We start from the raw sequence: 70738 nt of genomic DNA on the forward strand, positions 1-70738 counted from the left end.
GGCGCTCGCATCATAATCTTCAAGTAGAATTTTTATTTTTCGCGCTTAAACATCACTTTTTGATAATTTACAATATTTCTATTTAACAACAATATCTTTATAATAAATCTCCGTAACATTAAAATATTATTTATTTACATTAAAAATTCTTAAAATGGAATGCCCAAACCTTTTGGAAAGTGGATAGAAGATAAGAGTCTTCAAAAATAGATAACCACTCTTGCAAGTTGCAAATATCTGTTTTAGCATTATAGTTACACTCACCTACTTTTTTCACAGCGGGTTTGTTGACACAATGACCCACACCACCATATCCCACTCTTTTTATTCATAAATTTTTTTCCCCATATTTGTTGTTTGGAGATGTGGATTGTTGTTTGGAGTATTTGGGCTTCATTTATGCCAATAGAGTAAGTATCAAAGGCTGCATAATACACCAAACAAACATCCACCAACCCACCAAATATACAAACCCGGGTGACAGTGACACTCGCAAAAGTGACTGTGGTGTGTATTGAAAAGAGGAGTGAATAGGCTTATTGGAGTCACTATCTCCTCAACATGGCTGCAAGGTTGTTGTGGGCGTCAAGGGCTGCTTCTCACCTCAGGATCTCAGTCTTTCCTAGAGGTTTTGCTACAGGTGAATCATTCATTTGCTTTCTTCGTTTATACATTCCTGATATTATTTTATATGTACACACAGATCATGGTAGTTCATTTTGATGGGTATATTGTATGCCGCTGTGCATGAATATGGTCGGTCTTCTGTTCTGTGTTTGTTACGGTGCCTGATCTCATGTTGTTTTTATAGAAACATTTGATATTAAAGTTGAGTTCTTTTTGTTTTTCTCGTTTAGTATTTGTTTATTACATGATGCAAGATTTGGAGGGCTCTTGAATCGATCAGGATCAGAGCATTTTTATTTTGATTCTCTCGACATATTCCCCTTTGCCTGCCGATGGCTTGGTCGTCTTAGCGGCGCTGTTGATATTGTGGTTCAGATCTTTGATTTTTTTTTTGACAGAATATTGTGATTGATCTGGGGCAGTCATTGATTTCGGGGCATTTATTTTCATTTTCCTATTTTGGTTAATATTGGATAGCTGAGGAGCTTCGAGTGAATATTTTTGTGTTGTATGGAAATTATGCTTCCACTATTTCGAGATCGGGAATAGATTTTGTTATAAAGGATATTGCATCATTGGTTTTATTTATGGGTTGTGTTGTTGGTGCCAAGATTGTTCTGGAAAGGGAGTAGGCGGTATCTAGTTGGTACCAGTGGTGATAACACGGTGGCGCTGTGGAGATGAAATTTCCTTTTGCTTTCCTTTTTTCTTCTGAGAGCACAAATAAATGGAAGACAATAATACTATGCAGTTAAAAGTGGTTAGAGAACCAAGTGGACGTGTGCCATTATAGCTGACCCCAAGTAGTAAGAAGAAGTTCAAACGGTAAGGTTAAGATTTAGCTGACTAACCCAGCTTGTTTTGCTTACATTTCGACTAGAGTAGATGTGGAAGGAAAATTGATTAACAACGTAGAGATGTTGGTGCTGCTATGCAAAAGGTTGAGAAAATTGATGTAGATGACTACTAAAATGGAAAGAGGAAAGCCTAAAACTACGTGGATGGAATTGATAAAACAGGACATGGACACTACAAGAATAATAGAGGTCATAGATTTATATTGAAACAATTAGGGGAAAAGAATCAATGCTGTGGATTTTAACTGATTATTCTAACACATTCATGTCATAATGCCTAAATGCTAGGAATAAAGCTAATGGAAGGATAAAACGGTGAAGAGTCTTTCGAGACAAAGAAGCTGATTTCCTTCATTTACTCATTGTGCTCATTATAGTGTGAATAGTATTGTTGATGAAAATTTGCTTTTGGAGGTAATGAACTATTTGGATTGGAGATACAATCTCATAGGGTGATACTTTCTATGTCGATTCATGTCTGGTAAATAAAATTTCCATCATAGAAAGTGTTGAAAGCAGAGAGAAGGTGATGGACTTTTGGGTTGATCAAACTCTTGAGGTATGAAAATATATAACTTACGTTAGAGAAATGGATTTAGAAGTCATAAAGTGTTTAAATTCTTCTCTCACTCACTCACCCTCCCTTCCTCTCTTTCTCTCTGTCATGGGAACTTACCAGCTATGTAGCACGGATACGGACACGCGACACGGATACGACATGATACGGATACGTGGATACGTGATTTTTCAAAAAAGTAGGATACGGATACATTGGGGACACGTAACTAATTTTATATATATATATATAATATGTTTCATTTCAATAAGATAGTCCTGTAGGAGTACACGAGTTAGACACACACAATAATGCTTTTAGAAAATGGTGAATCATCACCTATAACAACAGGTGGCATAGTTATATAGCAGCTGCAACAAAGGCATTAGCAAAACCCTTTTTTCAATGTTTTTCAGTTTTTTGCCTGCTTTGAATATTCTCTGTGTCTCTGCTCTCGATGCAGAGAAGAAAAATGGAAAAGTGAAACAAGCGACAAAACCATTATGGATTGGCAGAAGCCAGAGCTACAGAGACCCATAACCTGGTTAAGAACAACAACCTTTGTCATCGATTTCTGTCTCTCTTTGGTCGTCGATCTCTGTCGACAGTAGTGGTTTGGTCTTCGTCGATGATCTGTGTCGACTGTTGTAGTTTTTCGTCGATGTCGAAGACGAGAAGAGTGTAAAAGACGATGAAAGCTTGTCGTCTAACTGTTTTAAGTCTTAAGAAAAACAAATATCCTATAAACCCTAGGGCAAAACGATGTCGCAGCATGTCCAATACGTATCTGGTACGTGTCAATCACGTATCCGGATACGTATCGCAATTTTAAAAATTAAAAAAAAATTGTGATTTATTAAATACGTATTTGAGACGTATTTATGACGTATCTCAACGTATCTGTATCCGATACGTATCGGACACAGATACTCCACCATCTCTGCCGTGTCCATGCTTTATAGCTTACCAGTTAAACATCGTATTCTTGTGTCTGATATAGTACTTAAAACTAGCCTTTGCACAGTCCATTCTCTTCTAATCAAATTTTTGCTTATGCTTTTCCAATGGACCTGCAGTTGTGAAGGATCTGAAGTATGCTGATTCACATGAGTGGGTTAAGGTCGGTGGCAATTCTGCTACCATTGGTATAACAGATCACGCTCAAGATCATTTGGGCGATGTTGTGTACGTTGAATTGCCAGAAGTAGGGGCAGCTGTAACACAGAACACCAACTTTGGTGCAGTTGAAAGTGTCAAGGCCACTAGTGATATTAATTCTCCTGTTTCAGGAAAAGTAGTTGAAGTTAATGAAGAGCTCAACAGTTCCCCTGGTTTGGTGAATACACCATCCTTTTGTTTTATATATTTGAGATGCCTGTCAACTAAAGAATGTCTTGCTTTTTTCCATGGAAGGTTAACTCGAGCCCATACGAGAAGGGTTGGATTATAAAGGTTGAAATTAGCGATGCTGGTGAATTAAAGAACCTTAAGGACTCAGATCAGTACTCCAAGTTCTGTGAAGAAGAAGATGCAGAGCACTGAGTAGGGCACACAGCTGTGTTGGAAATTTAGCACTCCCCCATGAAGGGGCTTGTTTCTTACATGTCTTTTGGTGTTACCACACGTCTTTGGATTTTGTTTTCTTGGGATTAATTAATTGGCAAAGTTTCTCTTCAGAGTATTGATTTGATTCTTAAGACTTTCTGGTTACGATCCGATTAATTGTTTAAGATCAAAGGGTTCTCTTAAGTAATTTTCTTTGGTAATAAGGTTATGCATGTGAAAATTATGTAAATTGAAGAGATGAATTTCTTCACAAAAAGCTGAAATTCACTCATGTAATACTCCCACATAGGCAAGAGGAAGGTGTGAAATTATAGATTTTCATCATGTCAAAATTTGTATTTACTAGCTTGTGTCAACATTTTGTGCTAATGTACAACTGGCCATTGACAAGCAGCAGATAATTTACCACCAGTTCCTGTTTCTGGTCATCGTCATCTTTCTATTTGTATGATATAGGACCAGATCTTGACACTGCAAACCTCGGTAGTGGACTGGGTCCTCTGCTGCCTGAAGTCGAAGCATCAACAAACTTAGTTTTACTACGGCTTGAGCTGTAATCTAGAGGTCCAGATCGTCGGACATTCCGACGTTGGTTCTCAAGGCTGCGTGTGCTTCCATTATCTGCTTCATAGTGGTGCTCCTGGCTATGAGATAACGAACCCTTGAAGTAACCGGAATTGTTAGCACTGTGCTGAGGAGTCGAGTCACCACGAGGCTGCCTCACTATTGGAGATGCATGTGATAGTGATGCAGCAGGTGAATGGCGAGGTGAGTTGCTTAGTAATGCCAGTGGCATCGATGGAGAATTTCCATAGTATTGGCTGTATATTGAACGGAGAATGGCATAAGGAACATAAGATTCAAGACAGCTTCTTGGAAGGTATGGCGAAATCTCACAGAGTTGGTTCAGGAATATCAACTTCGCAACAAGATGAGATCTGGCAGAAACAGTGAATGATCGTCAGCAATTTGCAAAGCATCTGAAACAACAGGACTAATATCTCCAGTCATACTTGTTTAGATAAGCAACAGCACAAAAGAATACACGATAATGTTGAGCACCTATTTCTAGTTTGCTCTATATCAAATGGAACGTGCGCTCTGGATTTAAGTAGCCACCCTAAAAGTAGTTCAAAACTCAAAACTTTTTGCATCATAATCACATGAGAGTTAAAAAAAAAAAAGTTACTAGTAAAGATCTCTTATAAATATGCCATAAAGATGTGTAGTACTGACAAGAAAGGAAATGTTGATACAAGAATCAGCCAGCACATAGAGATCAAAAGGAGCACAAGCACAGAAATATAAATAATTAGACAGAAAAATGACTTGACAATGAGCCAAACACTATTGTTCAGTACTTGTAGCAGCACACATAACACTGTTAAGGGCAGCAAACATAAAAGCATTCGATAACCTGCACCAAATGTGCTAACCCAATACTTGAGGGGCAGCTCATCCACGAATTAGTGAATGCTTAGGTAATTTTGGACATGTTTGAAGGCCACGACAAATAGTTCTCAAAGAAAAGCTGAGAAAGTAAAAATGAAAAAAATTAGGAGTTTATTATCAATCACTCACTCACCTGTTTACTTCACCCCAAGAATCTAGTATAATTCCTGCAGAGAATTTGACGAAGAGCTGCATCGCTGACTTTATACCTGCTTCAGCCGATATTCGGTTTGGTATTTCGGTATCCAAGTTCTCATCAATATGGCCATTTGATAGAGACACTCTTCGTTGATGCTCATGCTCCAATCTGACAAATTCACTTCCTGCAATCACAGCACTGATGCACCTGCCACACATAAATTAAATCTTGATGAAAAAATTTTGTTTATTGGGGTCCAACAGAGATATTGCAATTTATAAAGCTTGATAGGTTAACAATCACTGAAAATATCAACAAGCAGAAGAGTAAACTAGCCCATGACCAGCACAAGACACTGCTACCAAAAGTAAACCTTTTCTGTATGACCACAGAAATGTTCATTGCTTGTTGCATGCGATTGGAAATGCATAATAATTAACCCTACCCGTATCACAATTTCTTAAAGTAAAAGAACAAATCAGCACTTTTATGTAATCAAAGTTGGCAGTCAAACCATATTGCTTGTTGCATGCGATTGGAAATGCATAATAATTAACCCTACCCCTATCACAATTTCTTAAAGTAAAAGAAAAATCTGTACTTTTATGTAATCAAAGTTGGCAGTCAAACCATATTGCTTGTTGCACGCGATTGGAAATGCATAATAATTTACCCTACCCGTATCACAATTTCTTAAAGTAAAAGAACAAATCAGTACTTTTCTGGTGAACATTAATTGTATCTAAGAGCTCCAAACATATGCCTTATAGAAAAGGAAAACCAACCTTGCCAAGCAATGTACATTGTTGTTAAAGCCCCCTGTGTCGACATTGAAGCCAGTGGTGTTCCAAATACTGGAAGCCATAAACGTGGCAAAGAAATAAGGTAACAAGTTCCAAGAACCATCATTTTCACCCCCTGTTTCTTCGAAGATCGACCGCACCCACTCAGAATCATGATCACCCACCCTGCCAACACTGTTTGCTACCCTCCTTATTCTTCTGATTTCTTTTTTTCCCGGAATTTCCTCAGGAATATGCTTAGTTACACTGTCAAGTAATGAATATATCAAGGGCGCACCATCCTCAAGCACCGCTCCAGAAGCTTCAGCTAGAAGCTGATCAAAAGACAATGCTTGCCCTGCCTCAATGCAAAATCCAATTACTGTCTCCAAGTCTGTGATCTGCTTCAAACATGCCTCTCTTTCTATATGGTCACCAGAATGCATGCTGCCAGCCACTGCCTCTAGCAACTCACGGTTAGACCGTAACGATGTGTCAATGCAATTCAATAGTGCAGCTGTATGTTCTCTCATCATCCTATCCAGTCTATCAACCCCATAACCACCAAAAATACGAACAAAAGCCTTCAATTCTCCGAAATCTGTGACTGAATCAGCAAAATATCCACCGACAGGCCTTGTGCTTTTGAAGCAATTATGCATAGGCGTAAAAATGATTCCAGCACCTGATACGTCCTTGATTATGTTTTCTATGTACCAGTTGCAAACAACTTCAGTGGCTGATCCAGAAAGTTGGTGGGCTGGTTTCTCAAACAACTGCAAGGAAGAAACTGGTCCTGTGAAGGCCTCTGTGAGTAGGACCTCCCGAATACCCTGTGTTAGGTCCATGCTAATGTGCTGCTCTGCCAGATGGACTATGCTCATGTGTCTGCGAATCAGAGATTCCAGGATGGAAGGCCGTTGAAGATCATGCTCAGTTTTCAGAGCCGTGACCAATCTCCTCCTAAAGTTACCAAGGATGCATTCTCTCATGTACTGCACATAAAACCAGTTTTTCCTCATTGTAAATATAAAAACTCGATACCTGATATGATAAACAGGCACATGAATATATGCAAACAAAGCACGACAACATACAAACTGTTTAAAACGACAAAGTGAAGATCTCCAATAAAGTATTACTCTTGGTATTGCTCCAACAATTTGTTCTTAATGTAGTAAGTCGACCATTACTACATTATGATCTCCAATGTGGTATATACAAATTTTACGTCTTTCTTACCTACTTTTCACGTGCAGTGAGAATATTATACTGAAGCTAACAAAAAACATCTGTAATCCTGCCATCATGTGATCTTGGATGAGGGAAAGATTTGCATGCCTTACCTCTCGAAGAACAAAGACATGATTAAGAACACATATAGGTTCCATATCATTTAAAACTGAGCACAAGTTGGTCAACCTTTGCATTGCAGCTTCTAACCTGCCGTCAACACAAATACCTAACTTGAGATACATTCTGAGAGAAAAAGACAAAAAGAACTCTGAAGGATCTTACATTTTGATAGAACTATTATTTTCAGGGTAACTCTCATGGCCAGGCAAAGGAAAACCAACCCCTCCCTTTGGGGATTTCGTTGAAGGAATTGACACTCGTGATGCATTATTCAAATAAAAAGCTGCCTGCTCTGGGAAAAGCTGAAATTATTCAAGGGATGAGTTTTATTATGGATATTATCTCAAATACCCGAACTACTTATAACAATACAATTTTAAAGCAACAAACCTGAGTCTCAAGAGCGCCAAATCCTCCTTCAGAATCAAGAATATTGATTAAACCCTCCAATCCACCCATGATTGATTCGATGAGAGATTCTACATATAGCACTGCATCTCGACCAATTTTAGTTACCTGCTTGGAGAAAAATATCCAAAAAAATTTGTAATTTGCCAGTTTTTCACTTCTGTGAGAGAAGGAAAAGGGGAAAAAAAAAAAGGGCGGCGAAGGAAGGGGTGGGGTGGTGGTGGGGATGATAAGACAGTGGTAAATGGCATAATCTTTCCAGTGCATACGAAGACAAACCTAAGTTCTGGAAGGCAGTGAGTAATGAGAAATATAGGCCCCATGGAAGTTATATGACTAGCATAGATATTCAGGAGTGGAAGAAAAGAGAGAAAACGGAGAATAGCATAGGATGGACTGGTGGGAGTTGTTAGGAAGCCGGTGGACATTATTTTGCTCATACATTACCTCTTCTGGAACAATTGGAGAAGCACACTCTGGGAAACTGCTAGCGACACCTAGCCATGGACAGCAATGTTGTGGACGTCCTTCTGGTCCAAACATCGTGTTCCTGAACACCTGTACTAACATGTATGCTCAGTTCTCAGTTACATATGAAATTTAGCAGTATTTAACATACATGAAACCAACTATAGCTGGAGAAAGACTAAATAATCACTAGAAAAGGAGAAAAAAAGAAAGAAAAAACAATCCCAGAAGGCAGAGACACCAGACCAACAGAAAGAGAGAGAGAGAGACGGAAATCTTGTCTTGCCCACTGGACTAATAATTGATTTAATAAGTAAACTGAAAGAAGAGAGAACTCACAGTTGTGAGGTGCTGGTGGTGGAAATAAAGTTTTTTAAGACTTCCATGCTTTGATAATTGGGACTCCAACTCATCAACACATCTGCACACACAGAGATCCATGAATGTAATGATCAATTTTTGCAAACTAAGATATTAAATGCAAGATGGCCATAACTTAATGCCAAATGTAAGATGCCCAGCACAATGCCAAGAACTTCAATTAAAATTTCAACTCTTTTTTTTTCTTCTATATTTCCAAAATATTACAAAATGTATATTGAAACTATCAGTCAATAAGGTTCTTTTTCTTCTTTTATCATTCAATAAGTTGATCATATTGGAATTATAAGAATACTATCTGACCACGAGAAGTTTAATCTGCAAATGCTAAAGACTTCAGTTATCAACTTATCACCCAAAACCAAAGAGTACCTGGACCAATTGTAAGCAGCATTGCCCTCTGATAGCAACCCTTCCTTACCGGTGGACACAGTAGCTTTCTCCAAGTGTCTAATGTTGATAGATGAACGAGCAGATGTGACAATCATCAATACTGATAGCCAATCCTTACGAAATTGCTGATTAGTGAAAAATGATTATTAGTTCCATTAACTTGTTAACTAGTAAAATAAGAATTATGATAATAGCAATCAAAAGAGAGACATTACTTAACTAGGTATGGGATAGAAAAGGATGCATTCAGTAGAATGAGATGCAATAAAAACAATCAATCAACTTATCAATGATACAAGGATATAAATTAAAGGCAGATCTTTAAGCATATAAATTCATGTCCACTTTACAACAAAACAATTAAGCAATCTATCAATCAATTAGTCATATTTTTGATACCAGGGAACCCCCGACTCAATGGCCCCTTCAGAACCCCTGGGCCGGTTCTAAACCCGGGTCTGACTGCCACAGCCCACACCACGACGACAGACGCTTAAACCATGGCTAAAGCCCGTGCGGGTAAACCTCTAGAATCGTTGCGCTTGGTGTAGCTCGAACATCCGACCTTATGCACTCATGTGCACAAAGACCAATGGTATAACCTACCAGGCTAATGCCCTTTGGATCACAAAAAAGTTGGTGATATGAGATGTAGAGGAAAGATGGGGATTTGAACTTATGCCAAATTCTACTTCATCAATAAAACCATATTAGAACAAATACACATGTTACAATTCAGATCATTTCAGGAAGTCTACACACCATGAAGAGAGTGAACCAGAAGAAGCAGGCAGTAAATAAAGACAGCATTGTTAGCAAGTTGAACACTGATCAGAAGTGACACACACTCATTCAATTCTACCTAAGCCATTTACATCATATTGGCAAGAGCAGAAATTTCATTGTTTCCTTCCTCTCATTATAGATCACTGAGAGTAATGCCCTAAAAACTCATTCCTAACCACTGAAACATCTGGCTTGGTGCAAAAGGTCTTTAAAGTAATCATGCTACTTGCAGAAGACCAGATGGTCTCAGAGAATGAAAAGGAATGATATGAAGAAAATAATCGCTGCTGTCCATGTAATCTCCTGTGGTTAGATTTCAAACGCTAACATTACTTGGCCAGTTCTGTGTTAATGAAGCCTTGAAAAGTTTGTATGATTTGCATCAATTGGAATACCGTACAGACAAATGAAGGGGTTTGGAAAAAATATGCATATACAGACTTACATATATTGATATATACAAATAGGACATGCACATGTTTAATAATAAAGCTGAAAAGAACCACCCAAGAATCTAGCGTCAGATCCTGAGTTCAAAACTTAAAACTTCCTAATCAGAAACCAAATATTTTATGTGTTGGGCAGGTCATCAGCTAAAACTTTTAGGATTAATAATGTTTTAGATGAGTTATCATTACTCCAGGAACTACTAGAGATTATAATTATATCTTAATATTCAAACAACAGATCATAGTGTGAACCTCTTCAATTAATACTTAACTGTGAAATGGTTATACGAAAGAATAGTTTTGTCAGTTAAACTACAGAAAAATCAACTTCTAAAAACGAAATAAATATGGAATAACATAGTTTGCACAGATTTCTTACAGATAGATCACATGAAATGGCTGAAATATTTTCACCCTGTGGTTTCGGAATGTTTTCAAGGTGCTGAACAATTCGCTGAAAAAGTCCTTTCAAGGTTGCATCAAGATCAAGAGCCACCATTCCTGGAGTTCCCAGCAAAAAACGTATTCGACCAGCACATGAAGAAAGATACGACAGAGCATAACCTCGAATTGCTGCATTTAAATAGGAAAATCACCAAACCAAGTAAATACATTTGAAAAAGCTATCACTGCACTAAGAAGCCACGCAACAATCCTTGTTATCAACTTATAATTAACATAAATATGCAGTGGGGTCAATTATAGGCAAAGTGCTCCTGTTGAATCAAGTCCAAGATTCTGTGTGTTTTTGTATTAAGAAGTAACATGGTTATTTTGTGTAGTTGAATTGCATTAAATCACGTCTCCTTAAAAAGTTGGATTTTCAAAGGATGACAAACAAATTGGGACGGAGGGAGTATATGTTTGTGTAATAAGAAGGGAAATCAGGGTCCCAGGCCCATCATGGAGCGATGGTACCTCACCCCAAGAATCAGGTAAATCATGAGAGCTTTTGCTATGGGTTTGGAACCAGGGCCTCCTACTAGAAGGTGGTACCCCAGGCCAAAGTGAACACATGCCTCAGTCTAGGAATCCTGTTCCACTTTAGACCATCATCCAAATAGAAACTAATGCATAGTGATTAACATGTCTTCTTAAAACAAAATAATGGCAGTTGACAGTTATTCTCATACACAAGCAAGACACAAACTTTGAGAAATAAGAATCACCCTCGGACTGAAATCATGCGAAAAATCAAATAGTAAAGAACAGATGTTGAGTAAATTCTAAGTTGACATCGTTATTTAAGTCATTGTAGTGGTCATGACACTGTAGTAGTTGAAGTAAGCATAAGTAACAGATTAGCAGATACTGAAACCACAGTGTTACATTTTGCAAGCTCTGGATATTCCAGGGAGCTTTTTCAATTGGTAACTAGCTAAATGGAAAAATTCTTTGACACCATTACTTCATTTCCAAACCTCACAACAGTCACCAAAGCTTAATCTGCTCTGCCACATTGCTTTTATTAATTTTTTGGTTGCCATTTTAACAAAATGACTGATATGCTGTTCAAAGAGAAATATAAGGAGATTCCTATTATCAAGGGTTGTTGGCCACACATCATAATTGTATAGCATTGAAGACATTATGCATTAATGAAGTACTGCAACTTTTCAGGTTAAGTACCCTCAACATAGCCACCATATCAACACTGATATTTCTATTTATAATATTATATTACCAATGATCTTGAAAGAAAAAATTTATGAAAATTCAATTTGTATGCAACTTAAACATTGTTTCTCTACAACATTGTGGAGATAAAATATTATCTGAATCAGTTTTAATCTAACCTGCAATATACTTGCGCACGAGACAGCATAGACGGTCCATGCCATCTAACAAAAACCCAATAGTCGGATCATTTGGATCCTGCTCAAAAACAAAAGCAATCTTCAGTTAAGCAACTTAATAACAGGGTCACAACATACCCAATGAGAGCAGCAGCCTAATGGTAAGAGAATTAATAGATACATGGTTAAAAAACTTGACTTACAATGTCAACTGGTATCATGCGAGTAGTTTTAGATTTTGACGAGGTAATCCCTATATGTTGGAAATACCAAATGACTTCAGATTGAGCCAAAGCCAAGGCAGAAAATATCATCTGCAGGAGCACAAAATCATTAAAGAAATATTTGTTATGAGGATCATCATTCGATGCATTTATGAGGCAAACATGAAGTCTGCTTTCTATAAGTATTGAAAAGCGTTGAAAAAATGTGAGATCTGTCCATCTAGCCTTTCACTCTCTTATTTTTCTACTACTCTTAAATAAGGAATTACACAATCATACCACTTTTACTGAAAGAGTATTTTTAAATTAGCATGCAACGAGAAAGAACTAGAAACAAGATATGTGTGAAATTTCTTTCATCTTATGAAATCCATTTCCCAGTGGTATGCAAATCTTATTTACGAGGAAAGTTCTCCCCAACAACCGAGCATGCTTCTTAGGAGATTTCTGGGCTTCTCATAATTTCTAGCACTGAACATGATAAATTTGATGCACCTTGAACCTGCAATATCTTCTCAAGTAGTCGTGTATGTATCCAGTTTGAAAAGGACAACAGGGCTCCTATTTTATTAAATTGAATGGCAGTATAAATAAACAAGAATACTGCCCGTTTAGACCCCTGTGACGGCTTGGAATTAAACATTAGGTAGTTGAGCATAAACTTAAGGGAAATATAGCAAGTTCAGCTAAGCAATATTATTTCAATTAATGAATGTGTCAATGTCAAATATAATTCAAATGAACAAATCACCTGAATGTTCGGAGCCAATAGACTTGGCTGATCAGTAAAAAAGAGTACCATTCTTCCAATTTCTTGCTTTAATAGTATTCTTCTTTCTCTGTGTGTAGCATCACAGGATAATAGTGCTTGCTCATGCACTTCACTGCAAAATCAACCACTTTACAAGTCATAACAAAATATATAAAAAAAAAGCAGTACTAGATAGGTTTAATGAAGAGCAAAGTTAATGCAATATATTTTACGAAGGGAAAGAGAATTGTATTAGCCAACTGTTGGCCATACCTTATCATTTTCTCAACCTGCTTTGCCACACTGTACTCTAAATCTGCTTCCTTTTGCTTGGTACGTCCAGATTTAGCTATCTTCTTTGATTGTAATATCCGTGGCAAAACATATAGCTGATAGTCCTCATGCAAAAACAAATACTGCAAATACAATATTTTAACAGAAGTGATCCAGTATAAATGAAGAAATTTAATGTTCAAAAACAAAATCTCAATCTCACCTCATCCCTGAATAATGTAAGAACCAAATTTTCCTTCAGTACAACCTGAAAAGCATTTAACATGACAAAACTGAGATAGGAATGTACTTCAAATGATTAAATCACGAAGTAGTATCATGTCTAAAACAAATAGTGAACAAATTAACAAGGCACTTCACTCATAGCAAAAAGATAAGATGAGCAGGCCAGAAAACATGATGGAGAACAAAAAAGTGCCAAAGCAATAAATCATGGTAGATCAAATATCAATTACTAAAAATCCCCGGAAAATACATAGAATGCCTGACTGCCTGTTGCCCGAGTTGTAAGGTTGATGAAACCAAGAATCATGAGGGGCATACCAGAGCAATATCAATGCTAGTGACACGAAGCAGCTCGTCAGGACAAACTAGATACCCAAGTAACGCCCATTCTCTATAAGAAGTAACATTTGCTAGATCCTGAGCTCTCTGCAGAGTGAAAACTTGATGTGATATATGCTTTGTAATTATGATAAACGTTCAATTAAAAAGAAGTTAAAAAATAGGGACAAAAGCATGACGGAAGTATTTAGCAACTTTTGAGATCAAGAATTTTAAATATACATCAAATTCATCATAACAATATGTACCATGGGGTGAGCAGAATTCGTGAGAATATCTGGGTATCGAGGATGATATGGACTTAAAAACCCTTCATTTCTCAGCTTTCTTGTATCTGTGGATAAAAAAATAATAGGACCTACAGCCTCCAGAACCTGAAAGTACAAATTGAAAATGTTAATAATGAAGTGATATAGCAGCTCCAGGGAATGCATCCGACAAAAATGATTTTAGGATGACAATTGGGAAGGGACCTTGCTACCCAGCATGACCTGGCCTATTCGGGGTAAGTAAATGGTGTAACCAATGGGTCAATGGGGCAGGGATAGGGTGTGGGAGTTCAACTCGTTATAGGCATTGTATCAACCATATTGCTCTAGAGTCTTTCAAAATCTTACTGAATACTTCATGCTGGGACAGAAGAATCACACCAAAACAAGATTGGAAAACGACATTCAGATGAAAATCATCAAAAAAATTTGAGAGACAATTGTTCAAACTTCAAAACTATGATCTCATAATGAAAAAATTGAGGTGAGCAATGACCTCGCCAATACGTGGGCTCACAAAATTTAGGTCTTCTTGTAATCCTTTCAGAGGTGGATCATAAGAGTCAATGAATTGAACCAACCTGAAACTCAGAAAAATGTGTTTTCAAGAGTCGATTTATTAGGATTTAGGAACCAGTGACAATCACATGATGGTCAACCTTTGAAGTAAACAAAAGCAAAATCAGAGTTCAGCAAGTTAGCAAAACAAAAATAACCTACATTCCATAAGACAATTCTACCTAGCTAGGACATCTTGGCATCAAAAGCAGTGAAACTATGCCCGGTGATGTCACTGTAACCCAGGTATTTCAATTTCAAATCACAGAAATAGTCTATCTGCAAAGCAGAAGTAATGCAGGAACCCTGTAAGCTGGGTGTGAGATATGACATCCTAAGTTCCTAACATCCACATCGGGAGGTTAGCACTGAAATATGGTTATGTTGCCCACTACAACATTTTATACACCTATCAACCAGAAAAAATCAGTCGACTATGAAGCCTTACTTTGGAGGAGAATTACTAAATCCATTTCGTAGAGGACAAGATGGCAAAAGTTTATAATGATTAATGTATAGAAGGTAAGGAAAATCATTTTTCAACAAGTTATTCCTATTCTATCTTTCTTCCTAATTCTGTAATAAGCAGTACTACAAATAGAAACAAAAGAGATGGCTCACTTAAGTAGACAGGACCAAATGCTATGCTTGAGGACCAAATTAAGTAAGTATTTCTAACGTTAAGGGTTTTGGATGGGTATTATAGAAGTCCCCAATCTTTGGATATGGCCAACTGGTCCATGAATTTTAATTTATTATTTAACAGGCGCTTTATTTTCATAACTAATAGTTATTATAATAAACAAAGAGAACTAGAAACACTGATTCTTGGAAGAACAGCAACAGGCATCATTTTTTTCATTTGCATTTGCAAACTTGGGGATTAGGAAAATGTATGTCAATGTCATGAAATCCTTATACCAGGATGGACATACGCTAGAATAATCTGCATCCTTGCAGCACACAAACATTTTGTGCAAAAGGAGCAGGTTGAAGACTAGGTGTAATGGGATTCACATGCACAGAGAATACCAATAAGTAATTATTGAAGTGTCTACATTTTTGACTTAGCAACAACAGATCTCGAGCCTTCTGAAAATTATGTTAGTCATGTGGTGCTGCCTTTAATTTCCCCATCACGTTAATATATATATAAAAAATAAACAAAACCACCAGTTTCTTGGGATTAAATTGCTGGAAACGATAGACTTATTTCTATTCAAGCTTTATATCATCTGCAAGAAGCCATAGTAACATGTCTGTAAGGCCAGTATTAGAAAATGAAAAAACTTTCAAGTTTATGATATCAATATGTCATTTAGCACAATTAAAAACAGCTACCTCCAATAACAAAAGATATTTCATACCGATTATAAAAATCACAGTCTCTGTCATTTCTTGACATAGCATGCAATAGGTTATACATTTGTAGCATCATTTTCCGTGGTATCTGTATAAACAAATGCTATGTATCACAGTAAAGAAATACAAATATATAATGCACCCAAGTTTTAACTGATTGATGTAAAACTTGTTGCACCATATTTTCCCATCCAAAAGAAAAGAAAGAACAAAGGAGAAGAAGGAAAAAAAGAGAAGAAATGTAGAGAACAAAGAGCAAGGACAGCTAACTTACCTTCTCAGACAGGAAATTAACTCGGGCAAAAGAGCAAAAGAGATCCATAAAAGCATGCAGTATAAGTGAGTTCTGATGCGGCTGAAAAAAGCTGCACCAAGTTATCAGAGGATCCACAAATAAAGCCCATACATTATGTTTCCAATCATCTTGATAATAACCAAAAATAATAATAGCACTTTCTAAGTATTGAAACATATCAACCACCATATATACAGATAATGTCAGCAAACCAAAGTTTGAAAGATTTCTCTTTTTGGCTTTTGAGGCCATTTTCCTGGTTTCTCACAATCAGCAGAACATCAATATCAGGGGAGATGTCCTTGCAATGTCATCAATCCTAAAGCTTTCACTGTATAGAGAGTTGATTTTCACTCACCAACAAGGTGATTACTGTACTACTGAGATCCAGAATAAGTCGCAAAGCTTGTTCACGAAACGCCATCAAGTCAAGAAGCAGCTGATCCACACAAAACAAATCTATTAACAACTAAATTGAAAAAATTAATATTGATAAAGTATATTTGAATATGAGTGATTTTTCTTTCCTTCCAATAAATTAAACCAATTTCAACAAAATATCTGACTTTTCACATAGCATTTTTCAGTGAAGATGACAAAATAGGATCATCAAACTTTTTATTCTATCATCACAAGATCCATAAAAAAGAATAGAGTGGATAGAAACATAGATTGAAACACTCAGAGAATATAGAATATGTAGTGCTCGAAATGTGAGCACCCCATAACTAGTAGGATGATGATCCAACAAGATGGAAAGACGTATAACCCATGAAACCCACTTGATGTGGAAAAAGTAGGGAGAATATGGAAATTCTATAAGGGAATTTTTTTCCTTCATGCTATTGTCGTCAAACTTTCCATTTAACGTATATTTGCTATTAGAAAGGCCTCCTTGCAACAATTAGCAGGAACATAAAATAAAATTGTACCTGAACCCATGGTTCCAAGTTCTGCAAATGTACCTCGGCACTATCATGCAGCGAATCCAAGGCAGCTTTATCTACCTGTGTCATTGTTTACCAAACAATATTGCTCACCTACACCATATTCAGTGGCAAAGATGAAAACATCAACTTTCAATTAACAAAAATTAATGATTCTTACACGTTCAAGTTGCAATTTGCTAAAATGCTCCGGAAACTTTTTTGAGAGCAATAAGCAAATCCTCGGATGATTAGGGAAAACACCAGCTTTCCAAAATGCTTCTGAAAATACATGACCAACTGGATCTGGGTAGTCTAAAATTTGATTGAGTCTATACATTTTCGCCATCAGGCCTCCCGCGACACCAGTGAGTTGAACTACCCACTGCATGTTCAAACCCTTAAGGGACCCACCTGACTGGGCCTGTCCATCGGAAACAGTATTCCTGGCATTCCTAGATGTCACCGGGGAAGTTATATCAGCACACAAGTACTCAGTCCATCGTGATGGACCCTCCCATTCCTTGGATCTCACAGAAGTGGGTGACATTGGAGCATCCTGGCTCGAAAAGTGGTGCCGTGATTTTGCCATACTTTCTAAAACTGCTCAAAAACTCTGCAGATGAAGCTACAATAAAAAAAAATCCAAGTCAATCTCTAAATTTTTCTACAACACAATCCTATGCATTCAGCATAAAAACATAGCCACTAAATGCTCTATGTATTCACTAACAAAAGGGCAATTGCTTCATTTATGCATTCACTAAGAAATGAAGAAAGAAAATAACTCAACTAAGTCTGATGCTAAAGCATGGTTAGAACTTAAAATTTTAGCTCTTACTAATTAAACAGCACAGAATCTTAAGATTTCAGATATTTCGCTCAATAACATTCAGAATAAAATGCAGCCGTAATAGCATCTTTAGCTAACTTCTAATAATTTCCAATTCCAAAATACACAAATATCAAGATACCGGCGAACATGTGCCCAGTGGTAGAATTGCAGCTTCACAAGTTCAATTCCTGGATCTAGCCTCTCCACATATTATATGGGAATAAGGTTTGCGTACATCCTGCGTGTCCTCGACTCCACCCACAGCAAGCGGCTTGTGCACAAGATTTGTTTACTTTTCTTGACATACATCAAGATAACATTAACCACATCTTCAATAGAGTTTAACACAGAAAATTATGGCTTAAATAAGCACAACAATCTAGCTACCAAAATACCCAAATTTAACTGAAATTAGTAACTCTTCATAAATCCACGTTCAAGCGTGGGCACCAAAGAGAGTAGTAACTGAGAGGACAAAATTCAACAAAAACGTCGGTATTTGCTTGCTCCAAAAATGAGATAGATAAAATACAAGCAGCAAGAGAAACCAAATAGTTCTGGAATCTAATGCCACGCACACTTTCATGCTCTGAATACATTGATAGAGACTAAGTTCAAGTCAGTCAAATTCGATGTGTAACAAATACTTGAACTCATTTGTCTCTCTCCAAATAGAACTAACTTAAAATCCGAGAAATCGAGAGACAGAGAGTACCGTACATGTAGAGCTTCGCAGTTGAGTAGCAATGCAGCTACATAATCGATTACGAGCATCAACTTCAGATCTAAACGAAGCAGGCAAGGAGAGTTGTTGGTTTAATTCAAACTGGCAGATAGAAACTGAAACTTTTTCAGTTTTTTGAGCACTTTGAGAGTATAAAATTTTACTATTTGGTTCAACAGACAGTGAAAGGTTCTTTAAAGTTTAAACACAACCACGTCGGTTTGCGTCGACGACTAGTTAGTAGTTTCCACCCATGTTTGGGAATTTGATTTTCTCGGGAAAAAAACTGGGTTTAAGTGAAAACGAGAAAGAAAATCAAATAAAGCCTAATTTGTAGGGTGATTAAACTGAACTGAGTTTATGTGTGCAAGAATTACCGTCAGTTTCGGTATGGTGCAGCCATCACCATCGCATTACGTTGGTTCCCTTACACTTCACCATTGTATTACCGCAGATGTCCTCTTTATGCACAAGAGTGGACCCCTTTAAAAGGGGAGAGACTGAGGTAATTTTAAACTAGTGCATTAACTAAAATGTCATTGTTTATATAAATTTAAAATGACCAACGAAAGGTGATTCGATTGACAAATCGGTTGAATTAAATATATGTGCGTTCAAAGTTCGATTTTAATGGGATGTATATTTCTCAACGGTCACAAAGTGGTCATTGGATTAAAGATTTCTCAGGTTATCAAAAAAAAAATTAATTAGAAGACATTTAACCAATGAAAAAAACTTGAGACCTCAATTTACAATGTCTTATCATGTTAGATGTTGGAGATAGAGTTCAGTGAACTGTGCTTTTGGTGGGTTTTCTCATCACAAAAAAAAGTGTCGGATATTAAAGGGGCCTATATATGTGTTTATAACCAAAATTATCTCACATGCCACATGTATTGAAGATGTGTAATATTGCTCCAATTCGATTCCAAACTAAGTTGAATTGAACTGATCTTGAATCCCTAATTAGCAGATGAAGAACTCATCCCAAATCAACTCGACTGTCCCCATAAACCATAGTTTTAATCAAAAGAAACCATACTGATAATGTTGAAAATGTTAAAGCACATGACCTTGCTGGCTAGTATACAGAAGAAACAATGGCCCATGATGTACCTGATTGAAGCCTCTCAATATTAGTGGGGTGCATAAGTAGCGTTTTTCATGCTTGATGATGCATGTTTGACCTTAATCCTTATTTTATATTTATGCAGGTGGTGGCAGCAGTTTCAAGTTGTGCGTATACTACAAGAATTCTCTTGTTCTAGACATACTTCGCTCCGACATTAAGCCACCATCATTTGCATTTCCACTGTCTAATAGTGTAAGTGAGTAAGTATCATAGAGAAGAAGCCTGATGAATGATACAGTTGTGTATTACACTAATAATGAGCATAGTGTGGAGGTCTAACAGTCCGAGTTTAGACTCATATTATAAGGTGTCAGAATGATAAATTTGTATAGTATCATTCTCGATTAAAAAAATATATAGTAAGGAGTCAACACCCACCCTAAAAACAGGGCAGTTAAAACAGTTGTTAAGGAAGATAAGATTATTTAGTTTAGTATTAATGATATGCAACATGAAGCTGAAAGGTTAAGTGCAGTAGTGTAGTTGTTATGTTATGTTTGAGATGATAGAGTCGCTAGTGCTTTAATGTAAGTAATACAAGGATTATATTGAAAGTGTTTGTTGAGATTAACGTACTACTACGAATGGAATGTTGTAAGAAGTTGTTGGACGAGAGAGACCATTAACCATTAAAGAAAACATAGTATTTGGAATTATCTAATATGGTCTTAGTTAAGTTGATTGATGTAACTAATCTACCCTTTTGGCTAAACTTTGGGGGGGGGGGGGGGGGGGGGGGGGGGGGGATCTGTGATAGGCCCCCCCATCTCTTGTTGATATGAAGAAAGATAACATCAAGAGAAGGCCACTTCCTAATCATATAGTTAAACCTTCCATGACATGTTACTGTAAATAAACATTTTGTTAGTGTAGAAATAACAAAGAAATTACAATTGAAAGAACACAACTCTAGCAAATTGAGGCACAAGTATCTTCTCTTCAAGGAGATTCGAGACCTCTATAATTCTTCTTATCTTCAGAATCGATGCTACAAAATTCTCTTGACTTGACTCCTATGAGATACAACAATTATACTCGGTCGTATAGCTAACTCGAACCTACACTTGGATCGTCAGCCTGAAACCCCACAAAGACACCAACCATCTTTGTTCATAGTATTTTAGAGAGAATGCTTGAGAGAGAGAAAGAGAGCTAATCGTTGTATGGAGAATGTGTCTTATGGCTAGAAGAAAATGAATATATATGTGGGCTGGAGTAAATGGGCTTACGTGGTTGTTGCGCAACAGGTTGTAACGTTTGTAATGGCCCAACATATACCTTCACTTGCAATTACAACGTAATGGGCTGTAATGCTCACAACGGGGCTCTACTAACAGCCCAATGCATACATCCACGTTAATGGCCTAGTAACGGTCAAAACGGGCCTCCACCATAAACCCACACAATCGGGTGTAACTCACAATACAAAATCGCTGGGTCTCCCTATGCGTTCGGTTCAAATCGAAAATGCCTCCACTTCATAACAACCAATGCATATGTCCATGTTAATGGCTTAATAACCATCATAACAAACCTCCACCATAAATGCATGCAATTGGGTCTAACGTAGTAGATAATAACAAGAACAAAAGCCTACTCTGGATCTTAAACAATCATAAAAAACTTCTTAAACTCCCTATTAAAATCGAGGTTGATTTTGAATGAAAGAGGCAATCATAAAGTACAAAACCAACTTGAACAATTGTCACCTCACCCTTTAATTAAAAAAGAAAAGAAAAAAGCAGGTGTTGTTTCCCAGGGCCTAACTACTACATGCAAATTTAAGGCAAAACCAGAGATCAACTGAAATTCCGAGAAATCACCTGCAAATAGAGGTCTGAATCCTTTAGATCAGATTGATCAACACGGAGAAAAATATAAAAGAAATATATACACTGTATAAGAAGTTATCATTTGGTAAGATGTATAACAATAGATTATATATAACATGCATTATCAGTAATGACTTGGGTTGTAAGGCTGCGAATATCAATATCTCAAGGATATCATTAATGCAACTGAGTTATAAGGAAAAAAACGAACTTGCCTCTGATATTAATGGCTTGGCATGCTCTTCCCACTCAGTATCCCATCTAGAAGAAACCATTTCTAGTGCACCATTTCTCAGCAATTTCAACGAATCGCATTCATCTGGAAAACCCTTGAACAACATCTGTGGAGGATACGCATTGGCCATTGTAGTAAGCAAACTCAACTATATTCGATATCAATGTACTGATTCATCTGCATCGGTTTACTCTTAACTTAATTTCATCTTAGAATTACAAATACACCTTAAGCTTTGATGAAGAAACATATGGTTCCCTCTGTGTTTTGGCAAGTGCATTTACTATATGGATGCATACTGCTGATGGTGATATAATATTAACACAGCATGTAAACTTAAGTATGAAAACATATGTTCTTTAGTGAGAATGAAAATATATCAAATTAAAAGACGACAAGACGTGTACAATGTAAAGAAACTCACCATAAGATCATCAGCTAGCTCTGAAGATGATGAAAAGAGGAGGCCATTTTGCTCAATTTTCACCAGTTCCTCGATGCTTCAAAGGAAGATTACAATTACAACAAGAGCATTACAAAGCAATGAATAGGACAAAGCATCACATCACATGTTGAATAAACATGACATTGGCTTACCAAGAGTAGGAAACAGCACAAACAGACAGTCCACAGCCAAACATGTCGACAACCTGAATTCCAAAAATTTTAACCGAATTAAAATCAGAACAGTTTGTAAGATGTGAAATATTGTTCATCCTATCACTTAGCTATCCATTGTATAAGATAAGTTCAAGGCAGCACCTTCATGGGGAGGTCCAACCCTGATGAAGAAGTATGCAAGCACACACCAAGGTCCGCAGATCCTGTTGATGTACAGCGGGTTTTGAAATTACCACTTGTCAGGAAAAATATGAAAATGAAAAGCAGTTCAGCTATGATCTACCTAGAAGCAGCGGATAATCCTCAGCTGATAACTACATGGTACGGAATGCCACACGTTTGAGGTTTAAACGTCTTATTTTTTCTTCATACTTTTCTTTTTCTGGTCCTTTACCTGAAGGTATCACCATTTAAATGGTATTAACATGGAATGGATATATACATCCATTGACAAATTACAAAGAAGCTGATTTTATAATGGATGAAACAAAGTTATCACCTGTAATAACAAATAACAGTCTAGGATACAAATAATGCCTCCCATCGTGCATTTCCTTCCAAAGTAATTCCTTCTCAGTAGAATCCTTTTCATTCAAGATTGCAGCAACACGTCTATCATACATGACTGCTGCCTCCAGTAAAATGCTAAAATCTTCATCAGGAGTCCTGGAAACACACTGTCATTCTTTCATATCAGTCTTCTTCACTAATCATTTATTTATTGAGTCACTGATATTTGAAGAAACCACTAATGTCGGACTGAAATCATTAGGCAGTAACACAAGCATTACTGACAGTAGTTTGTTGTAAAAGAAATGAAGAACAGACCAAATGAAATGTTTCCTTCCATTTTTGTTCTTTGTTTAATTAACCTGGATTATTGCAAGCTCCCAAACTTCAAAAAGAGAAGTAAACTTAAGTCAACTGAATTTTAGGCACCAAGACACACTTGACGAAGGAACTAGAACCTGACTCTGAATTCAATTTGTACTAAGTTTCCGAGTGCAAAAAAGACACCATTTTTAGTTTCTGTTGAAGTGAACCAGAGCTAAACGATATAGTAGGTTTCTATCAGTTCCAAAAGAACTTGCTAGTACTAAGGGTGACCTAAATCACACGAGACAAAGCACAAATCAACTTGCATTCCAATGTACGAAATAAAAAAGATTGAAGATATTCCTATTTATTCCCTTACGTAAATTTTTTGAATGAAAAAAGAATATATAAGAACATATATTTATGAACATATATATACCACTATATGTTAAGCACAGTAAGTAGCATATTCCTATCCCTTAATAAATTTGATGTGATGATAAATGGGGCAACAGATCAACAGAGAGAGGAAATACCACCCAAGAGTTTCACATGGTGGAAGAAAAAAAACACAAAAGCACAAAACGAAAAGGAAGAAGAAGAAGAAAGATTCAAAAACAAGTTAATAGCATAATCATTCATTACTTACAAGAAAAGCAAATCAATAAACAAAAGAACTCACCAGCTTGTGCTGCTAACAATAAGCGCTGGCCTATTTGTCTTTAAGAAAACATCAGCACCAAGTTGGGTGGTAATCAAAGTTTCACTTAAAAGATGGCTATCCAATCTGATAGTTCCTGCCGGGGAGACAGGTCGAGAGGTGGGGTGGTGGGGGAATGCACAATTTACCATCAGAATGATCATACTGAATTGTAACCAAAAAGAACTGGCAAATCTAGCTAATTACCAGTATTACCATTGCTAACACAATCATGAACATCATGAGGCTGACTGAGATGTTTATCTAATCTGCAAAACAGCTACAAATTGAGCCTCGTTTTACTATTATTGTCCAATTTCAAGTATTAGAACTAAGAAAATTGAGACAACAATATTGGTTACCTTATGCTTTTCTTCATGTGAAGCAGGATGGAAAAACTCAGGAGGCTGATCGTATAGAACTATGGCGCTGTTAATTTGACAGAGAGAAGACCACCCATTAACCTTCCTACAACATTTGGTAATCCGTTTTCAGAAACCAAAATAGTCCTATTCAATGGTGAAGCGAAAATCGTACTTAATTCCCCAGTTTTGGGCCAATTCATGTTGCATTGCTCTTGTTACGCATAAAGCACCATTTGCCATCTTACCATAATGACTCTCAAACCTGAGAAAGTTTGAAAAACTCAATATTAGGTGAAAAGTAACCATAGGCTTCCATCAGAGAAAAGTTTAGATGATGCCAGTACCAACGATATAACGCCACAAATCGACTACTTCTTCCAAGCGAGAGAGCCAGTAAAGTATATCCGAAATTATGCCAGTCCACAATGAATCTGGAATTCCGTAACCAGCTCGCCCATTTAACAGCCACCAAAGTTGGAATAGATGGTGGATTCTTTGGAATCAAAAAAGCATCAATCAGATGTGAAGAATATACGAGGTATTAATATGCATGAGAATCAAGCCAGTAGGATCTTGGCTCGCCAAAATTTGAATTGAGAATATAGCATGAGAATCAGCATAAATTTCCATTAGAAAAAACAAATTGATGCATATGAGGTGCCAAAAATGCAAGATCAATGAAAATTTGTCGAGAATATGTGACTCATAAATTTTTAATCGACAACTCCTGGCTCTCCAAGGCAAAGTATGCAGCCTTACCTGAACTAGAAAAACATCTGGAGCTGGTATTTTAATACAGACAAACCAAAGAAGCATCAGAAATTGAAACAATGGTTTGAGGAAAAGCATCAAGGGATAAAGCATCTTTGGTAAGGATTGTAGAATTCTTGGCCATTGTATCTGTAAATTCCAAATGTAAGAAGAAAAAAGATCGTAAATCAAAGTGATAGTGATAGTACTAAAATACTCTCAGCGAAAATTTTCGTAGATGATGATATACCATTTGGTGGATGTGAATGGATTGATGCTCCAGCACTGCCTTATGTGGCTCAGAACCTGTTGCATTCTAAAAATTATAAGAATTTTATCACGGTAAGCTAATAAGACTACCATTAAGAGTTGAACCATCGAAATTGCGGCTAACTGGCTAAAAATATCTATCTGCTAATTAGATGGAACAAATACCTCCATAGGCAACAATGTCCACCACCAGAGATGCCTGAAAATGTAATAGAGAGCATACTGATCAACCAACCCCACCATAAGATAAATTGCCTTCCTATGATCATAGTTTTACGGAATCTAAACCAGATACTCAGAAATAGAGTTTTCCTTGATATAAGCACAAACGCCAACAAGAAAGTTTCTACATATCTTTTTACCCCCCATCAGTGTTCTTCTAAAGTCCGAAAATTGACTTCAAATTATAGTAGACAATAAAAAATGATCTCAAACAAGAAAAAGTTGCATTAATGCTTATAGCAATAAAGTAATGTACAACCTGTAATGTGTATATGAAATTATAACATGTATATATCACAATATATTTATACATGTATAGAAAAGTTTTCTATCTTCCCTTACAACAGCATGACAAAGCAAAAGCAGTTAGAACATGTCCAAATGATATCATCCAACTAAAAAACATTCAGCTTGCACGAGTAACAATTTTTTTTTTTTCCAAAAAATATATCAACCTAGATCTCCGATTGCTGCATTTACTGTGAAAACAGATATTTCATTTAGAAAAATTAAGATGTGAAACTGGAGAACTCCATGTAATAAAATGTACAAAATAACCAATAACGAAGATAATGAGAGATTGAAATATAAACAAGGTTATGTTATCTTTTTTTTTTCCCTCTTGCGCATTAGCTACAGGGCTACAGCCCTGAAAAAATTTTTAATCACAGAGGAGAGAGTATTACAGACAAACAAAGATAGGTTTTTTTTTTTTTTTTTTCCTTAGTTTTGCAATAGCTACGAGCCTACAACCTGCAATTAAGAATTATCAAGAAAGAAAAGACTACAATATAAACGAGAATTATAGAAACAACCTGTCGGGCAAGAGAAAGCGCATGATATTGCATGCGAGGGCTGCGGCCAATATCCCCCAACACCACCACACAAGCCCTGCCTCTCTCTGTTAGGCTTTTTCCTCCCTTTTGCCCTTTAAACAACCAAAATTACATTCAAAATTCCAAAACATATTTCATGAACATATAAACAGTCTAAAACAGAAACAAAATGGTTAGTAACTAAATTGAGTAGAAAGGTAACATACCAGCCATTTCAAAGCTCTCCTTCCTGTTTGGATTGATCTCTAGGTTGAAGAACTTTAACGTGGAGTGGAAACTAACCCAAATAAACTGTTATGGACTTTTGGCCAGGCCAACATGAAGAAGAAAAGTTATTTCCCGCACCTAGGACCTATGCCTCCTAAAAATTTGATCTTGATCTGAAACCATTGACAATGATTAACAACCATAAGCACTCCAACAAAACTCAGTACATATTTACTCCATTGGTTCGATCCAAACCATATAAAACGGCATACCCAATTTATTATAGCAGTGATTCCAAACTTTAATACGAGCTAAGAGATGCCAGAAAAGTACTTACTTTCTTCGGAGCTACCAACATTCCGGGCAACTGATATCCAACTTAAGTTCCACACCGATCTCTTCAGAATCGGTTTCCTTCGACGGTTTCAAGTTCCGAGTTCGGTACCCAGTCTCGGTTTCTCCTCCTCCGTTTCCAGTTAACACTGTCCATTTGAAGTCTCAAGCCTCAACAGCTCACTGGACTGGGCCACTGGTTCGTTGAGGGCATGAGGCCCATTAGTTACTGAAAATGGGGATAATGGGCCTATTTACGTAACCAGACTTTCGAGAATGTTCTACAGAGTTGGGAAAGGTGGGGGGGGGCATTGGCCATGTGTATCGCGAGCATGTCGTGCGATACCGCTCTGTTCTCGCGCGGTTGGATACCCAAGTCCTCTTTCCCACCATTCGTATTGCACCATTTCTCTCCTTATCTTTCTTTCCATTTCTCGGATTGGAAACTCTCTCTCTAAATCCATACATCTGTGATCTATCTCTCTTGCCGGTGATTATGGATGAATCCAACTTCCCAGATCCTCCTTGGCAGTTAATTGATGAACTTCAAGATTTTACATCCAAAGGTCAGTAGTACTTGTTGCTTCTTGTTGATTGAGGATTTACTTAGTTTGCTTTTTCTTGCCTTTATTCTCAGTTTGTATATGCTGTTTTGATTCTTTAGAGAAGTAAATACATTTCCATTCAAGCTCTTTATGGAAGTCCAAAACAGGTGCCTTAATCGTATCTATATAGAATTTAGTTCTGTTCTTCAATCGATGAGTATATTTTGTGCGGCTCTTGAAACCAATAAATGATATTGAGCTCAATAGCCAAATTCTGTGTCTATTTACATAGAAAGAGGGTCTATGACTAAATTCTAGGTATTGCATAAACTAGAAAAGTTTTAGCATTTGATGATTTTGTGAAATTAATTCAACTATAACATCAACATTTCCTAGTATTACATGTCATATTTGTTCTGTTTTCTCTTTTTCTCCAGCAACTTTTTGTATTGATATGCGCGTACATGTACTTTGTGATTTTACGTATAGTGGCAGATGGGGCAATCGTTCCGTTTAGTCCAGATTATTGGACCAAGTCAGGATCACCCCTGCTACCTCAACTGCCTGGTGTCAGCAGTGGGGCAAAACAATGGGTAGAACCAGAGCATCTGGTTGGTCAACCAGGACCATCTCAATTTTCTATGACTTCTTATAGTGGTGGGAAATTTGATGGAACGGCAGAATATCAAGATGAAAGGAAAAAAATGAAGGACAAAAAGTACAGAGAACGATGTAGGGTACGGAACCATGCTTTTCTTGTTTATTGGTGTGTACAGTATGGGGTTCAGTGTATAGCGTAGCAAGCATTCCCTCACTGATATGTTGTAATGTTCGTCTATTATGTTCTATAGCCTTTGAACCCTACCTTGCTGAAATGAAAATTTTAAGCTCTATATCGTGCATGCAGGCAGAGAAAAGGCAAATGGAGATTGACATGCTCAGGCTTTCTAATGAGAATTCGCTTTTGAAAAGTGTGAATAAGGAGATGAAGAAGGAGAAGGACTCCATGAATCAAAATTTGCAATCTGCAGGAGCTGAGATAAATAAACTCAGAAGTGAAATTTGCAAGTTGAAAGGACATATTGGTCACCAACAAATTCTGGTGGAGGCATTTTCGCAGAAAATAGTAAGGTTTCCTTTCTCTTAATCTCAATAGTCTTTTGCCAATGATTACCTTAAATGGAGTGAGCTAAATTGGTAATTACTATGGAAATCGTTTCTTTCAACAATGTGTAGCTCTTATCGACTATTTTAGCACATAGCATAACTACCAGAGTTACTAAAACAAAATCAAATTGGATGAAGCCAAACTATTAAGAAGTGCAGAGCATAATATTCATGCTTATTAGGATGTTCAGGATCTACTAACAAAATTCAACGTGAATCAAAGTCCATATTCTTTTGAGACCTGTCAATAGGGGATAGGTGGTGAAAATTTCTGAACAGTCAACTGCTCGGCAGAATGGATAGAAAACTATGATTTGAATTTTTTGATGCTTAAAGTTGGTTGCAGCCATAGTTGGCTAAAATCATGATTTAATGGCTCTAAAACCGTGACTCAATAGTTTGAACCTTTGGATTGAAATGATTATGTATTCATAGATGGCACCTACATTCTCTAGCAATGGAATGCTTTTTTGGCCTTACTTGAAAACTTTCTAAACTGTTGAAAAGAAATTGCAAAACTAAGGTTGTCAGTTATGACTGTTCCAGTGACATTGTGATGCAGCCAATGAGTTTGCATGCATAGGTTGGCAAAGCAGTTTTTTATCTTTTGGGGGATGATTTGCAGTGAATGTATTTGGTGAAGGAGATACTCTAATATGTTCCTATCATCGCCATTCACGGTGATCAAACAAGGTCAAGTTTAACAAAGATCTATATATTTTTCTTTTGAAGTCATCCTAACCTCTATGGTGCTTTTATGAGACATGATAACAAGGATGGTGCTCGAGTATACATATGCCTCACTATTGCTTTATTCTCTTGCAGGTCAGTTCCAACCACGTACAAGAGCAGATTAAATTGCTCAGAGACGAAATTGCTAGATTCACTCCAAATGTCTCGAGGAGCTATCAAATGTTGGAGAAGAAGGAACTTCTAGATAAGTTTTCGTACTTGCAATATCAGAACAAGGTTCTGAAAGTGCAAGTCCAAGCTTTATGCGAGAAGATAAGCAATGAGAAGAACAGTGAAGGACCATGAAAAAAGGAGCATGATGAGGTATTGTTACATATTGTGGCTATAAAGAACCGGGGAAGGGGGGGGGGGGGTTGTGGATTGCACAGTATGACCTTTTTAGTAGTTTCTTTGTATGGTCAAATGTAATTCGAAAACTTCTTGGTATCGACTATTTTGTTAAGCTCAGTTAGTGGTGCTGATATTGTATGATGGTTTCATAAGCTAAAGACCTGTGTGCAGAAATAAGATGGCTACCCTTTTTCTCCTGTTTTGTCGTTGATAGTCTCTGTACTTGTTCTGTTCATATATATGCACATTTGTTTTTGTTGCCTTTGTGAAACAAGAGAGAACATATTGAGTATTGTATTAGACTGGAGCCTTTAAACAATAGTCTAGGGATTAGCACAAAATTTCACTGTCCTCTTTGCAGCAGGGGAGGAACTTGAGAGTTGAGAGAGACAAATCCATTTGTAGAACTCTCCAGTCTCCACTACTGATCAATTTCTTGCAGCGTGCGAGTGAAGTTGATCAAGTTTTGTAGCGATCAGAACACACATTCACTCTTTTTTTTTCTTTCTTCACTGCTGTCAATTTTTTTTTTTTCAGTGCTGTCAATGGAGATTGTAGTTGAGTTCATAACGAGCTCTCAGTATCCATGATAATGCTGAACATGAATATGGAGGTCTGTCTTTGGAACTGAGATGCTTGTATTGATATCCATTTTTCATTATTCCCTGGAGTAGCTGTATCTTTTGCTATTGAAGTTGCTATCCAAATGTTGTCCTCAAGATTTTACTTTAGTAAAAGTTTTCATGATTGAAATCTCTGCAGACAAGGAAAATTTGATGGCAGGTTTGCCCTAATCTCAAACTGCATCCATTTGAATCAAATCATTTCCTTTATGAGGGAAGAATGAATTAGCAAAATGAATAAGATTTTGCAAATGATGGTGTTGACATGCTAGTGATGCTCTTTTATTAGGGTTCAATCATCTTTGAAGCAATGGTGGATCTAGGATATGGGTTGAGGGTGGGCCTTGGTTAGTGAACAAATTTAGGAATTTATAAGAGGAGAAATAAAGGTTGGCGGCGGTTCGGAGACAGTGATCCGAAAATTTATTAGGGTTATTTATTTAAAATTAAGTGTCCGGGAGTAAGCATCTATATAATCATTAAATTTTATATATATATATAATATTCATTAAATTACACATCATTAAATTATATATATATATATAATATTCATTAAATTACACATCACAAATTAAAACATAAAATGTTGAAGATAACAAAAAAAATATTAATCCTTTATGTTGTGCTAGTTGTGCTAGACAATTTTTTATTGAGTATATGTGAGTGTGTCTCAAATCAATCAATATTTAATCTCTTGTATAAGTATGTATCAATTCATAATTATAATTTCTATATTAACTATACATATTGATACTAGAAAATATGAGTATTTTCAAAAATTTTAGGGTGGGCCTTAACCTTAGTTGAGGATCTTGGACCTTCATATATATATATATATAGTAAATCATTCTTTTTTCCAAAAATATATGTAATAAATTTATTTTTTTTTGAAAAGCCCACCTTGAACACACTGTAGCTCTGCCACTACTCTGAAAGCATGAACGTTACTCACACATTGATTTTATTGAGTTCATCTTTGCATACATGATTAGTGGGCTTTGCACATACCCAATAGGTTTACTCAGTGCGGATCCGAACAATAATATTAGTGACTGCAGAGTCCATTCATATCATTCATTTTATAATTTATATGAAGCAAGAAGTACAAATCCTAAAGAAAAAAAAGAAAGAGAAGAGAACCAATACAATACAAACCAATCCCATTAAAACACACAATATGAACACAAAGCATGATACTGATGACAATGAAAAAGATGTGAAGGTATAGTAGTCCTTGTTGTTTTCTTTTTGGCATCTCCCCCTTCTGCTACAGCGGCGGTTAACTAGCAATAAGAGACAAAAGAAAGTCCCATAAATCAAAGGCACAGAAACCCACAAAAACCAATCGAGTACAAAAAAAAATAAGCAGAGAAATACCTTAGGGAAACTGACCCATCAAGGATTATCACAAGCATAAGAAGATCAAGCAACTGAAGAACATGCATGTTTCTCTGGATCACCATCTGATTAATCTCTCTAATGTGTATGAGATCAGATCTAACATGGTCCAGTTCTCTCAGCATGTTCTCTTGACACTCTGCTTGCACTCTACACTCTGTCAAATCCAATTTCAGGCGCTTCAGATTCTCCTCCTCCTTTTCTTGCAAAAAGAAAAATCAAAAACATTAAAAACCAACCATGCATGAATCTAAGATATGATGAATTGGGTTTTGAATTAATTAAGTACATGTACCTCCTCATAGACATAGTCATTGCTCCTCTTGTGGGAAGAGAATCTTTGAGACCTCTCTTTCCTGGAAACTTTGCTCTCCTTTTTTGTCATGATTGATGATGAGAACCGTTAAGGAGGTGTTGGTCTTTATTTATAGCTTTAGCAAACCAAGAAAACAAAATAATTGTTATAAGTTTTTCTTTTGCAATATTTTTATATATATATATATGTATATTTGGTCAAAAGTGGTCTGTTATGTATACCTTTTTATCATTTTATGTTGTGCATTGGTCTTTATTGATAGCTTTAGCAAACAAAGAAAACAAAATAATTGTTATAAGTTGTTCTTTTGCAATATTTTTATGTGACTATATATAATCCGTCAAATGTGCTCTGTTATTTATACCTTTTTATGCTTTTATGATGTTCGCTAGTATTGTTAGTTTGGATTTTTGTGGGGAAATGATTTGGGGGCTGCCCACCATTACCTTAAACGTTAACATCAAGAAGGATCGCATTTATGAATACTCTGCTATCAGAACTAACGACCAACTGCCAACACCGACCATGGTTCGCGCGATTTTATTCTCTCTCTTTCTTTTTTTATTTAAAGATTGAAACACTATTATATATATATTTTACTTTGTCTGACTAATTTCCACGCAAGCTTGAAAGTTCTATTTTTGTATCTTGGATGGTACTCTCAAAAGTCTCATTTATGCAAAATAATTCAAACGCACAATGGGAATCTTTGATTGTGAAATGTGTTGAAGTTGGTGCTCTAAAATAATAGTGAACGAGGCTCTAAGTAGGAAACTCTGTAATTTTTTACGATTTCAATCAGAGCCCGTCCAGTTTGTTAATCAAAATAAAATAAAATTGTAATTTCAATAAGGGCTGTTCAATCTATTTATCAAAATTTAAAAAAAAAAGAAGAAGATTTAATCCTATAATGATAAACAAAATCAACGTCCCTCATTGAAACTGCAGGGGCCCCCTAACTCAAATAATAGTTTACTAAGTAGTTGTGTATAGTTTGTTATGTATTTGTCATTCTCTCTTTGTTTTTTATTGATGGTATGGTAGTCGAATTAAAAGGACCAAATTATGTACTCGTCAAGGAAAAAAGAGTACGGTTAATTATTTCATTGTGTCCTAATTGTGTGCTCATCAACACTTGCAAGTAATACATTGAACGAGAATAGGAGATAGTCTGGTTGGTCAGGTTATCTGCTCAGGATCTTGAGGTTCAGGGTTCTATTCTCACCAGGGGGTTTGGGATTTGGGTAGTTTTCCATCCGCTGTGGTGGCCTTCATACCCCTCGGGCCTGACTTAGCGTGTGTGTGGCCTGTGAGCCTTTAAAAAAAAGAAAAAAAAGAAAAAGTAATACATTGAACTATTATCTATCATGGTCACTGTCATGTCACATCATTTGGCATGAATACAAATGAATAAAAACAAACTTTGATAATATTCTCTTCACATTTCATGGCCACTTTAATATGAGAGGACTTTTGTGTTTCTTGTCTAATTAATTAATGTATTAGTTTCAACAGGTTACTCTATCTCCATGAACTTCTACTAATCAAAAGAGAAGTTTTATTCTAATTTGGTAATATTTTTGCTCCAAGTGGGTGCACTATGTGGGAGGCCTAGATAGATATGAGTCATGATATATACAACATATTTGATTTTGATCTTAAACACCTAATCAGACTTGAATGCTATAGAGATAGTATATAGTAGTAGTAGTAGTAGTATGTAAGAGTACTGTAGTAATCAAATTATTTATAGGATAACTTAGATAGAAGTTTCACTTGGAGCAGTCTTTGGCCTAAATGCTTTAAATAAGACAAGTCAACATTTAAGACTTTAGGCTTTGAGCTTGTTTGCTTCCAAATTGATTACACCAAAAAAATAAAAAGAAATTGTCTAGTTACAATGAATCTAGCTAGAAGGACTACAACATAAAAAGATAAAATATAATATAATAAAATATCTATATAGAAGAATTCTCACATGTGCATTAACTTTACACACTTGAAATCCGATGACTTTAATAAAACACAACAAAAGTGGGAACCACACATTTGTTGTGAGACCCGTTACATTTACGATTGAAAAATAGATGCATAAAGTTGATGCACATAGTTGGTTCGCATGTGAGAATTCTTATATATATAAACATCAAAATCTATTTGCAGTGTTGAAAGCGTAAGTGCATGCCAAATCTTGTTCATCCAATCTCCAACTCTCCAGCAAACTGGTCCATTGAGATTTTAGCTGAAAGATCTGAAGTTGAATTTGCTTTCTCATAACCGCATCTCAATATTCATTGTACAAAAATAATGTAAATTATTGAAAAACCGAAAAATGCAAAATCATATTCATGCAAACTTGTTGTAAAGAAGAACCTATCCAATCAAGAATCAACCATTATTTTATAAGATATATATATATATATATGGATTTGGGGGAGAGTCGGTGCACTATTGCACCGGCTAATAGCCTGTTCAATTTTTCAACCATTGGATTAAGATCGACAGATCCGACTGTCTATAAATTATGGATCCAATTGTGGGGCCTTTCTCCTTCAATTCTCACTGCCTTCAACTCCTTTGTCCAACAAGTTATCTTCTTTGATGACAACAGAAGTGGATCTCTCAACTCCTTTGAATCTAAGGGCTTTTCCTGACAGTGTAAACAAATTTAAAGCAAAGAAAATCTTATCTCCACACTATTGCTTCCATCAATCCAAGATAACAAGATGAGGGTAGATTTGAAAAAGTGAGGAAAATCTAGTTCTAGATAAGGATTTGGGGTTTAGGTTAATCTGGTTCTAGAACTTCAAATTGAAGGTGATAGCTGACCCAAAATAGAGAAATAGATGAAATTCAAAACCCATAGTAGTAATCAAAGAAGCCCTAACAAACCCCACAACAAACAACACAAATTCGCAACAAACCCAAGTACAATAAGAAGAAGAGCATTCTCCACTCTAGTGCTTTCATCAATCGAAGATAACGAGAGTGATGAGGGTAGATTTGAAAGTTGAGGAAAATCTCGTTTGAGATGAGGTAGAGAAGAAAAAGTGAGGAGAGAGGAGTCGTGGAGAGAGTCAATTTTGTTCTAATCTCAAACGTCAAGAGTCAAGACCCAATTTTTTTGTCCTTTAACTTAAACCGTTTCCGTTTGATCTATATATGTTAATCCAACTACTGAAAAATTGAACAGGTTATTAGCCAGTGCAATGGTACACTGGCTCTCCCCCCAATCCATATATAATGCACAAAAAAACTCTCAGGCGCGGAGTTCTATATATATATGGTTACGGACGTCCACCTTTTTGCCTAAAAAAAATGAAAAAATAAATTTTCTATGGGGCCTACTAGTTCAGGCCCCGCTACTTTAATAAGAAAGTTGACATCTGTGAGTTTATAACATAAGGACGTCCATATGTGAGCATTATATTTATATATGTGTGTGTACACACACAGTCCGTCTCACATGTGGGATCCCGCTTTGTAACTTATATAAGGGGGTGCCCGGGACTTATTGTAATTTTATTACAATAGGTCACGCGGTAATACCATTTATGGATAGTAAAAAATTTTATTTTTATTTTTAAAAATCATAAATATATAGTATTTTTCATAACGAATCCAACGATATATTTTTTGTTTAAAACAAAAATCAAATGCATTGTCATCAAAAACATCAAATGTTTTGAGTTTATATCCGATGGTCTAGAATTGTCGTGTCTTTTTCATGTTGAATTTGATTTTTGTTTCTAACAAAAAATATATTGTTGTGTTCGTTGCGATGAACACTACATATTTATAATTTTTAAAAATAAAAATAAAAATTTTTAATGTTAAAAACAGGTATTACCATGGGATCTGCTGTAATAAAATTACAATAGGTCCCGGGCTTCCATATAAGGGATGCACTTTACTGCCATTAGATACATCGTACTGTCCGGATGATTTAACCCAATTTTGACCCGGTTAACAACACTCTATCTCGATATCTCCGTCTCTCTCACTCACGCGAAACGCCGAAACCCATCCCTTGCGCATCATCATCTCGATTTGTTTGAGCGAGTTCAAAAAAGACGAGATACTCAGGCTATTGCCGAAGTGTAATCACCATTTTCTCTGTTTTTTTGTCATATATCTGCGTCGTACGTGAATAATCGTAAAACCTATCGATTTTGATTCAGGTTTGATTAGAGGGAGGCAACGACCCAATTCAATTTGCAGAGGGATCATGAGGAGTTTATATAACAAAGAAGAGAAGTTAATTTACCTAGACATGTGAAATCCCAGATCCAGAGAAGAATATTCCCAAGAATGGATCCTATAGAAGGTTGAATGTTAGATGAGTATTCACAAGGGAAGATATGATCGAAGGTTTCGCGACTGAGAGAGATGATGTAGAGAGACGGTGTATCGCGAGTGAGAGAGACGAAGAGATCGAGATGGAGAGCTGCTAACCAAGTCAAAATTGGGTTAAATCATCTGGATCGCGTGATGTATCTAATGGCAACAAAGTGATCCCGCATATAAGTTAAAACATGGGATCCCTCAAGGGAGAAATTTCCTATATATATATATATTATGATTTTTCACATGAGGATTCCCTCATGTATCTTATATGAGAATTTTTAATCTTAACCATTGGAATCATTAAATAGTTGAGATCGAAAGTAATTTTTCTTTGACCATTACTAAAGGGCTCCTTACCCTTTTCTGTCTCTTTCACATGATCTCCACCTCCTTCGTCACAATTTCAACCTCCTTCATCATCATTTGTTGAGTCGCGACTTGCAGAGAGAGTGAAGATCTGGAGAAATATACCCAGGCAGGTGAGAGAGGTGGTTGTTACAGCACTACAAGAGGCACCATCACAGCACTGTGAATGAGAGTATACTAAGTCGATTCCAGGTATTCAACTTGCTCATAGAATCAGGGCGAGAAAGCCTAGAGATATTCAACTGTTCATACATGAATTTTTCAAATTTCTAATTGTGGCTTAGTTTTACAAATTCAAATTGTATGTGATGGGAGACAAGTCACCAATTTTATGTGAGTCCTCAAATATACCGTGCGTTCCTCACGTGAGGGAAAATGAGAAACCTTTAATTGACATGGAGTTTTAGCCCATTGATGTAGCGAGTAAATTTTATAATGGCTCCGTTTGGTAGAGCGGAAAGTTTGATTTTCAATGCTAGAGAAAATGCTGTAGGAAAAAAGCTGAGCTTAACGCTGTGAAATATGTTGTGAGGTGTTTGGTGAATTAAAAACTGACGCTAGCTGAAAAACTGTTGACTAAAAGTATTATTTTGAATTTAATAATCATTTTTTTACATTTTGTTATTAAAGTTAATTTAATAAATATAATTTATTATTAAAATTAATTTAAGTATATTAGAATTTTTTTTCATATCAAAACTGAAAATTTTAATTAGTCAAATAAATAAAATAATAATTTTTTATATGAAGATTATTAATGAGTATTTTATTTATTTTATAAATATTAAATTAATTTTAATAATATTAATTATAAATATTAAATTTATTGGTAAAAATATTTATAAAACTAAATAATGTATCAAATATATATTATTAAAATTGTGGGACCCACATTAATTTAGCTAAAAAAGTCAAAAACATCATGATGAAAGTGGATCCCTATGGGAGCTTCTTTCTGGCCAATGGATCCGCTGCCTGTTTGGCACAGCGGAGCGACCCTGCCAAACAGGCAGAATGAGTATGTAAGATTGGCCAGTTTTAACATAAGATTGAGTTCTAGCAAGAAGGACAAAAATAATGTGATCATACGGAAGGAATTTGTTTGTTCCAAGCAAGGATTTAAAGAAGTAAGTAAAACAATTGGCCACAGTAGTAGGATCAGAGGAGAACAAGGGAGGGTTGTGAGAAAAAGAAAACCCTTTTTAAAAATTTCAATAATTTAACAACATAATTTGGATTCTCAAAATTTATCGAGGAATGTAACAACTTTATAGGAAAAGCAAACTCCTAAATTTTGATAATTTTATCTTCCTCTCGCCCAAAGGCTATACCAAAAGTATATGCTCAATCAAATTATGAGAAAGATGTACTTCTAATTGTCAATAAAATGACCAATAACTCCCTTGAAGGAATACCTAGATGAGGACTGACCCTAACCCAAAGCAACCAAAGCTAAAGCTTTGGGTACCAGAATTAAAAAATTTACATCTAACCTATTAGACATTAGTCCAGGTCTAGCAGCCCAATATCAATCAAGCCCAAAAGCATAATTATCCTTTTACTGTCTATTAAGGAATGTCTCTAGGTCAAATATGAGCCGTTTTGAATACTTTTACCATATTAATGTTTTGTCAATTGATGTCTGGGGTGCTACATATGCTTTTGACACCTTCTAGTGCCTTTTGACAATATCGGTTTCAAGTAATTGACATGGGTTTCACATAGGCTATTAGGTATTTATGTTTTACACTTAGATTTTATTGTAAACTTATTAATTACTTTTGATATATAAATTGTGTGAGAACCGACTCACAACCTAAAAGGTTTCCATTAAATGCAATTCCAATATGAATTTAAATCCTATTTACCCTATTTCCTCTTAATAAAAACTAGATTTTGACAAATAACACAAATTAAACTGATTCCAGTAGCATAAAAAAATAACATGATAAACCCTGACAAGGTAGAATAATGTGAGAAGGATGATTAAACCATCCTAAGATTATTGGACACACATTTTTTTTACAAGGACGACCTTTGTGGAACACAAATTACGTCATTGAGATAGTCTTACATTAAAAAATCACATGAAATAGAGTAACTAGATTACATGGTGTTAGGGCTTAAACTCAGTGCCTGAAGTTTGACGGTATAACAACTAGTGTTGAAAGTAACAATAATTTTACTACCATATATGTAGGGTCTTGGCTCACTATTTGATTAGTAGAAAAATAACCCCTTTTGGAAATTTTAACAATCTAACAACATAATTTGGATTCGAGCAATAACAACTTCATAGGAAAAGCAAACTCCTAAATTTGATAATTTTATCTTCCTCCGCCCAAAGGCAATACCAAAAGTATATGCTCAATCAAATTATGAAAAAGATGTACTTACTAGTTGTCAATAAGATGACCAATAACTCCCTTGAAGGAACATCTAGATGAGGACTGACCCTAACCTAAAGCAACCAGAGCTGGAGCTTTGGGCTTCAGGATTTAAAAAATTTACATCTAACCCATTAGACATTAGTCCAGGTCTAGCAACCCAATATCAATTAAGCCCAAAAATCAACCCAAAAGCATAATTATCCTTTTACTACCTATTAAGGAATGTCGAATGTCTCTAGGTTAAAGATTAGGCGTCTTGAATACTTTTATCATACTAATGTTTTTTCATTAAATGCAATTCCAATATGAATTTAAATCCTATTTACCCTATTTCCTCAGAATAAAAAAATGGGTTTTGACAAATAACACTAATTAAACTGATTACAATATATATTCATAAAAAAACCATCCAAACTAAATGTGTGGAGTGAAGATATACCAACAAAATGATAGGAAAAATTAGGGCTCAGTGCCCCCTATGAGGTAAAATTTTCCTTCAGTATTTGACAAAAAAAAAAAAAAAAATTTGTGTTTTTAAGTGGCCTTTATTATTGTGTGACCACAATTTTCATGCAAGTATGTATAATAATACATACTTATGTACTAAACACATATGTACATTGTGTTTTGCAAAAGTGTACATTTTATTAAAACACTTGTATATTATTTACAAAAGCATGTGTATTTTCTATACAACTAATCAACTATATCCATCGATTATAAATTCTTATACGTTTTTGTATAAGCTGATAAGCATGTACGCCAATATACACAAAGGAAAATAATTATATACATGCTATTATGCTAATTTGTCTAGTGTACGGCTTACTAGCTTGATCTTAAAAACTTTCAAATTTGGGCATCTAATATATATATATGTATACATTTTTTTTTGAGAAGAAATAGGATTTTCAAAAGAAAGATCAAGCTCTACATACGATAGAATCGAGTGAGAACATTCCTCAAACAAATAAATATAATCTGATGAAGAAAAAGACAATCTAACTAAGTGATGAGCCACAGAATTGGCTGATTTTTGACATGAGAAAACAAGCAACATTGAAAGAGAAATATAGAGAACTCCAAATATTGGTCAAAGCAAAGGCCACTACTAAAAATAAAAAATATTCTGAACATCAAAGTAAAATTTTCTTTTAACCAATTGGCCCTAATTTCCCTTATGGAAAAGAAATATAGAGAACTTTTCCAAGTTGGTCAAATATCTCAAAAGGCATTGGCATGCAGAGGCATCATGGACCACATTATGGGCCAGACCCATTAATGTGCTTAACGGCGAACACTTTAGAAAGCCTTGCAGTGGGAATCATGGATGCAGTCATAGCCCAGGCCCAGTAATGGGTTCGACAGACCAACATTTCAAAAGTATAGATTAATTGATGGCTAAAATACCAAATTCCATTGTAGTAATTACAAAACATTCAACAATCTTGCAAATGACAAAATAGGAGTCTACCCTCAAATAAGGTAAGCAGGAAAGACGAAGAACAGTATACATACATACATACATACATATATATATGTATTAGGGACTTTATATATATGGACTTGGAACTTGAAAGTGATATGAATTGATAAGTTTGAATCAAATTTGACCTGAATTAGGTTATACATGGACGGCATACAAAAGAAGCTTCTTACCATTATAAGTCTTGACCAATATCATCATCATCATATATATATATATAACATAAACACGTGCATACATTTTTTTAGAAAGACTTTATTACAGTTTTTTTTAGGTCTAACTTTGAATTAAACCCTAGTTAGGCTAGAAGAGCTTACTTAATTGATCAATTCATGTTTTGATGCATAATTTAATTGTCTTTGTGGGTATACCTAATATGATCCTCTTCACCCAACCACCAATTTTGAGTTTTGACTTGAAATCTCATATATAGAATATTTTGATTTTAACTATATATAGGTCATTCATTTATTAGTCTCCTTCACGTACTTATATATGAATGGATAGTTTGTGTAAAGTGAGGTTCAATTATTAGTAAAGACAAAAGAAGTGGAGGAAATAGTAGTGGGCATGTTTCATGCACTATCAAATGACATCACAAGTCCAAAGCTTCATTACGGAATTGAAGACGCACTTTCATGTCTACCACATGCTTCCCACATTTGTTTTTGACCAATTCAACAGAAAGAGGACATAACTAATTCATCTATTTACATATATATATATATATATAGATTCCTTGCAGGCCTGTACAATATATACATATAACCAAAGAGGTAGCCAGGATTTGAAACTAGAGGGGGCACCATGGGGGTTCGGGGCAGCGCCGCCGAAATTTTTTTTGAGACTATTTACTATATGCTATTTGTTAAATTTAGTAAACAAGCAAGATAAAAAAAATCTTTTACAGTCATCAATTTTAGTGATTAATGAGTAATGCTTTCATGAATTAATGAGTAATGTTTTTCCCGATTGAATTTGTGTCAATAACTTTTGTTAAATAAAATGCTACAAAGAGTTGAAATTGACTGAAATAAACAAAGATGGTTAGTTTTAGTTTTTAGATGAATAAATTGAATAATACAATCTTTATTAATAATGAAAAGCCATAGGAAAACTCTTTTATTTTAAGGTTGTCCAATAGCTAAGAAGCAAAATAATAAAGAAAAAAGAAATTGATAAAATCACCCTTAGAGTGTGTTTGGATTGAGGGATTTGGAGGGGAGGGAAGAGAAGGGAAAGAGAGTTTCTTTCCAATTCTCTTGTTTGGATACTTTATAAAAAATTGAGGGGAGAGATTTGAGGGGATTTGGGAGGAAGATTTCTTTAAATTTTTGTCAAAATTCTTTCCTCCCAAAATGGAGTCATTTGGAGGGAAGAGATTACTAATTAAATTACTTATAAGTTAAAAACCTATTTTACCCTTTGACATAACACTTAAACATAAAAAATAAGGATAAACTAGTAAGTTAAACTACTTTTCTTTCCTTTCTTTTTTTATCTATCCAAACATGAGAAAGGGAAATATATTTTCCCTTCCATTCTCTTCCCTTCCCTTTCCCTTCCCTTCCCTTCCCCCCAAATCCCTCAATTCCTTTCTTTTTTTATCTATCCAAACATGAGAAAGGGAAATATATTTTCCCTTCCATTCTCTTCCCTTCCCTTTCCCTTTCCCCCAAATCTCTCAATCTAAACACACTCTTAGGGAACTCTTCTATTTTAACGTCATCCAATAGCTACGAAGCAAAATAATGAAGAAAGAAGAAATTGATAAAAAAACTACCAATTGGAATCGAACTAGGGCTGGAAAAACTAACAGACAATCTAACCATCAGACCAAACAACATTTCAAGGTAAGAATTGCAAACTAATATCTATAATTAGTATTTTTTTTTATAAAAATCCGGGAGGGCACGTGCCCCCCTGGTGCACAACGTAGCTCTATCCCTGCATATAACCAATAATGACAACTTGGAGTCTTGGATATCATAGTGTGATGGTTTAATTTTGGAAGTATATATCTAGATTTGTTTCTGTTTGTGGTTAATCGTTCTTCAATAAGTATTTAAATATCCAAAAATTATCTAGATCTGTTTGGTGGAGGAAGTGAAGATTCTTCTTCTCTACTTCCTCCTCTCCCACTACTGTTTCCGATCTCCTTCCTTATGCATTTTTTCAAGTTTCGAGTATGAATAAGATTTGATTCATGATTTCTTCTCTCCAGCTCTAAATCTCCTCCATCCGTCGTGGATATTTGATTATCGGCGTTTATGGTATGTTCCAACAACATATATTTGATTCATAGTGATGAGACTATCAGATCTAAAGGAGATCCGCCTTTCTTCTTGAAGAGGAAGCCAAAATCCTTAATTTAGAATAATGGTGTTGTTTGTTTGATGCCTTTTTATTCAGTCTATGTAACTCGGGGTAGTCTAGTGGAGTACGGTGTTGTTCGGCTATTGTCTGACGATATTCGGTGTAATACATGTCGTTCACGAGTGTCCGACGATGATCATTGTTTGTATTTTTTTAGTTCTCCTGTAATACATCTTTAAGGTGGCTCGAGTGTCTAACTTAGGGTATCATATTCTTGTATCCTTTGGATAAATGAATACGATTCGGTTAATGACCTTTTCAAAAAATAATATCCAAAAACTATTAATGAGGCTAATTGGTTGTAAGAGGTGATTGATTAATAGTAAAAAGAAGTGAATGCTTACATATATCAAACCATTTTCGATAATAAAAAATAATCAAAACTTTTAATTTCATAATATTCATTTAACTTCTAAATATGAATATGTGATAATTAACTTTATTATACCTACAGATATTTTTTTCCCCGTAAATAAATACATATATTTATTTCTCAACTTGCGATTATTTTTTACAGACTTTTAGAAGACCAAGTCAATTACAGCAGCTGCATATTTTTCATATATATATATATAACATACAAAAATTCTTGTACGTGGACTAAAAGTGTGAACCAAGTTTGTGGACTTGTTTTTCAACCATAGATGTGATGGATCTCATAATAAATGTGTGGCCACCCACTTATGTTGTGGTTTATTACAACCATTGGATTTTGGTCCACAAACTTGATCCACACTTTTTGGTCCACATATAAGAATTCCTATATATATATATATATATATATATATATATATTATTTTGTATTAATTTGGCGCTTGTATCAAGTGGGCCGCCAATGATTCCCCACAATCCACAAGGGTTATCCTCTCCTTCTACTTTTGAGACTTTTTTTTTTCTTTTTCTATTGTTTTTTGGAAAATCAGCTGCCACATTTTTGTCAGATTGTGAAATTCTACAATGATCATTTTGAATTTCTATGGTGGCTGAACAATAAATGAATTTTCAATGTTAATTATTAATTTGTGTGAAAATTTACTCATTTTATTACTTTTTACAAGTTTATGATCTTTTCATATTAAAATAACTAAATCATTATTGCAAGAGACGACTTTAGACTTAGTAATAACTTGGGTGAAAATCTAGTGGTGAATTTCTCCGAGATTAAAATTGTATGGATCAAGAAGATCCTGAGTTTAATTATCACTGAGAGCAATATTCTTGTGATCATGTGTTGGCTTTGACCCAACTCACCCTATCATTAGGCGAGAAACTTCTGTGTGCTGATCTGATGACCCGAATTTACATTCACATTGGATGTCGAAATGATAAACTTGTATAGTGTCGTTCTCAGTTAAACAAACCACTGCGAGACATAGCAGAAGTAGGAGGAATATATCCATGGTTGCAATTAATTATAAAACACATGAATTTAAATAGAGATGAACTAAGTTATAATTTTCCTATTTCATTATCAAATATGGGATTGAGAGAAAATAATCCAGTATATTATGAGGTGTCCATACTCCATAGATGAGTCTCTCTTAAATGTTTTACCTATAAACCAACCCTATTAAAAAGAAAAAGGTGAGTTTAATTGGATTTTATTTAAATCTTATAGAATATATACATTTTGGATTATTATCAAAAAGAGAAGAATTACCATAAAAATAATTGTAGTGCTATGAATAATTTTTTTTTAAAAAAATAATAATGTGATAACACATGGCGGTGACTTCAGTCAAACACCAACTGACAAACATAATAGCGAGTAATACGGAAGATAAAAATACCATCTCAATGCGTAAATTGGCACAGAAACGAACTTCAGACAAACAAAATCCTTGTATAAATATAATACGATGGGTGGATAAAAAGGTTTCATTTTTACAGCTATTAAAGGAGTGGCTGCTGATGTTTTCTCTGCGTCTTCTGTACCAACTCAGGTTTTGAGCTCCTGATCTGGTATATCTCTCGAGAATCAGCTTCTGGGTTTTCTAATTCAGAGTGAGTTCTAATCTGGGTTTTCAATTTCACATCAGAAGTGAAGGTTTTGAGCTCTAAAATCAAGGTATTCAACTTCGATTATTGGTTTAATATTCATGGAGTTGATATAGAAGAGCCTGCTAGGGTTTCTTGTTTGAAGTGATTATCCGATGGTTTCTTGAAAGAGTGAGCTGCAATCTGCTTAACTTAGGAAAATTAAACCCCTCATGCAAATGAATCGTTTCTCTTGAAATTGCTACAGAATCTGATGCCTGTTTTTTGCAAAATTTGAAGTTTTGTTTTTTAAGCTTTCGTGTGAAGTGATTTGGTTTTTTTATCTATCTGAAATATTTTCTTGATCGTGGAGCAGTTGAATTCGGTTGCATCAGGACTCCAAATACGAACCAATAATTTCTTTCCAAATTTCGTATTCCTCAGTGCGGTTTCTGGGCGTTATCATGGCCAAATGTAAATAATTTATGGGCTTTAGAATCCAATAATCAGGAACTGGGTACAAAAGTGATTGCTCTGAGACTGTTTATTTTATTAATGAGTGAAGAGTTGTGCAAACACATGGAGAAACAGAGCATTTTACGTGCGCCTAGATTGGAAAAATTCCCAAGTTTTAATGGCATGCCAGAAAAGCCATCAATTAAGCACAAAACAATGAAGAAACATCTGAGTTTTCGCGGTGTAGAGGAAAAACCATCAAGCATGCGTGGAGTAATGGAAAAACACCCAAGTTTTCATTGTCCACCAGAAAATCAGACGGGCAGTAGTGGGTTAATGGATAAACAGAAAAATTTTCGTGGGCTTATGGAGAAGCAGAAAAGCATTCGTGTAGTGATGGAGAGGCAACTCAGTTTCATTGGTGTTAGTGAGAAGAGGAAGAACAAGGAATCGCCCGGAAAGCGAGGTGATTTGCAGCTTCATTTGACAGCTCGAGCAGGGAATTTGAGTAGGATTAAAGAGATTCTTCAAAATTGTGATGAAAATGATCTGAAGCAGTTGCTGTTGAAGCAGAATACGGAAGGGGAAACGCCTGTCTACGCAGCAGCAGAGAATGGCCATGCAATGGTGGTTCGGGAGATGTTGAAACATATGGACTTTGAAGCTGCATCCATTATTGCTAATAATGGCTATGATCCACTCCATGTTGCGGCGAAGCAGGGTCATCTTGGTATGTTGAACTTACTTTTGTGCTTTTTATCTACTGTTGGAAGATAGTTTGTAAGCAAAATTAGAAGTAGAAAGTAGTTCTTTCATAACAATTATACTCTTATCCGAATCAAGAGAGGCAAATACCTTTAGTGTAGGAGATCCTGCTGTCTATGATAGGTTTTAATATGCTAAAATTTCTCTTTTCATTATTTAGATTCCTTGATGTCGTCGCTCACAATGTTACAAACTATGTTTCTTGTCATTCAGCAGCAGCAATGGCGATTTCAATTCCTAGTTTTCGTTCTTGAAACTTTTCCCTCTCAATGGGTTTGCTTGGATGGCATAAATGAACCAGATTCGTTCTTTTTAGGAGACACCTAATCGTTACCACTAGATATTCTTTACAAATTACAAGGGAATCCATGCCAAAGCTTCAATAATCATAGTTGTTCTAATGAATTGATAGAAAGGAAAAAAATATTATATTCCCATTTTGTTATGTGATTTTGATTGCACATGGTAGAGTAATCTTGGTGAAATGTGAAAACAATCTTTTGCAGTATGCCGGATAATGACACGTTTCTTTGTTTCTGGTTGCTTTTGCAGAGGTCTTGAAAGAACTTTTATGTAAATTCCCCAACTTGGCAATGACCACAGATTTATCCTGCTCAACTGCCTTACACACAGCTGCAACTCAAGGACATGTTGATGTAGTCAATCTTCTTTTGGAAACGAATTCAAATCTCGTTCAGATAACCCGAAATAATGGTAAGACTGTCCTTCATTCGGCCGCAAGGATGGGGCATTTGGATATTGTCAAATCCCTTCTAAACAAGGATCCGGGCACTGGTTTTCGGACCGATAAAAAAGGTCAAACTGCATTGCACATGGCCGTGAAAGGGCAAAATGAGGATATTATACTCGAATTAGTAAAACCTGACCCTGCAGTTTTGAGTTTGGAGGATAATAAGGGGAACACTGCATTGCATATTGCCATAAAGAAGGGTCGTACTCAGGTTCTTCCTCTTTTCTTTGTATCTCTTTTTTCCTTCGCCCTTTATAACTTCGAAAGCATTTTCGTAAGATGCATATTTTGTGTTTTCTTTTCTGTGCTGGCCTTTTACTTTATTCTTTGTTAATGACTTGTGATGTGTTAATTCCCAAAAACTTACGTTAAATTGTTTATGCTATTACCATTACCTTCTGGACTTAGGCATGTTGCTCATGCGTATGGCTGTTCAATGGAGGCTTTGAGATCCCTGCATATATAACTTGGTCTGTTTTTTGATTTCGGTAGTGCTGTTTTCGTATTCATGTTTTCCTGTGAAAATCAGAAATCGTATTTGGATTACCAATGAGTATAGGAAAGGGGATGTTCTTTTGGGCAAGCTTATTGCAAAAATATGATAAAGAAGAAGCTATGGGAAATCTTAACGTTTGTTTTAGTAAGAATTTTGCTCTCTTTTCTGATCGAGAAAAACTGGAATTCTTTTGAATTTATGTCTAATTATTATTTCCATTGGAAACATGGTTTAAATCTGTTTCTAAGATTTGGCTTCATTGTCATGGCAGAATGCACGTTGTCTGTTGTCAGTTGAGGGTATCAAAATCAATGCGACTAACAAGGCTGGGGAGAGCCCTCTCGACATTGCTGAAAAATTAGGAAATGCAGAACTTGTCTCCTTATTGAAGGAAGCAGGTGCGACCAATTCTAAGGAAAATGGAAGACCCCCTAATCCAGCAAAGCAACTTAAGCAGACTGTCAGTGACATAAAACATGAAGTCCAATCCCAGCTTCAACAGACCCGTCAAACTGGGGTGAAGGTTCAGAGAATTGCAAAGAAGCTCAAGAAGCTTCACATTAACGGCCTCAACAATGCTATAAATTCAGCAACTATTGTTGCTGTTCTAATTGCCACTGTTGCTTTTGCAGCAATCTTTACTGTGCCTGGCCAATATGTCGAGGAGAAGGAAGACGGGGCTTCTCCTGGGCAAGCTCATATAGGAGACAAAGGACCTTTCATTGTCTTCTTTATCTTTGACAGCCTAGCATTATTCATCTCCTTGGCTGTTGTTGTAGTCCAGACTTCTGTGGTAGTTATTGAGGAGAAGGCAAAGAGACAGCTGGTCTTTGTGATTAACAAGCTCATGTGGCTGGCTTGCCTCTTCATTTCAATTGCATTCGTTTCTCTTACTTATATAGTTGTGGGCAAGGAATACATGTGGCTCGCAGTGTGTGCAACAGTGATTGGAGGCACGATCATGCTAACTACTATTGGGTCCATGTGCTACTGTGTCATTGTACATAGGATCGAAGAGAAAAAACTGAGGGATATAAGGAGAGCTGAGAGTCGCTCGCGATCTTATTCTATGTCAGTGGTATCCGATTCAGAGATTTTGAACAGTGAATACAAGAGGATGTATGCGCTTTAAAGTAATCGAAATGGAAGAACATCTAGAAGAAGATGCAATGAGGTACTCTACCCTTTCAGCTCCCGCTCTAGCAGTCATCTTTCGTCATGTGAACTTGAGCTGAGGTGTTCCTTGGCCTAGCGAACGAGGATGAGAACAAGTGCCATGAATCAGCCATCCGGATGTGGTCACTTATGTTGCATCGGCTGCCCTATATGTACTTTTAACATGAATACCTTGAAATGTAGTGACTTGATTCTCAGGATGAATTTGGTAGTACAGGCAATTAAGAATATACCTAATGTTCAAGGGCAGACAAATTTGGCCAGCGAGTGATGTCTATTCCAGTGTATGCTTTGGTGTATGCCCATTTTTATGTATAAATATTGCAATATTTGCGACGTTGATGAACAATTAGAATATTTAGAAGAGTTTTCTTCTATCCTTTTTGAGTTTTTGACTTGAAGTCTTTGGTAGCTTATTTTTCCAGTTGTTTGCTCTGTTTGTTCTGCAATACTCATACGATGTGGAGAAGCAGCAAAGATGCTGCTTCATATGGTAATATATCCTTCAAGCTCCTAGTCATGATTCGCAAACGCAAATCAAGCATGGGAATAGGGGATCAAAACGGGATAATGTAATTTTTGGTCATTGAAAGAGTTTCAAAGTTATTTGGTCACTGAAAGAATTGTGAAGTTTCAATTCAGTCACCGATTGTTTAAATGTTTCACCTTGGGAATTTAATGTTGAAAATTGTTTCAATATGCGCACACGGATAGATTTCTCATTGTTTGGGCAGATTTCTTATATTGATTTTTTATGCCACATCAGCGAGTTTACTATCCGAACAATGAGAAACCTACATGTTTGTGCATATTAGAACAATTTGGATTCCAAAATTGAAATGTTTGAACATTCGTTGACTGAGTACACTAAACCAGATCAAAAGAGAGCGAGAGAAAGAAAGAAGAATCTGAGACTTATTTTGTTTGCAGTTCATTTAGTCTGATACAACAACAGAAAGCAAAAACGAACAGCTCCAAGTTTCTTTCCTCTCTACCTGATTACAAAAAAATGTGGAACAAATCATCTGGCCTAGAATGTTACAACTAAAGTTGGCAACTGATGACAAATACTAAAACTGATAGACAAACTAAAATTGACCAGTTTCAATGTGATTCAAAATAGCAACCCAGCTTCAATGTATATACATTAAGATGCTTGCTGACACTGGCATCCGTAGGCATTCCCTCTGCAAAATACCCCCAGAAGATGCATCAACATGCGCCCTGAAATATCGATTTCTAGCTTCGTTTGTTGTCTGAACTCCGACCATCAGCCTTGTCAGAAGAGCTGCTTTGCTGTCTATGTTCTGACCTGTGACGTGATCCTCCTTGGTTTTTCTTAGAACTGTTGGATCTTGAGTCAATCCGAACTGTCTTTGCCGAGAAGCAGTGACGAACATGGATTAGATGACGACTCTTCTCCGTTGAACAACGCCCTTGGACATTCACAGCCAAAATCACTTCCTTATCTCTTGTGTCTTCACACCACCAGTTTTGTGGAATGCCATCAACAAACTCTTCTAAAGTGTGGAATTCTTCATGATGTACAGAGACCTCCACATACTGCTGAGGCTCAATTATGCCAGCTGCTGGCGTCACCTAAATCGGACATGAGATGAGAAATATAAGATGACGAATGAAATGGAGTAATGATATTGTTTGTAAATTTTTAGTACAGAAGTATCATCAAACAGTTGTATTTATCAATGATGTAAAGAGAGCCTGTTGGCTGTAAATTCTTATATTTCTAGACTAAAGTTATTTGCATTCAACTTCAACAATGAGGAGCAATACCTCAAGCCATCTGGGGAATCCCAAAGCACCCCTTGGCCGATTGTCAGCTGGCTCTCCATCATCCCTGAGAGTCGACTGACCTTCACAAGTAATCTGAAACACAGCTTTCTCGTTCGCACATTTGTTAGTGATTCTCAGAATGGATGTATCCTGGTTCTGAAGAATTATGTTGGTGGTGCTAACATTGGTTTCCGGAACATAACGTAGTTCTTCTAGCATAGACCTCAATTTCTCATTTGAAGTAATGATCTTTCCAAACTCCTCCCTCCTAACCGATCTATCCGCATGAGCAATTTGAACATGGAATTTGCAGCAAACGGGTTTGTGATCACTCTCTGTCACATCCATGCAAGCATCATACCTGTGTAACATGGATAACCCAATTTTTTTAATACTACAATGAGAAAGATGGATAGGAAATAATCTTGACACCAAACATACATTATTACCGACGAGACTACAGGGCAGTTTAAACTGCAGCCAGACATGGGATCAGACCGATTATCGCGATATATTATTCTATCACACCAAGCAGGAATTCTCTTTTTCTCCCCAGAATCATATCCTGAAAAAGTTCCAAAATTGGTAATATAACTGGAAATCAAAGAAACACCACAAAAAAAATTCAAAACAACATACCTCCTAAGCCTGCTTGACGCCTTTCAAACTTGTAAGTTGGTGGGAATCTGATCAGCGCCTCACGCATTCCTTGGAAAACTTTCCCAGCCTTCATCTCCGCCCTGAGTTGATCCTTTTCTCTTAGCCAATCAAAGCATCTTTGAGAAACAAAGTCCCTTGCTTCATCATAAGATATACCGAAAAGCCGGTAGTTAAAATCACCAAAGAATACAACCATATCTGCTTCTGATAAATCAGGCTTCGGTTCTTCAGAATTGACACTCGTTGACTGTGAAAGCATCAGGACCTTGAGACTCAAATCTAAGCTAAAACAATATGACAATGTAACTGCTAAAACCAGAAAAGGGTAAAATGAAGTACATACATTTGTACTCTTAAGAATATGACTCGCAGTTGAGACACCAGCTGCAAGAGAGAGGACCCATGGCAAGCCAGAAATATAAAGCAGCCAAAGTAAATATGTGGAGAAGGCAAGAGAGCAACACAAAATCAGGTGTGGCACCATACCAGCTGCAGTATTGGAAAGGTGTGATGAACGGCTGAAGACCATTGTTCGATAAATGTGATCAAAATCAGCATTCCGGCGATTGACTGCTTCTAAATGAGCGGCCAAGTGACAGTTCACAAAGCACATTATCCGATCATATACTCTAATTCTCAATCCTACGCCTCCCTATAAGGAAAAAAAAAATTAAAGTGCAGACTGGAAATCTTGATAAAAATCAAATATAGAGTTGGAAATTCTTGCCCATGCATGGCCAGGGGATGGGAGAAACACAAACCTTATTACCAATAGCACGTCCGAACCCGCATGGAACAGCTCCTGCATCAATGTCTCCAACATGTGTTCTAAGGTTCTTTCTCACCCTGAATCAATGAAGACAACTAAAATTATCACTAATTATTATTATGAGGCTTTAAGGCATGAAAGGGTCTGGTTTAAAATAACTTGCCTAAAGAAAAGAAAAGATAAACTCCAGCTGTCTTATATGTCATAAAAGAATCCCAAGACATTATTCATTTATAATTGGTTATTTACCAAAGAGAAACAAGCAAGCCAGCCAGCTGCCTAGAACCCATACGTTCAAAAGCTGTTCCTTCGTCTAAGGCCTTCCCTATGTTGTCCAGCCACCACTGCCCAACAGAGCTCCCTTCAAGTCCTACCTAAAAGTATAATTAAGCGGTAAAGATGGAGGGGAGACATGTATATTTTTTGAAAAGAAATGCTAAGAAATAGAGCATGATTTCAGTAACCATAACCAATAATTGATGACCGTTTAGGAAGGAAAGGAAACCAGCTCTTACAGTTTCTTTTGCTGCAGACATTGCAAGAAAGCCTGCACCCATCTCTACTTCTTGCAACCCAACGACAATAATACCGACATCCGATGCAACAGAACCTAACCACGACGTAAGTGATTCATGGGAGGCTCTACCTTGACCAACATTCCATGTACCAATCAGAATCCTGAAACTCTCTCGCCTAGTGTAAATAACTTCTTGTGCAGCCAATTCTGATCGGATGATATTGTCAAGAGGTCCTGGAGAAGTGATATTCCATCCGCGTATACCTCCATGAGTAGCCAAGCTAAAAACATAGCCATGCCCTGCTGCTAACTTTATAACTGGACCATTATGAGCAATCCATCCTGCAATTAGGCTTCCTTCAAGGTCCATTACTTGGATCATACCACTCACATAGCCTACATAAATCCGAGTCCCAAAAGAGCAAAAGCATTGGACAGCACAAGAATGGTGATTGAACTCCTGCAAACGATTCCCATTTCCATCCCACTGCACAAGCAAGCCATTTGTGCTCCCAGTCCATATCGTTCCATCCACAGCAAGAAGTAGTGCTTCTGTTTTCTTGTTTTCTTCAACAAATGCACCTGCTCCTCTGGTTGCAACGCGACGAACAGCATCTGCTGCTCCCATTATCGCATTACGTGACCTTTGAAGAAAGCCCCCAGATTTCTCCTTTTTTGATGTGGAAACAAATTTTACCTTCATTTCATCTTCTACTGGTTGCTGATCTTGTGATGAAGGCACATCAGCTCGATTCTCGAGTTGACCATCAACGTTGAATACTTTTAGTAACTCCTTTGTACGAGCATCCCTGTAGAAAAACTAGGGCTCAGAATTTCATCACAGGATTCATATGAAACATTTTCTTCATAAATTGATTGTTAATGTAATTCAATCAAGCCAATAGCAAGAACTAGAACTTATGGGATTAATAGATACACTTTCCAGGAGCAATTGAATGCAATTGCTCTGACATTTATTACTTTCTATTCCAAACATGAACACTTGCTCTCCCATAGATACTTGAAATTTTGTAATTTGACAAAGGAAAAACATATGCTTCTAAAAGTCCAAAAGCTTAAAACAGCAAAAATATATCTAATAATGCAACATGATAGTATAAAAAGAAATACAAAAAATCAATGTTTCCCATTGTACACTTCAACAAAAGGCAGCATAGATCAACATTGTAGAAGATAATGAATGAATCTACGACCCACCAAATTGAGAAAGATGAAGGCTGAGCACACCAAACTTTGGCTCTCACATTATCGGACAATAAACACTTTACATCTGAAGAAGATATACTACAGGTACCATTAATAGTAACTTGGCTCCTAAGGTCAATGCTTGACCTCTCCACTAACAAAGCAGCCATGTGCTTCTCCTCTGGCGAAAGGGAGAGAGATTTCTCCATGGATTCCCATGGCCATATCTTAATAATGCCACCCTCTGAACCTGACCAAAGGTCGCCTGAATCAAAGAATAATTGACTGTCAATTAAGGGAGAAAAAGGACATAACTACACCAACTAGCAAAACAGAAAGAAAACAAGTAAGCTAATTACCATAAGAGCTCATGACCATGGAAAGAACAGGACCCTTATGCCCCTGCCACGAAAGTCCTTCCTTGATTAAAGCATCATCTTTCAAACTCTGGTCCATTTTCCATGATCTGATCTTCCCGTCCTTATGGCCACTCCAGACCAACCTGTTCCCCCAATCAACCATCAAACACATGGTGGGCGACATGTTCCCGGACTCGTGAAACGGAGCCGCATCCTCGTCCCCTCTCCTCACCTTCCCGCCGACCCCACGGCCAGCCTCGTGCGCATCCTCGAAACTCCAGACCCTGACCCCGCTCTCCTGCCCAGCCCACAATTGCTTGTCCGTACAAACAATGTTCCTCAAGAACTTGCCCACTTGAGTTTCCCTCAACGGATGCGGCCTCAATTCGAGGCACGGTGGGCGTCCGGGATGGACGGCGGCCCGTATTGGAACTTTGAAGATTCCACTACCTCCGCCGCTCCCAATGAATTCTAGCATAGGCTGGCATTGTCGAAGCTCTTCAGGCCCATTGTCCAATCCAAGGCCTTGATCGAGCCTCTGCGCAACGTACTCTTCACCAGCACTGTTTGTGGTGGTGGAGTAGGGGAAGAACTCATCGTCGGTGGATTCGTAGAAGTGGTCCTCAGTGGAGGAGGTGGTAGAGATGATGGGTTTGGAGATATCTTCGAGACTGTGCTTGCGGACTTTATGTTGGCGTTTCTGGGCGGAGGAGGCACGAAGTTGTTGGCTGTGAGAATGTATCTTCTGGGCTCTCGGAGGGGCGGAGGTTAGGCCGGCTAATGCCTCCTTTTCATCGTCTTCAATGCGGTCATCCATGGAGGATTAGAAAAAACAGAGAGAGTAAAAATAGAATGGGTGAAGATTGAAATGGGAACAAAACCAGAGGAAGAGGAAGAGACACAGAAACAGAGTCGATTGAAAGAGTCCAAGAGAAGAGCGTGCATCGTGGAAGAGCTTGCGGACGGAGAGAATCTGAGAATGTTTCCTTCCGACAATTATTGCTCTCCGAACTCCGTGATTTCCAGTTTACCACCTACACGTATTGATTCTGCAGACAATAATTTTCTTTCTCATATGTTATGTTACGACATGCCTCGCAAAACTAATAAAGATGATAATATTAATTGTTTTGGCATAAAATTTTCCTAGAATCTGCCTTCTCTCCCTCGAATTTGTTCTTTCCATCGGTCACGGTTCGATTCTGTCGCAACCGGGGTCACGACGCAGTCCGACGTTTGAAAGGATGAAAAAGGTTTAGAGTCGCCACCAATTGATTTAAGGTGCAATTGGACACCGTAAAAAAAACCTGCGAACCAGAGAAAATGGTACAGGGATCGATTGAGTGTGGGGAAGGTGTTAGGCACCCCACAACTCCCGTTTGAAAACGGTTACCCGGATTAATCTAATGGCTATCTTATGGAAACTTGCTCTTTGCAAGATATAATTATTTTGAGAAAAAGGTTGGTATGAAAAATACTATCAACTCATGATAGCTTTGGAAAAAGGGTTTGAAATAACACTTATCAACTTATGATAGTATTTGAAAAAAGGTTTGGAATATTACTATCAACTTATGATAGCATTAAAAAAAATTGTAATTTTACTAAAAACTTATGATAGTTTTTATTTGGAGACACACTACCAAATTTTGATAGATTTAATTTTAAACACCAACTTATGGTGTTCATGATAAAATACCCTACCAACTTTTGGTAGGTTTAATTTTGAACACCAACTTATGGTGTTAATGATAAAATACCCTACCAACTTTTGGTAGGTTTAATTTTGAACACCAACTTATGGTGTAAATGATAAAATGCCCTACCAACTTTTGGTAGGTTTAATTTTGAACACCAACTTATGGTGTAAATGATAAAATGCCCTACCAACTTTTGGTAGGTTTAATTTTGAACACCAACTTATGGTGTAAATGATAAAATGCCCTACCAACTTTTGATAGGTTTAATTTTAAATACCAACTTACGGTGTAAATGATAAAATACCCTACCAACTTTTGGTAGGTTTAATTTTAAATACCAACTTATGGTATAAATGATTATTTGGAAAAAATGTCATTTGCCAATTTAATCCATTATTGCTAACTTATGGCAAATTCATAAATGAAATCAAATATGGTCCATAATCCAGATAAGTGAAATCAACTTATGATTTCCTTAATTGAAATGACAACATATCAAAGAATCAAGATTTGCACAAAACAGATTTTCAAACCACACATTGCGCACAGATTTTTCAACTCTGATTTCACCTATCAAATGAGGTCGAAATGCAACGAAATTTTATATACAATGTCACAACACCTCAATAAACACTATATCAAAATTTCAGAGCAAAATTCAAAGTTTAAAGCAGTCTGCTAATCTCGGACAGATTAGGGTCTTGAAAATCCTGCAGTTTGAAGTCCTTGATTGTAGAGGCTCGCATTGGAGAAGATTGTTGTAGCAAAAAAAATAACAGGAAAGCTTGATGATTGATGAACTTGATAGCAAGAAGTTTCTCCCCTTTTCTTTCTCTCTTTTTCTTTTTCTTCCCCCCCTAGCTCTCTATTTTTGCTCTCTTCCCTTAGCTCTCTCCCTTAGCTCTCTATCTTGCTCTCCTCCTTTAGCTCTCTCCCTTAGCTCTCTATTTATAGGAAATTAGGAGCTACCCATCCATTGAATGACCAACCATGGCAACCTAAGTGGAGTCACCACCATTGAATAACCAATTTGCACTAAGTAAGTGGATTCACCACCATTGAATGTAAATGGAGTCACCACCATTGAATTTGCACTAAAATGATGGATTCACCACCATTGAATGTAAATGGAGTCACCACCATTGAATTTAAGTGGAGTTGCACATCAATTTGCACTAAAATGATGGTGATGCATGGAATGATGTCAAGAGAGATATACATATATGTGTATTTATGTATAGGTGGAAATAGTAATGGGTTTGACAAATCATGTGGTGGGCTTTCAAATGATAATCAAGACATTGGTCAAGATGGTAGTGGACACAAGCAAATTAGCTCTTCATGAAATGGGCCAACAAATGTTGAACATAGGTTGGTATGAATTGGGCTAAGATATGAGTATTTGTGGGCTTAAGAATCCAAGAAAGAGAATATTTATGGGCTTATAGGTACAACAAATGTGTTTTTTTGCATTTTTGTGTTTTTTCTCATTTTTGTATTTTTTGTATTTTAGCCGGACGAAAATCGGATACTACAGCTGCCCCCCTTTGTATGTCTTTTATGAAATAAAAGGCAAACAAAGGTATAGTCAACCGAGTTTCGTACGAGAATTGAAATGCACGGGATCACTATGGCCATTCCCGGCTTGGCCAAATATTTGTGCAAGAAAATAAAGGGGCACGGGATCACAAGGCCATTCCCGGCTTGGCCAAATATTGGTGCAGGAAAATAAAGGGGCACGGGATCACAAGGCCATTCCCGGATTGGCCAAATATTGGTGCAGGAAAATAAAGGGGCACGGGATCACAAGGCCATTCCCGGCTTGGCCAAATATTTGTGCAAGAAAATAAAGGGGCACGGGATCACAAGGCCATTCCCGGCTTGGCCAAATATTGGTGCAGGAAAATAAGGGGGCACGGGATCACAAGGCCATTCCCGGCTTGGCCAAATATTGGTGCAAGAAAATAAAGGGGGCACGGGATCACAAGGCCATTCCCGGCTTGGCCAAATATTGGTGCAGGAAAATAAAGGGGCACGGGATCACAAGGCCATTCCCGGCTTGGCCAAATATTTGTGCAAGAAAATAAAGGGGCACGGGATCACAAGGCCATTCCCGGCTTGGCCAAATATTGGTGCAGGAAAATAAAGGGGCACGGGATCACAAGGCCATTCCCGGCTTGGCCAAATATTTGTGCAAGAGAATAAAGGGGCACGGGATCACAAGGCCATTCCCGGCTTGGCCAATGTTTTTTTTTAATCTTTGACTTTTTTTTTTTTAGTGAAAAGGTGCTCGGGATCACTGTAGCCATTCCCGGCTTGGCTGAAAATTTTTTATTTTTGATTTTTTTTATTGTGAAAAAGGTGCTCGGGATCATTGTAGCCATTCCCGACTTGGCTGGAAAAGATTTTTTTGATTTTTTGAGAAAAAGGTGCTCGGGATCATTGTAGCCATTCCCGAATTGGCTGGAAAAGATTTTTTGATTTTTTTTTTTTTTGAGAAAAAGATGCTTGGGATCATTATAGTCATTCCCGGCTTGCCTGGAAAATTTTTATTTATGCAGCGATGATGCATGCACTGACCTATTTTGCTCAATTATGAATGTCTCATGAATGAATGAATGCATGTTTTCTCAAGGCTTTGCCATCCTCCAACAAGCGCACAATTACGAATTGCTAAACCAAATTTGTTTCTCTGTTAGGGTTGACCTTCTGACTCACTGAGCTTTCAATGTATCTTCTCTAATCTGATTAGTGAAGGCCTTTTTCCATTCTGGATTCTAGCTCTTGGGCTATCTCTTTTCCTTCTCCAATGTGCATTCCCATAATCAATTGATTTTCCCTGAAATTTGCATGTTCGTACGCATCTGAGTTCAAAGCTACCCATTTATCTGAATTTCTTTATTCAATTTAATATTTTTTTTTTGCACGGCTTAGGAATGTGAGCTTCTCTTTCCTGCTAACACCTGCTTCAGCTTCAGGCTTTTCACTCAGATCCTTTCCAGCTTAGGATGCCAAAATCCATCAACTTCCTATCAAAAGTATTGTCCTGATGCACTCATTATATTTCCTGTCAAAACTTTGTCAGTGATAAATTCAAAAGTACAGCCATGCTTGTCAATTATTGAAAGCAAATGATAAATTTTTGGAGTATGAAATGAGAATTGAATTGGGATGTGGAAAAGGAGACAACAAGCAACAAAATTGAAGAAATGAATTTCCTCATAATTTGTTTCTTGGAGTATCAAATGAGAATTGAATTGAGATATGTAAAAGGAGACTACAAACCACAAAATTGAAGAAATGAATTTCCTCACAATTTTTATTGAAAAGGATGGGTGGTAATAAAATATTTTAGAATGAAATATGTACAAGAAATTAGGGAGGTCAAAGGCAAGAAGGACAAACCGAACTTATTCAAGATGAAATATGTGATAATTCAAAGATTGTACCAAAATTGCCCCAATTTTGGTGTGCACCCAATTAACAATAATCAAAACTGACTTGTATGAGGCTATCTCTGAACCTTCCATTTCTGCCAACAAACTTCTTCTTCTATGTAACAGACTAACACCTTAGCAAGGTAAAATATCTGATGGTATCAAGAGCACCCCAAAATCTACCCCAGCTTTGGGTGCATGTCCAATTAACTGATCTCCAACCCTTCAATTACGAAATTAATTTTGCACTCCCACCTATGTCAATGTGAGACAAGTTAACAGCCAACTCAGGCAATACTCATCAATTCAACAGATTCGTGATCCAACCATCTTGCAGCCCAAACTAAAATGCCCATAAGGGTTTTTTTTTCACTTTAGCGGAATTCTTCTTTTTCTTTTTTTTTTTCCCTATTTTTGCCTAGAGCGCCCTTGCGGGTTTTCACTCTAGCGGGAATATTTTTTTTTTATTTTTTTTCTACCAATAAAACTTAACAACTTCCTTGAAATTGTCCCGAATGTGCATTTTGAGGGGTTCAACTTCAACTAGCGTCTTCTCAACCTCTTGAACAAACTTTTCCAAGTTAATCATGTGATCTTCATCCTCACTTGGCTTGGCAATTATGTTATCCCCATGCACTTCAATCTCTTTATGCATCATATCATGAAACAGAATGACCTTGGTTTGCTGATAAGTATCTCCTGCATTTTTAGACCAAATGGCATGACTTCATAGCAAAAGGTATCACATAAAGTGATGAAAGTAATTTCCTCTTTATCTTCTAGTGCCATCGTGATCTGATTACAATCATCCTTCTTCAGTACTGGTGCAATATTTCCATATCATTCGGGGTATTTTACTACAGCAAGACATCCCGCATCAAATTGCTTCTTTATTTCATCTCTAATCTTCCAAGTTTGCACCAATTCAAATTTCCAACCCCAAATTAACAACCTCATCCATTTGAATTATCTTTTCTTTTTGATTAAACTTGTTTCAACATTTCTGACTATATCTCAGATTCATCCTCAATGTTCAAGTCAAACTCGACATTGTTAATGGGTGCCCCAAAATCTGGTTCATTTGGTTCATCTTTTCATTATCATCAATTTCAATCCTGTCAAAATGGAATTTGCAAGATTTGGAATTTGCAAGTGATAGACAAATAAAGGCAAATAAATGTGGGATGATGAATGTAACAAAGGCATCAAAAACACGTGAATTGGGCAAATAAATGTAGGAATGATGAGTGTAACAGAGCATCAAAAACATGAGAACTGGAAGCATTGAACATGCAAAAGCTGTACTAGAGAAATTTATCAAAGTAAAGTAAAGACATGCTCATTATTAAAACCAATCAATGGCCGTGAGCTGGACCACAGATGGTAGTGCAGATGGATTTTACTCTTGAAGGCTGCTGACAGAATCTGACAATTCCAAATTGGTCCAGTTACTGAGTTTAAAACATAACTCCCCAAAATTTCTAGTGTTTGGACTTCCGTACCATATCCATGACTGCGGCCAACATGTGCTCCAGCTTTTGCTGTCCCTCTTCTAGTGTTTGTAGCCTCATCTCTAGCCGGGCTATCGCTGCACGCATGCGATCTGATTGTGGAGATGCTGCAACTGCTGATGAGGAATCACTAGGTGGTGATACTGAGTGACCTTCTTGGGTCTGCTTCTTTCCAGCAGAAGTTGTTTTCAAATGGCTGATGCTCTGACGCCATGTCCTTCTTTCCAGCATGGTGACTTGATATCCCAAAGAGGCTCGAGGCCGAGGAGGTCGAATGCTTTTGAACAAAAGCAACCTTGTGATAAGCCGTGGGAAAAATAACTTCCCCACCTTTGTTGGCTTCTTCTCGACAAAATCCTTGGCTTTGAAGATCGTGGCCAGATAGATCTTCCCAATATCAAACCACTGCCCTTTATACATAGTAATAATCATACTGTTGGACAGGAATTTTATTCTAGGGTATAAAGAACACTGTCTATTCCATCTGCAACAGATCCAAGTTGTACTGTGATCTCAGTGATTGCTTCGTGCAATTTATCTGGGTCATGAGTACTTGCTTGTCTGCCCCATGACATATATCGAACACCTTGTATGGCATGCTTTGAAACCATAAGTTGCCTTTTGTAGTCTTGAACTTTGTCGGTTGCTTTTTTAAGTCTCCTTTTGATTTCCCTCAAAGCTTCTTGTAGAGATTCGATAGTTTCCTGGGGATCGTCTTCGTATTCGTCTTCCCTTATAGGGGAGAGGTTGAATCTGAGATCATTTCCACCTTCATCTTCTTTAGAAGTAGAACCTTCATCAGTTCTAGACCTTTTTGCAGGTGGAGAGTTAGGAGTATCCATCCTTGAAGATTTCTTGAGGAAGAAATTGGTTTCTGCTGATTCTTACTTTTGAATATTTATACGAATGGAATATGAAGGAAGTGTTGGACCAAGACTTAGCGTCTAGGTCAACATTGTGTTTTTGATGATTGTGAAGATGGAGACGGAGATGAAGATGGCTCAGAGAGAAAACACGCTTTTGCCAGAAATGATTGAGATTGAGATGAAGACGAAGATGGCTCTGCATATGCGAAGACATTCGCGGTGCCTGTCACATCAGTACTCACTTTACTGTCACCTTCCACTGTTATTTTCCCGCTTGAGGACGAATTTTTTCTTCCTACTTCTCTTTTCAACTAGATAATAATCAAAAAAACAAAACTGTCACACTCAACTGTTCATTTCCCCGCTTGAGGACGACTCTTTTCTCTTTTTTTTCTTTCTTTTTTTTTTTCAACTAGATAAAATAAAAATAATAAAAGAATAATAAAAGAACAAAAAAAAAACTGTCACACTCCCCGGGAAATTACGAATATCTGCACGGTGAGCCAGGGTACATAACGGACGGTCAGGATCTAATCCAAGCAGGGTCTTTTAAACCGTCTGGTAAGAGATTCCAGCGATGGTGGAGAACATGGCTCTGATGGTGATGGTGGTAATGACCATAGATCACAAGTCTCCGGAAGCTTTCTCTTGTTGTTGATGCATCTCTCTTGGTTTCCATCTCTGGTCATGTAACCTTTCAAGCGCTTCACATCTGACAACTTCACTGGCTTTACAATAAAATCCTTTGCTCCTTCTCTCAAGCATCTGTTGATCGAGTCACTACGTTCTCAGATGACATGATTACCACTGGAATCTCTCTCAAGGCAGACGATCTCTTGATTTTCTTCAACAACTTGTATCTTGTCATTCCAGGAATACAGTAGTCGGTGATAATCAAATCCATCTTCAAACTATCAAACCCAGCAGAACAATTATTCTCCTCGTGTAATCCCAGAAACTGAAGTACTATTTATTCCACTATCCACCGCAGTCACTTTACAGGAAGTAATCTTGAGCAACCTTTCAATGACCGTTCTATCAACAAGGTTGTCATCGATAGCCAAAACATGAACCTCCTCAGAATCAGACAAAGAATGATCCATTCCAACTCGATCAACAAGAAAATTAAGAGTCAATTTCCTCAAAAACTGCCCCATTATATTTTTTTTGTTGTTCATTTTCATTGTTTTAGCAATTCACAACTGTAATATTGTACTATAAGGATGGCAAAGACATGAGTGAATTGGTGTTTTTTCTTCTTCTTTTTTTTTTCATGCATGACTATGAACTTATTTAGTTTGACAAAATGCAATGACTATACCTACGTGAATGCATGAGAGAAGAAACCAGTAATGGAAATTACAATTAAAAATGTGTAAAACAAAACGTCAACGGTAAATGAATAAATCACACAAAAATAAAAATGCCATTATATGGGGTAACCTAAATTTCTGGAGGTTTCGGACATGGATCTAGGGTTTTATAAAGTGCTTGGGTAAGTTTATCTAACTATTCCGCGAGGCCCCAGATCATGTTGCTTTTAAAATCCCAACTATTGGGACAAAAGCTCCTCCCTTAACTTTTAAGGGAAGTCGATCCGGTGAGGATATCTTCCACTACCCATGCGGAGACGGAATCTCACGAGAATAGTGGTCAACCCTCTCTAATACTAAAGGTAGAGCCCAGCTGGTAGGCTACAGTGAGTGTAAATGTATGAGATGACAAATACTTTACCACAACAAAATAAATCAACATCTCAGCCATATAAAGGAAACAAACAATTAATCATACAAAAAGAAGTAACCGTAGCCAATCAGTTTAATCATATGGGCTTGACCCTCTTAGGTTTAAAAAACCTGGTGCTCCCCAGCAGAGTCGCCAGTTGTCGCAACCGGGGTCACGACGCAGTCCGACGTTTGAAAGGATGAAAAATGTTTAGAGTCGTCACCAATTGATTTAAGGTGCAATTGGACACCGTAAAAAAAACCTGCGAACCAGAGAAAAGGGTACAGGGATCGATTGAGTGTGGGGAAGGTGTTAGGCACCCCACAACTCCCGTTTGAAAATGGTTACCCGGATTAATCTAATGGCTATCTTATGGAAACTTGCTCTTTGCAAGATATAATTATTTTGAGAAAAAGGTTGGTATGAAAAATACTATCAACTCATGATAGCTTTGGAAAAATGGTTTGAAATAACACTTATCAACTTATGATAGTATTTGAAAAAAGGTTTGGAATATTACTATCAACTTATGATAGCATTAAAAAAAATTGTAATTTTACTAAAAACTTATGATAGTTTTTATTTGGAGACACACTACCAAATTTTGATAGATTTAATTTTAAACACCAACTTATGGTGTTCATGATAAAATACCCTACCAACTTTTGGTAGGTTTAATTTTGAACACCAACTTATGGTGTTAATGATAAAATACCCTACCAACTTTTGGTAGGTTTAATTTTGAACACCAACTTATGGTGTAAATGATAAAATGCCCTACCAACTTTTGGTAGGTTTAATTTTGAACACCAACTTATGGTGTAAATGATAAAATGCCCTACCAACTTTTGGTAGGTTTAATTTTGAACACCAACTTATGGTGTAAATGATAAAATGCCCTACCAACTTTTGGTAGGTTTAATTTTAAATACCAACTTATGATGTAAATGATAAAATACCCTACCAACTTTTGGTAGGTTTAATTTTGAACACCAACTTATGGTGTAAATGATGAAATGCCCTACCAACTTTTGGTAGGTTTAATTTTAAATACCAACTTATGGTATAAATGATTATTTGGAAAAAATGTCATTTGCCAATTTAATCCATTATTGCTAACTTATGGCAAATTCATAAATGAAATCAAATATGGTCCATAATCCAGATAAGTGAAATCAACTTATGATTTCCTTAATTGAAATGACAACATATCAAAGAATCAAGATTTGCACAAAACAGATTTTCAAACCACACATTGCGCACAGATTTTTCAACTCTGATTTCACCTATCAAATGAGGTCGAAATGCAACGAAATTTTATATACAATGTCACAACACCTCAATAAACACTATATCAAAATTTCAGAGCAAAATTCAAAGTTTAAAGCAGTCTGCTAATCTCGGACAGATTAGGGTCTTGAAAATCCTGCAGTTTGAAGTCCTTGATTGTAGAGGCTCGCATTGGAGAAGATTGTTGTAGCAAAAAAAATAACAGGAAAGCTTGATGATTGATGAACTTGATAGCAAGAAGTTTCTCCCCTTTTCTTTCTCTCTTTTTCTTTTTCTTCCCCCCCTAGCTCTCTATTTTTGCTCTCTTCCCTTAGCTCTCTCCCCTAGCTCTCTATCTTGCTCTCCTCCTTTAGCTCTCTCCCTTAGCTCTCTATTTATAGGAAATTAGGAGCTACCCATCCATTGAATGACCAACCATGGCAACCTAAGTGGAGTCACCACCATTGAATAACCAATTTGCACTAAGTAAGTGGATTCACCACCATTGAATGTAAATGGAGTCACCACCATTGAATTTGCACTAAAATGATGGATTCACCACCATTGAATGTAAATGGAGTCACCACCATTGAATTTAAGTGGAGTTGCACATCAATTTGCACTAAAATGATGGTGATGCATGGAATGATGTCAAGAGAGATATACATATATGTGTATTTATGTATAGGTGGAAATAATAATGGGTTTGACAAATCATGTGGTGGGCTTTCAAATGATAATCAAGACATTGGTCAAGATGGTAGTGGACACAAGCAAATTAGCTCTTCATGAAATGGGCCAACAAATGTTGAACATAGGTTGGTATGAATTGGGCTAAGATATGAGTATTTGTGGGCTTAAGAATCCAAGAAAGAGAATATTTATGGGCTTATAGGTACAACAAATGTGTTTTTTTGCATTTTTGTGTTTTTTCTCATTTTTGTATTTTAGCCGGACGAAAATCGGGTACTACAGATTCCCACACAAAGAGTGAGTGTTTTTTTATAATAGAATCGACCGATCCTGCCCCTCGATCGGTTCAACTCTCGGTGTGACATGTCAACTCATATTTATTATATTAAAAATTATATATTAAGATATTATTATAGAGATAATTAAAGAGTTTTGGTAATTTAAATTATATATTGAGGGATAAATAAAGATTTTAATAAAGAAACAAAAAATATGGGTGCTTTTAATTGGTAAACTAAAGACATAGTATTAGGGATTTAATATTATGGAAATTTGAAATAGGTCGGTTGGACTTGCCGAGTTTTTTTAATGTTGATCTTTTCAATCCGACAAAACAAAATTGTTGATTTTTAATGGTGGTCGGGTCGTACTATGTTTTGAGTCTGGGTCTAACTTGTTGAACATATTGATCCAATTTGGTATAGCTATGAAAACACTGAATTCAAAACTCGGATGTGAAATTTTTATGTGTTCGTGTATGTATTATTTAGGAGTTATTATGTGTTCTACATTAAACAATTAAAAAAAAACAATAATTGTTTTTGAGTTAGCCCCCCTAATAAAGTACCGTGTTAACATAAATATTTATCAATTAAGAATCTTTGAGTTTCACAATTCATTTTAGATATTTAACATCAAGTGACCAAGTGACCTTGTACTAAATGAGGGTACATTTTCCATTGAACATGACTCATTTATTTAAAAAGTTAACAAGAGAGAAGAACAATATGATGTTAGGTTACAAAAGACTAAAACACATGATTTATTTATATTCTTGAGTGACTTTATAAAACTGCCATTCCAATTAAGGACGGACCTTCAACTCAACATAAGGAGAACATGTTCAATAGGTTCTCTCAAACTATTATGAGTATTGAGAAGTTGGTGAGGATGACCTTTCCACAGCAAATGGTGTTGCTAGACCTGGAAAGGAGTGAGAGAGAACGCGTTTCACCTTCTCAGAAGAGCCATTATCTCCAGACAACAACCTTCTTGTGGAAGCGAGTTCCAGCCACATGGTGTCATTAAAGAACTTGTGCCTTTTTATCAGCGATGAGGGGCATGGCGACATACATTGCTCTCATGTTCAACAGGTTTTCCCATACTATTCTGAGTGTTAAAATGAGTAGTTTTGAGAAGTTGGTGAGGATGATCTTTCCACAGCAAAGGGTGTTGTTGGACCTAGAGAGGAGTGAGAGAGAATGCATTTCACCTTCTTAGAAGAGCCATTATCTCCTGAAACTGGGGTAAATGATACATTTGGTCCCTCACAGATGGGCTGTGTAACAACTCAGTCCCTCATGTTTCAAACGTAATAATTAGGTCATTGGTCTTTGTGGAGTATAACCCGATTAGCTTTGGGGCAAATCCAGTCAATCAATTTGTTGACGTAACGTTTACCATCAAAATCATATGACATGTATCGTTATCGTGAAGTTCATCTAACGTGGATTAGCGATGGAGGGAGATTGGGGCGGGAGACGTAAATTTACAAAAAATTTTTTTAGGTTAAATAAAAAAATCATAGGACATCTCCACTATAACCTAACCCTAAAGCTAAACGTTTGTATCTTCATGCACTGTCTCTATGTGTCCGTCTCCATCGAGTTCGAAGTTGCTCTACCATTGAAGAACACCGATCGACACAGACATAATCTGTAAGTATTTCAACTTTGATATGCTAGCCATTTTTTAGGTTAGCAAATTGACTGACTGGATTTGCCCAAAATTGACAGTTATAGTCCATAAAGACAAATGACTTAATTGTTACTTTTAAAACGTGAGGGACTGAATTGTCACATAACCCATCTGTGAGGGACCAAATATATCATTTACCCCCTGAAATTGTCTTCCTATGGACTCAAGCACCAGCCATGTGGTATCTATCAACAATGAGTCCAACATTTTGACCTGGAGGGGAATGGCAGCACACATTGCTCTCACGCTCAATATGCTGGTGGTTCCCCAAGGGTCTGGCCATAGGCGTAGTGATGCACGACTGGGTTCATAGCAACTAGGGTTTTCTGTGAGTACAAGAAGAGTGTAGAATTATAGATTAGGATTATTTTTTAAAACAATCCCTGAAACTTGCATTCAAATTTAATAAAAATTTTGTGTTTTGACTAGTAATTCTCCTATTTTAATAAATTTTGGCATGAAGCAATAAGACAAAAAATACATCAACATTTTCACTAAGTCTTACGCATAGCTTAAGTGAAAGTCAATCTGTCTGGAGCTCAATGAGTTGGGCCCTTACTCGAACTGGACCAAAAGGGAGTACTACGTACATATATGATATTCAAATTTAATTAATTGTAATCACTTACTAATAAAATTTATTTAAAACTATTTTTTATGACATTAAATTAAACTCAAATTAGTATTGTTAAAGGCCACTAAACTTTAGTTCTCCCTATCATAAATAAACTTGTTAATTTCTGCGCTGACAAAAAATGGATTGATTCCATGTGGCAGTTTGTCAAGAAACAATCTAATCTTTATTTTCAAGATTGTCAATCTTCCTGCTTGAGTGACAGTTATGTGTCTTTGTTCATTCGGATGCTAGAACTAGACCATGATCCGAAGGCAGGCAATATTTTGGAAATATTTACTTGAAGGAAAGAAGTGCATTGATGACATCGTGCAATTTAGTGGATGCATAAATCTAGCTTATTATAAACCTTCTAAATTCAGAATCTCAGTCTAGATGTGAAGCATGCAGCTGTTGCCCTGCTACGATCAATATCTTCAGTCTGTTGGAGATATAGCATGCAATAAACCAATTTATTAATATTTATTGTCAAAGATATCAACAAAATATCAATGATATCTTTGACAAATCAACAAAATCTTTGAATTTGTCAAAGATATCAGCAAAATATCAATGATATCTTTGACAAATCAACAAAATCTTGATTTGTCAAAGATATCAACAACATCTTTGACATTATTTTTCTTACTTTTCTTTTCAACGCCTATATAAAGGCATGTTGTACACAATCAACATATAGTGAAAAATACAGATCTTTTACTTCTCTAACATATCCTTTTACTTCTCTAACATGGTATCGGAGCCTTGGTAATCACTGTCCTATTTCATATCAGTTTCTCACCTTCAAATTCTATTTCATCTTTCTTGCCTACTGCAGTCCTTTCTTTCGTCATTCCTTGATCTGGTTGTTATTTTTGCACCTGTTTATTTGCACTTATGGACAAATCAGATATCTTTCAACCCATCAACATTGTGTTAGATGGGCGTAACTACGTTTTATGGGCACAAGCCATGTACAGCTTTCTCAAGGGTAGGAGACTTTGGCGATATGTCACTGGTGATTTCATTCTACCTACACAGTCCCAAGATGAAGCTGATGATAAGTTTGCTGAACGTTTAGAAACTTGGGATAGCAAAAATCATCAAATCATCACTTGGTTTCGTAATACTTCAGTATCCTCCATCAATCTTCACTTTGGTCGATTTGATACTGCCAAAACTCTCTGGGATCATCTTGCTCATCGTTACACTGCCACCGATCTCTCTCATCAATATCAGATAATTCAGAATCTCAATCAATTACGTCAACAATCCGGACAAATTGTCACTGACTTTCACTCTCAAATGCAGTTTCTCTGGGATCAACTCACTCCTACTGAACCAGTCTGGAAGAATACTGAAGATGCCAAAGCTTTTACCACATATAAAGACCATCACCGACTGATTCAATTTCTTATGGCCTTACAAGATATTTTTGAGCCTACTCGTGCAGCCTTACTTCATCAGAAGCCATTACCCACTCTTGATCAAGCCCTTGATGATCTTGTTTCTGAAGAAACACGGCTCTCAATCCGTCAACCACGACATCTCGACACAGTACTTGCCACTCCTCAGGTACACCAAACAAAGAAAGCTGACACTTCTTCAAAGTGTCGATATTGTCATCTATCTGGTCATCTGATACTTACATGTCCAACTCGCAAATGTCGCATATGTCGCAAAATTGGACCAAGACACTATGAACAAGATTGTCCCAGCAAAGGTGGACCAACTCAGGGCACTCATTCCAGAACACATCTTTCCGCTGCCACAACTGATCATACTGCACAGGAGAGTCCTGAACATGTACCCACAACCACTCAATTGACCAGTGATCTTGAGTCACTACTTCGTCAATTCCTTTCTAACTCTGGTAACCATTCTATTTCAGCATCCACCACTGTGTCAGGTAAATCATCATCATGGTTCTTTGACTCAGCATGTTGCAATCATATGACTGCTGACTGTACTCTTTTCACTTCCACACACTCTTCTTCGCATTTGCCATCTATACAAACTGCCAATGGTTCAAGGATAAAAGCTAGTCATATTGGTCACATATCTACTCCAAACCTATCAGTGTCCAATACATTTCTTATTCCACAACTCACTTTGAACCTGTTATCCGTTGGTCAGTTATGTGAACTTGGTCTTAATATTCTATTTACTCCTTCTGGCTGTTCTGTACAGGATCCGAAGACGGGACAGACGCTTGGGACAGGCCGTAAAGTTGGGCGACTGTATGAGCTCATCTCTTTGCACCCCTTGCATCCTACTCTCCCGTGTCATCAGTTCGCTGCATCCACAGTTCCAGCTTCCTCTTTGAGTCTCTGGCATTCTCGATTGGGTCATGCTTCTGTTAGTCGTATTCAGTCTCTTGTTTCTCATGGTCATTTGGGAATTGTTTCTAATAATCATTTTGATTGTTTAACTTGTCCTCTAGCTAAACAATCTGCTTTATCGTTCAATAATAGTGATTCTGTTTCTCATGCACCTTTTGACCTTGTGCACTCTGACATTTGGGGACCTTCTCCTACTGCTTCTATGGGGGGATCCAAATATTTTGTAATTTTTGTCGATGATTACTCTCGTTTTACATGGATCTATCTCATGAAAACTCGTTCTGAATTTACTACAATCTATCATGAATTTTCTCAGATGATTAAAACTCAGTTTTCATGTCCTATTAAAACTTTTCGCACTGATAATGCCATGGAATATAAGGATTCTAAATTCTTAACCATTTTACATGACCATGGCACTATTTGTCAGCGTTCTTGTCCAGGC

At 36.6% G+C, this 70738-nt stretch overlaps 6 protein-coding genes and 1 pseudogene across 10 annotated transcripts; 3 read left to right on the top strand and 4 right to left on the bottom strand.

The window, feature by feature from the left end:
* Window positions 1-477: 477 nt before the first annotated feature.
* Window positions 478-3721, top strand: LOC119988874 (glycine cleavage system H protein 2, mitochondrial-like). Its single transcript, XM_038834103.1, has 3 exons — window positions 478-640; window positions 3117-3376; window positions 3454-3721. Exons 1-3 carry the CDS (start codon window positions 562-564, stop codon window positions 3580-3582), a joined length of 468 nt encoding a protein of 155 aa, XP_038690031.1. The 5' UTR covers window positions 478-561; the 3' UTR covers window positions 3583-3721.
* Window positions 3722-3848: 127 nt separating this feature from the next.
* LOC119988873 (protein NAP1-like) lies at window positions 3849-19126 on the bottom strand. 2 transcript variants are annotated; one of them, XM_038834101.1, is made up of 24 exons: window positions 18815-19126; window positions 17441-17887; window positions 17266-17340; window positions 16692-16772; window positions 16313-16393; window positions 16044-16126; window positions 14615-14699; window positions 14098-14223; window positions 13829-13936; window positions 13488-13532; window positions 13265-13407; window positions 12992-13124; window positions 12220-12330; window positions 12017-12095; window positions 10600-10793; window positions 8965-9110; window positions 8551-8632; window positions 8191-8301; window positions 7726-7851; window positions 7498-7637; window positions 7326-7422; window positions 5983-6974; window positions 5192-5404; window positions 3849-4544 (listed from the first exon to the last, which is right to left on the bottom strand). In XM_038834101.1, exons 2-24 carry the CDS (start codon window positions 17849-17851, stop codon window positions 4046-4048), a joined length of 4161 nt encoding a protein of 1386 aa, XP_038690029.1. In that variant the 5' UTR covers window positions 17852-17887; window positions 18815-19126; the 3' UTR covers window positions 3849-4045. The 2 variants fall into 2 exon arrangements, with proteins under 2 accessions (XP_038690029.1, XP_038690030.1); XM_038834102.1 differs by lacking the exons at window positions 17266-17340; window positions 17441-17887; window positions 18815-19126 and having other exon boundaries at window positions 16313-16403; window positions 16692-16757.
* A 2423-nt stretch (window positions 19127-21549) lies between these two features.
* Window positions 21550-27314, bottom strand: LOC119989500 (annotated as a pseudogene).
* Window positions 27315-27427: 113 nt separating this feature from the next.
* LOC119989502 lies at window positions 27428-30135 on the top strand. Its single transcript, XM_038835080.1, has 4 exons — window positions 27428-27703; window positions 28172-28419; window positions 28590-28808; window positions 29675-30135. Exons 1-4 carry the CDS (start codon window positions 27634-27636, stop codon window positions 29885-29887), a joined length of 750 nt encoding a protein of 249 aa, XP_038691008.1. The 5' UTR covers window positions 27428-27633; the 3' UTR covers window positions 29888-30135.
* Window positions 30136-31801: 1666 nt separating this feature from the next.
* Window positions 31802-32369, bottom strand: LOC119988105. Its single transcript, XM_038833025.1, has 3 exons — window positions 32249-32369; window positions 31933-32150; window positions 31802-31838 (listed from the first exon to the last, which is right to left on the bottom strand). The coding sequence occupies exons 1-3, from the start codon at window positions 32336-32338 to the stop codon at window positions 31835-31837; spliced, it is 312 nt and encodes a 103-aa protein (XP_038688953.1). The 5' UTR covers window positions 32339-32369; the 3' UTR covers window positions 31802-31834.
* A 12679-nt stretch (window positions 32370-45048) lies between these two features.
* LOC119989040 (ankyrin repeat-containing protein At5g02620-like) lies at window positions 45049-49250 on the top strand. 2 transcript variants are annotated; one of them, XM_038834328.1, is made up of 4 exons: window positions 45049-45302; window positions 45588-46397; window positions 46985-47394; window positions 47951-49250. In XM_038834328.1, exons 2-4 carry the CDS (start codon window positions 45767-45769, stop codon window positions 48809-48811), a joined length of 1902 nt encoding a protein of 633 aa, XP_038690256.1. In that variant the 5' UTR covers window positions 45049-45302; window positions 45588-45766; the 3' UTR covers window positions 48812-49250. The 2 variants fall into 2 exon arrangements, with proteins under 2 accessions (XP_038690256.1, XP_038690257.1); XM_038834329.1 differs by having other exon boundaries at window positions 45656-46397.
* A 499-nt stretch (window positions 49251-49749) lies between these two features.
* LOC119988235 (type I inositol polyphosphate 5-phosphatase 12-like) lies at window positions 49750-55204 on the bottom strand. Of its 3 annotated transcripts, XM_038833203.1 has the most exons (11): window positions 54161-55204; window positions 53814-54066; window positions 52594-53404; window positions 52328-52452; window positions 52071-52155; window positions 51796-51961; window positions 51653-51693; window positions 51289-51556; window positions 51091-51214; window positions 50650-51010; window positions 49750-50454 (listed from the first exon to the last, which is right to left on the bottom strand). In XM_038833203.1, the coding sequence occupies exons 1-11, from the start codon at window positions 54975-54977 to the stop codon at window positions 50095-50097; spliced, it is 3411 nt and encodes a 1136-aa protein (XP_038689131.1). In that variant the 5' UTR covers window positions 54978-55204; the 3' UTR covers window positions 49750-50094. The 3 variants fall into 3 exon arrangements, with proteins under 3 accessions (XP_038689131.1, XP_038689132.1, XP_038689130.1); XM_038833204.1 differs by lacking the exon at window positions 51653-51693 and having other exon boundaries at window positions 51289-51447; XM_038833202.1 differs by having other exon boundaries at window positions 51653-51961.
* Between the last annotated feature and the right edge of the window lie 15534 nt (window positions 55205-70738).

This window comes from Tripterygium wilfordii, chromosome 21, assembly GCF_013401445.1.
Source record: "Tripterygium wilfordii isolate XIE 37 chromosome 21, ASM1340144v1, whole genome shotgun sequence".
Classification (NCBI taxonomy): Eukaryota; Viridiplantae; Streptophyta; class Magnoliopsida; order Celastrales; family Celastraceae; genus Tripterygium; species Tripterygium wilfordii.

Excerpts from the sequence above, each read along its gene's own strand:
- LOC119988874 (XM_038834103.1), top strand. The coding sequence starts at position 562 with ATGGCTGCAAGGTTGTTGTGGGCGTCAAGGGCTGCTTCTCACCTCAGG. Across the intron at positions 641-3,116 it reads TCCTAGAGGTTTTGCTACAG|TTGTGAAGGATCTGAAGTAT; the intron begins GTGAATCATTCA and ends ATGGACCTGCAG. Across the intron at positions 3,377-3,453 it reads TCAACAGTTCCCCTGGTTTG|GTTAACTCGAGCCCATACGA; the intron begins GTGAATACACCA and ends TTTCCATGGAAG.
- LOC119988873 (XM_038834101.1), bottom strand. The coding sequence starts at position 17,851 with ATGGCAAAATCACGGCACCACTTTTCGAGCCAGGATGCTCCAATGTCA. Across the intron at positions 16,127-16,312 it reads TTAATTTCCTGTCTGAGAAG|ATACCACGGAAAATGATGCT; the intron begins GTAAGTTAGCTG and ends TTGTTTATACAG. Across the intron at positions 7,638-7,725 it reads TTGGCGCTCTTGAGACTCAG|CTTTTCCCAGAGCAGGCAGC; the intron begins GTTTGTTGCTTT and ends GAATAATTTCAG.
- LOC119989502 (XM_038835080.1), top strand. The coding sequence starts at position 27,634 with ATGGATGAATCCAACTTCCCAGATCCTCCTTGGCAGTTAATTGATGAA. Across the intron at positions 27,704-28,171 it reads TCAAGATTTTACATCCAAAG|TGGCAGATGGGGCAATCGTT; the intron begins GTCAGTAGTACT and ends TTTTACGTATAG. Across the intron at positions 28,420-28,589 it reads AGTACAGAGAACGATGTAGG|GCAGAGAAAAGGCAAATGGA; the intron begins GTACGGAACCAT and ends TCGTGCATGCAG.
- LOC119988105 (XM_038833025.1), bottom strand. The coding sequence starts at position 32,338 with ATGACAAAAAAGGAGAGCAAAGTTTCCAGGAAAGAGAGGTCTCAAAGA. Across the intron at positions 32,151-32,248 it reads ATGACTATGTCTATGAGGAG|GAGGAGGAGAATCTGAAGCG; the intron begins GTACATGTACTT and ends TTGCAAGAAAAG.
- LOC119989040 (XM_038834328.1), top strand. The coding sequence starts at position 45,767 with ATGAGTGAAGAGTTGTGCAAACACATGGAGAAACAGAGCATTTTACGT. Across the intron at positions 46,398-46,984 it reads GGCGAAGCAGGGTCATCTTG|AGGTCTTGAAAGAACTTTTA; the intron begins GTATGTTGAACT and ends TTGCTTTTGCAG. Across the intron at positions 47,395-47,950 it reads TAAAGAAGGGTCGTACTCAG|AATGCACGTTGTCTGTTGTC; the intron begins GTTCTTCCTCTT and ends TTGTCATGGCAG.
- LOC119988235 (XM_038833202.1), bottom strand. The coding sequence starts at position 54,977 with ATGGATGACCGCATTGAAGACGATGAAAAGGAGGCATTAGCCGGCCTA. Across the intron at positions 53,405-53,813 it reads CCTTCATCTTTCTCAATTTG|GGATGCTCGTACAAAGGAGT; the intron begins GTGGGTCGTAGA and ends GTTTTTCTACAG. Across the intron at positions 50,455-50,649 it reads GATTCCCCAGATGGCTTGAG|GTGACGCCAGCAGCTGGCAT; the intron begins GTATTGCTCCTC and ends TGTCCGATTTAG.